The sequence below is a fragment of the Patella vulgata genome, chromosome 6 (genome assembly GCF_932274485.2).
Source record: "Patella vulgata chromosome 6, xgPatVulg1.2, whole genome shotgun sequence".
Taxonomy (NCBI): domain Eukaryota; kingdom Metazoa; phylum Mollusca; class Gastropoda; family Patellidae; genus Patella; species Patella vulgata.
In genome coordinates, this window is record NC_065884.2 from 614,256 (window position 1) to 686,344 (window position 72,089).

At 37.9% G+C, this 72,089-nt stretch overlaps 2 protein-coding genes and 3 long non-coding RNA genes across 7 annotated transcripts; 3 read left to right on the forward strand and 2 right to left on the reverse strand.

Moving 5' to 3' along the window:
- Positions 1–2,585: 2,585 nt before the first annotated feature.
- On the reverse strand, positions 2,586–10,276 carry LOC126824166 (39S ribosomal protein L44, mitochondrial; the record flags this gene model as incomplete). The annotated part of the gene is made up of 8 exons (XM_050553348.1): positions 2,586–2,902; positions 3,934–4,016; positions 5,024–5,172; positions 6,101–6,172; positions 6,632–6,716; positions 7,177–7,252; positions 8,859–8,959; positions 10,263–10,276. Coding segments are annotated over 8 exons (786 nt in total), but the record flags the coding sequence as incomplete, so codon positions are not given.
- A 761-nt stretch (positions 10,277–11,037) lies between these two features.
- On the reverse strand, positions 11,038–50,787 carry LOC126823980 (sex peptide receptor-like). Of its 3 annotated transcripts, none has more exons than XR_008788499.1 (3): positions 50,699–50,752; positions 11,923–12,034; positions 11,038–11,060 (listed from the first exon to the last, which is right to left on the reverse strand). XR_008788499.1 is itself a non-coding variant. In XM_050553045.2 (2 exons), the coding sequence occupies exon 2, from the start codon at positions 46,482–46,484 to the stop codon at positions 45,444–45,446; it is 1,041 nt and encodes a 346-aa protein (XP_050409002.1). In that variant the 5' UTR covers positions 46,485–47,269; positions 50,699–50,787; the 3' UTR covers positions 43,911–45,443. The 3 variants fall into 3 exon arrangements, 1 of the variants encoding a protein (XP_050409002.1); XR_007681419.2 differs by lacking the exon at positions 50,699–50,752 and adding an exon at positions 13,268–13,294; XM_050553045.2 differs by lacking the exons at positions 11,038–11,060; positions 11,923–12,034 and adding an exon at positions 43,911–47,269 and having other exon boundaries at positions 50,699–50,787.
- On the forward strand, positions 13,551–18,153 carry LOC126823978 (uncharacterized). The gene is made up of 3 exons (XR_007681402.1): positions 13,551–13,678; positions 15,299–15,410; positions 17,333–18,153. It is a non-coding gene; the product is annotated as an uncharacterized LOC126823978 (long non-coding RNA).
- Positions 26,053–31,120, forward strand: LOC126823985 (uncharacterized). Its single transcript, XR_007681423.1, has 3 exons — positions 26,053–26,180; positions 28,059–28,256; positions 30,981–31,120. It is a non-coding gene; the product is annotated as an uncharacterized LOC126823985 (long non-coding RNA).
- Positions 40,133–41,044, forward strand: LOC126823983 (uncharacterized). The gene is made up of 2 exons (XR_007681421.2): positions 40,133–40,501; positions 40,708–41,044. It is a non-coding gene; the product is annotated as an uncharacterized LOC126823983 (long non-coding RNA).
- Positions 50,788–72,089: the final 21,302 nt, after the last annotated feature.

Consider the following 72,089-nt stretch of genomic DNA (forward strand, 5'->3'; position numbering starts at 1 on the left):
GGGCTTAGGGGGCGAGGATTAGGCCCTGGGCAGTAAGGGATATTGGGGGCCACGGGACTGGTAGGTACCAACAGATTTTCGGACTGCCCAGGAAATCGCTGCCTAAATTGTCTCAGATGCACTGAAATTAATCCTAAAAATTCCTGGAGGAAAACACCTCAGACACTCAAGGGGGCGGGGTACATAATAGTACGATCCGCGGTCAGTACGAACAATTTGAACAAACAACAATAGGGCCCCCGCACAGTTGATATGTCCCGGGCCCCCCACAAGGTTAATCCGGCACTGTATAAAAATCTCCGGAAGAAATCGGGAGTCATGTGACTGGGAGCAGGTAAGACCAAGGTGTCCAAAATGTCTCAGGGGGGTTGAATGGCCGAATGGTTAGCATGTGCGCGCAGGAGTGCGCTGTGTCATGAGGTCTGTCATTGAGTCAACTGGCATGGTTTCAATTCCCAGGTTGTACGTGACAAGGAGTAGGGTCGTGACAAGGAGTAGGGTCGCCTGTCCAACCTAGTGGGTTTTCTCCAGGTCCTCCGGTTTCCTCTCACTGCTAAAGACCCCTATGTGCAAGCGAATTATTGAAATAAAATTGAACCATGTGTTAGTCCCGAAATGACATAGTTTGAATCGAGTGGGCGTTAAACCCATCTCTCTTTCTCTCTCTCTCTCCAAAATGTCTCAGATGTTCAGCCATAATGATTACAGCTTAATTGAATTTTTATTAATAATGATTTTTGTTTGTTTGTTTTGTGTTTTTTTTTTTGTCTATTTACATTTGCCTAAGAATTAATTTGTTTAAATATATTGTTGATTGATAGGTTTGTGTATTTTTTTTACCGGTTATTTGGTTTCAGGCGGCTAATGGATTAAATAGAAACAACAATATACTTTTATAAAAAAAATGTACAACTTATTTTTAATTGGCTGTGAAACTTCCTTATGAAATTTGTTTGGTTTTTTTTCAAATTTTGATCAATAGATTTTCTTTTATTATAGATATTTCGGTTTTAGACGACTAATGAACTAAACATATATGACAATACATATTTACACAAAATATACAGCCCTAAACAGCAAACACAATTTTACTTATTTGTGAAGTTTGCCAAGGAATTAACTTTTTCAAATCTTGTTGACTTGTATATTGACAGTTAATATAACGGACAATTTTATTTGTTTTTTGGCATTTTATTTGGTTCATGAGTCGCGGAAGTCGAGCGGTCAGCCGAGAAGAACCTTCGTGTTTTTGCCAATCTGATTAAATCACAGATACTATTTCGTTATCTTTACTACACTAGGATCTGGAAGAGATGTTATATAACCTAAGTTCTGGGGTTAGTGAAGGATTAGCCAATGAAAGGATCTGTTATGGTGAGTTTTGTGCGTGAGATTCACGGAACTGTAGCTAACCCCCTAGAAACATCAACGCCGATGAGTTAATCAAATTTCTGATGTCATAGGCCGGGTCAAAAGCCACTTGTATGACCTCTGACGTGACCTTCCACTACAACCTCTTGTGTATTTTCTAATTTAGTTTTTATGCTACAATAAAAAGATGAATCTTGACAGTTTTTGTTTCTGTGAACTCAAACTAGGGTACAAAATCTTTTCAAAATGATTACTAAGAACTTAAGGGTGATGTCATGTCTGTTTAGGGCTCCCTTAGCAATGACTCCCAATAGCCACACAGACTTGCATTCTCTTAGGGATATAAAATCAACCCACAATATATTTAACAACTAGATCACCACAATAAATCCCAGTAATATACAGAACCTACAGTCCTTACCATGGCTTGATAGTCTATAACACGAGTGGCAAATTATACACCTTCTACAAACCATCCGTTAATTTGTTCACACGACTTCAGAAGCCCCATACAATTATACTTGTTATAAAAATATGTCTATAGACTGGATAATCGATCGTAGCCCATCCCTTCCTAATTTGATTACTTTTATTTTCAACCGATATAGATTAACGTGGAAGATGCTAACATCTTCTAAAATGGATGTGCATGGAATAATAAAATCCCTAAAATAACAATGGGTAGCCTGCTGCCTTACTTTATTATTATTACCAGCGGTTGCATGGCTGAATGGTTAGCGGATGTTGCATCATTAGGTCGATTCCCTGGTTGTACGTGACAAGGAGTAGGGTCGCCTGTCAAATTTCGTGTGTTTTCCCCTTGGTTCTCTGGTTTTCCCCCACTGCTAAAGACCTCTACGCGCAAAGGACTTATTGAAATAAAATTGCACCATATGTTAGTCCCGAATTGACCTAGTTTGTGTCGAGTGGACGTTAAACTCTCTCTGTCTCTGTCTCGGTCTCTCTCTCTCATATCATCACAGGGATGCAGTGTGCCATTTCTAATCATCCAATGTTTGGAGCCAGAGGTTGGCCAATTCCTGGTGTATAATCCAGAGGTTGGCCATTACTAGTGTATAATCCAGAGGTTGGCCATTACTAGTGTATAACCCACTTAACCACTATAAAACCATCAACCAGAGGTTTGCAATCCCTAGTGTATAACCACTATAGACCAGAGATTGTTAATCCCTGGTCTATAAAAACTGTATTAATTCATTGATCTATACATTTTATTTATAAAAATTAACACACAGATTGTCTAGTCTATTAATATCTGTTTATCCAATCAACTAGTTATCTCCCCTGTTTGTTTATATAGTCAATCAACTCGTTATCTCTGCTTTTTGTTTAGGTTCATGTTGTTCTATAAAGTCTATAGCACTAATATTAGTTTTATTTTCATCAAACTTTAAATCCTCTGCATGTTTTCCCAGAAGTAAAGCTGGTCGGCTGTCCGCTGTTTTCATTAAATTTTTAAGAGCATCCCTGGCTGCCATTTCCTCCGCTATGCTAATAGTTTCACCTGGGGCTGGAAAATAAAACAACATTATTATTTCGCATTGAAACCTAAACGCACACATTCATTAGAACTGTCTATAAAAGCATACCAAGCTTAGGCAGCCTGTCTACAGTTAGTTCCACTTGAGAGCAGACAATAAGCTAGTTGACCAACATTTTAAGTCCTTAATCTCGACAACTAAATCGAAAACATTAAGAATACTACAAGATTTTTGAGAAGCATTTATTCTGCTTCCATTTAATGGGGGTAATGAGCTATGAAATAATTATCAGAAATAATTAAAATCTAATAGGCTACTAGGAATCAGATGATAACTGACTGTTTGAATCATCGCAAATCATTGAAAATAGGTTTTTTGTTCTTGTGAAATAATTTCTAGTCTTAATACTTCAGCATCAAGAGCAACAACAGTCATCATAATTCAGAGAATAATTATCGGAAATATACCAGATGATCACATCAACATCAGCTCAATAGAGCATCCACAACATTCCAGTGAATAAATATTTAATTGAAATACTAGAGTTATACAGGAAAATAACTATTGTACATGTATTTTAAGAGCTATGTTTCGAAAATGATTCTCTTGTCGTTTTCGATCAGGAACCTCGGTGGTCTCATTCCGTTCTACTCCACTAACCCCTGGGTTTATCCATGAGGAAGACAGGTATTCAAATTAACTGCCCTTCATGACTGTGCTATTTTTATCAACCAATTCAAAAAATCATTAAATACAAAGGAAGTTGGCGAAGGAAAGTAACTCTTATCTTGTTGCAAACTTTCTCATGATCGAGCGAACATACATGTATTGATATGAACTAAACAACGAGACTGGTTTGTGAACTGCTTTTTGATTGGTTCGTAGAATCAAGCTACAATCAAGGGCAGATAATTTGAATATGTGATTGTGAATACCCTATGGATGAACCCAGAGGTCAATGAAGTAGAACGGAATGAGACCACAGGCCATTCTCAAGTTTTTCATAGAAATCTTGTATTTTAGTTTAATGTGGTTTAAACAGTAATAAATAAATATTTACCTTTTCCAATGAGCTGTTTATCTGAATAAATACCAACATGATAAACAGCCAAGACTGTATTACTAGCTGCCTGCCTTAACAACCTATAATATAACATGACAGTATTAATAACTACCTGTCTTAACAACTTAACACCTGTAGTAAATAACAGGTAAAAATACAGTAGCATTTAAACCAGCAGTCCTATAAACCACCAGACATTTACACAACATTAATACCAATATGTATTAAAGAACAGTATTTCTAAGGGACATTTTACTTTGACAGTAATTGAATTCAAACTCAAGCAACCCTGGATAAAAAACGCTAACAAGTACAGTGTATAGTTGTTTCATTATGTACTAGTGAATTGGATCTAAGAATTAACACCAACAGGAGGGTTATAATCATACAGACATGGTTCAAGTTTTAGATAATCCTATACTAGTCGGATACCTTGCTTCACCCGGGGCTCAAATTGGCAATGGGCCCAAATTTGCCAGGGGCCCAAATTTGGACAGGGCCCAAATTCACCCGGGGTCCAACGTTGACGGCCTAAAGCATTCACAGGATTATGCTGGTTATTTGATATGTGGGGGTGGAATGCGACGACAAAGCATGATTTTGCCCGGGCCTAAAACATTCACTGGGTCATGCTGGTTAATTTAATACCACATATGTGGAGTGGAGAGAGAGAAATGGGTTTAACGTCCACTCGACACAAACTAGGTCATTTGGGGACTAACATATGGTTTAATTTTATTTCCATAATTCGCTTGCGCGTAGGGGTCTTTAGCAGTGGGAGGAAACCAGAGGACCCGGAGAAAACCCACGAGGTTGGACAGGCGACCCTACTCCTTGCCACGTACAACTGGGGACTCGAAACCACGCCAGTTAACTCAATGACAGACCTTATGATACAGCGCGCGCATGCTAACCATTCGGCCATCCAACCCCCCATGTGGAGTGAAACGTGACGAAGAGTGATGGGCAAACAAATATACATCTTAGAATTTAATCATATAGATATCGCGCTGAATGTCACAAAAAAAATAATCTAATATGTATAAATTTCGTATTAGCGAGATTTATATCTTGGTAAACTACTAACCTTGGTTCAGGTAACCCGCGGTTCTGTGAATTAAGGATTGCGGACAATAAACCCACAGGATTAACAACTTTCCATGTTTCATTGACATCCACACCAATTAATTGTGGTAAAATAAAATCACGAATAAATCTTCTGGCTCTTTCTTCATCCTGGGGATAAAACAATATCAACAAATGAAATAAAATGAGGTTTAATATCCTACTAGTCTTTCGGATGGGTCAAAAAAACAAGGTCTGATGTACATCTTAGTGTTTACTTAAAAGAACCCTTGACAGTTGGAAATCAATAAAAGAATAGGTCATAGCATCACTATCCAGGCAAAATTTCCCTCATAGCCCACTGCATGATGTATACCTGCCTTATTCAAAGATATGGAATGAAATGAGGTTTAGCGTCCACTCAACACAAACTATGTCATTTCGGGACTATGTCATAAAGGAGGAACCAAAATGAAATTGAGTTATAGTCTTTGATATCTTTGGATGACATATACCCAAACACATGTTTAATACAGTACACCAAATTAAATTTCCTGTCCACATGTAACGAGGCATCAAATCCGAAAGATCACAGTACCAAATCGATTTTTACCTCGAAAGTCAACAGTACCAAATCGATTTTTACCTCGAAAGTCCACAGTATCAAATGAGATTTCTACCCTGATTGACCGTTTTATCAAGTTCGATACCTTTCCCGTTTTACCAATTCGAAATCTATACACTAAATGATTTATCATTGATGATGAGCCTGACCCTAATTAACCCATTCTTCTACCCAGCTGCTTGAACCTGAACCTAATTATTAATTAACCAATTGTTCAACCCAGTTGCTGAACTCAAACTGAGGACGAACCTAAAACTAATTAACCAATTCTTCAACCCAGTTGCTGAACTCAAACTGAGGACGAACCTGAAACTAATTAACCAATTCTTCAACCCAGTTGCTGAGCTAAAACCGATGATGAGCCTAAACAAATAGTTTAATTTGAATCGACAAATAGCTGAACACTAGAACATAATAAATCTATTTTACAAACTGCCGATTCAGAGAGACACAAATCTTTAAATTTATATTGACCTTTTCTTGTTGAATTGCACCAATCAAAGCTTTTAACGTTTTTACAACAGTTGAGTCTTTGGCAGGAAAATCCTGAAAAAAACAGAAAAATATAATAAGAACAAATCGGTCAATCTTTCAGTTAAAAATTATCAATCCATATGACACAAAACTGATCAAGCAAGACGACAGAAAAATCATGCTAAATGTTCTAGTTTTAAATTTTCGAGCTTTAATTGTTCTAGTTTTTACAACAGACATTTTTCTCTGAAAAGGGTAGGGAGATGGAGGGCGATTATTGCTTCAAAGAATCAAAGAATCAGATAGCATTAGGCTAAATTAATTGATAGCATTGATCTTTGATCAAAGATCCATTCACTAGATACAAAATCTCCATAGATGTATAAATTTCAAAACATTTATTGCCTAAGCCCCTTATTTAAGACATTGTATTTACTTTCATTTTCATTTACTTTCCACAAAAAATATTTCCAGGTTTTCTAGACATACTTTTTAATTATTGATATTTTGTAGATTAATAAAAGTGAGTACCGAGCATAACATAAGATCTGTAATACCAATATGTCTACCAATATAATTCAACATTTCTTCACACATTAAATAATCATGAAGAGCACTGAAATTAAATAAAACAAGGTTTAAAATCCTACTTCTCTGGTCCAACAGGGCTAATGGGGACATGCAGTGTGTGATGGGGGACATTGAAGGACATTTTACACAGATAGCATTTTGGAGACTTGAGGACTATTTATGATTTTTAATAGAAATAAAATGGGTTGAATGTTCCAGCAGTGTGCTATAAGACTCGGAACCAAACAACTAAGGACTCTACCTTGTCAGGCCCGTCGTCTTAGTCATATTTGTCCAGTACTGTTGTAATGGTAATAAATGATCTAAGCTACATCTTCAAACGGTCATAACTTCACTCAGAATAAAGAAATTTGAATAAAATTTTCAATATATTCATTTTTCATTATCTATTTTCAAAATATTATGAACAAACGGTCATCTCTTTATCTAAATCTTACATAATGTATCGTTAAATTTTCATCCAAATTAAATTAAACTTTAATTACCGGATTCCTTCTTCAAAGAAAAGTGGATAAACATGACGTAAATATCCTTTTATATAACGACTCGTCAGTACCTCACCTGTACAAAATAACACAAAACATAGATCAGAACCTCACCTGTACAAAAAAACACTAAACATGGGTCAGAAGATCAAATTCAAATGGATTTGGGTGAAGTGTGTATTAGCCGCTGTCTCCAGGTGACAAGATAATATTTTTAAGACAACATGCATAGATAAATCTATATTAATATTTTATGTAACTCTTGTTTATTTAAGCGATGTATTAGCCACGGAACCAGGTTTATTAGCCATGGAACCAGGCTTATTAGCCTAGAAACCAGGTTTATTGGCCTAGGAACCAGGTTTATTAGCCTAGAAACCTGGTTTATTAGCCTAGGAACCAGATTTATTAGCCTAGAAACCTGGTTTATTAGCCTAGGAACCTGGTTTATGGAATGTAATTACAGACACTGGTTCCTAAATTTGAATATAAAATAGAACGATAGAACTGTAGGCAAGCTGTTTAAAGAAATGAGATGAAATTGGGTTTAACATCCGTCTGTTCTGCACCTATTGGGCTAATACTATAACACACATGATACAGTTAGGGTTAGGTTATCCGAAGGACTATACATTGTTCCTTGCCCGGCCCCCCAGCCTGCATCACGGACAAGGGGGAACCATGCCGGAAAATCACAATTAACTTTCAAGAAGTTTTTAAAAGAGCTGTCATGAATTTTTGTACACAAATTTCTTTTGATTTATCCATTGATCAACACTTTCTGTAAATCTCCAGCATACCCCTAAACCCCTTACAAACAACAAAATAAGTAGCCTATACTTGTCAACCCTTATCTATTAGAAAGTATTTTGAAAAACTAATTAAAATACAGATCTCTATTTTTTGTTTTTTTATACTTTCGATGGCCTACACTACATGAAGATCTGACCAGTTTTACTGGAAGGTTTCATCAGGGGTCGTACGAGCGTTTTTTGACCTTATGACGTCAGACATTGATTAATCAATCAGTGTTAACGTTTCTAGTGGTTTACTCACAGTTCCGTGCATCATACACCAAGAACTTGCTGTAACAGATCGTTTGATTGGCTAATCCCTCGCTTCAACCAGAATGCCGGTAATATAACAACTCTTATACCCATACTTTTTTTCGACTCTTTTATGGAAATGGGAGGGTATACACCGATACACGGCCACTTTTGACGGCCACTTTTGAAAAGTGGCCGTGTATCAGTTGAAAAGTGGCAGTGTATCAGCTGAAAAGGGACAAAAATAACAAAATCATGATTTACATATTTATTTGAACATCTACAACCCGTTTTGAACATAAACACCGTCTCTTTTTTGGAGTGGAGATATCCTCGGCTTCGCCTCGGAACCCCACTCAAAAAAGAGACGGTGTATCAACCCATACACCTTGAAAACGAGGTATATAACTATTACTTACAGATCCTTGTGTAGTAAAGACAAGTAAAACAAAATTTTGAATTATAAAAAAAGAAACCAAATAAGATCTGTGTTTTAATCAGATTGTGCAAAACTGCATGCAGTATATTTTTCAAGACACCCCCACCCCCAAGTCTACAAACAGGTAATAATAATTAGTGGAATTTCCACCTGCTGGAATAACCCTTAGGTCAATGATATTAAATAAATTCTCTCACCTTGTTCAGCTAGTTGTTCGTTATCTTCAAGACTCAGTGAAACTGTTTGTAAATCTATTCCTAAATCCTCTCTTTTCTTTCTTTCTCTTTCAATATAACATCTATAACAAGAGAAAGAGAGAAATGGGGTTTAACATCCACTCGACACAAACTAGGTCATTTCAGGACTAACATATGGTTCCATTTTTATTCCAATAATTCGCTTGCACATAGGGGTCTTTAGCAGTAGGAGGAAACCAGAGGACCCGGAGTTAACCCATGAAGTTGGACAGGCGACCCTACTCCTTGTCATGTACAACCGGGAAGTCGAAACCAAGCCAGTTGACTCAACGCACACATGGTAAACCTACGGCCATCCACCCCCCCCCACCCATCTATAACATATAAAATATATATCCTGGTTCTCAAACATCAGATGCGGGAGAGAGTTTTTAGTAATTGTGTATCTATTTTATCAAATGATCACTACCTATACCGTTCTAAATAACTTCTCATAAATTCCCCATTTAAAGGCATTACATTTATCCCATCATGCTGTGGAATATTTGATTATCCAGTACCGTTTATGATTGTCATAAGAGAGCATGGTATTTAACATCCACTCGAAACAAAATAGGTAATTTGGGGACTAACATATGGTTCAATTTTATTTCAATAGTTTACTTGTGCATATGGGTCTTTAGGAGTGGGATTAAACTGGGGGACCTGGAGAAAAATCAAGAGGCTGGAAAGCTGACCCTACTTCACCCTACTCCTTGTCATGAACAAGCAGGGAGTCAAAACTACACCATTTAACTCAATGACAGACTTTGTCATCAACCCGTTAAACCATCAGTGAGCGAACCCTCCTTGATTCTGCTAATAAAGTAGACATATACGAAATGAAATGAAATGAAATGGGGTTTAACGTCCCACTGTTCTGCTCTGAACTGGGCTAATGAAGACAGCCATACGCCATACAGTGTACTATGAGGGAAATTTTGTCTGGACAGCGGCACTACGACCTACTCTTATATCAAATTCCAACTGCTAAATCGCAGGATTTCGTGAAGCCATGTTGGAATGGTGTGCTAAATTGCAGGAATGGTGTGCTAAATTTCAAGAAGCCATGTCAGAATGGCCTGCTAAATCGCAGGATTTCGAGAAACCATGTCAGAATGGTGTGCTAAATCGCAGGATTACGAGAAGCTATATTGGAATTGCGTGCTAAATCGCAGGATTTCGAGACGTCATGTCGGAATGGTCTGCTAAATCGCAGCATTTCGAGAACGACTTGAAAATGACATTTTTGCTTCCCTTGCTAGTTTCATTTCCAATCAAGATCTCACGAGTTCAATTATATAAAAATGTATGGTAGAATTGAGTAAACCAACTGTCCTGGTTTTATTAAATTAATTAACTCACCTGTGAGAGAAAACTGTCCTGGTTTTATTAAATTAATTAACTCACCTGTGAGAGAAAACTGTCCGTAAAGTTTCTTCTTTAAGATCTTCACCTAGTCTTTTACCGAACGCAAACAATTCAACATTATAATTCCTGTAAAACATCAACAAACAATTCAACATTATAATTCCTGTAAAACATCAACAAACAATTCAACATTATAATTCCTGTAAAACATCAACAAACAATTCAACATTATAATTCCTGTAAAACATCAACAAACAATTCAACATTATAATTCCTGTAAAACATCAACAAACAATTCAACATTATAATTCCTGTAAAACATCAACAAACAATTCAACATTATAATTCCTGTAAAACATCAACAAACAATTCAACATTATAATTCCTGTAAAACATCAACAAACAATTCAACATTATAATTCCTGTAAAACATCAACAAACAATTCAACATTAAAATTCCTGTAAAACATCAACAAACAATTCAACATTATAATTCCTGTAAAACATCAACAAACAATTCAACATTATAATTCCTGTAAAACATCAACAAACAATTCAACATTATAATTCCTGTAAAACATCAACAAACAATTTAACATTATAATTCCTGTAAAACATCAACAAACAATTCAACATTATAATTCCTGTAAAACATCAACAAACAATTCAACATTATAATTCCTGTAAAACATCAACAAACAATTCAACATTATAATTCCTGTAAAACATCAACAAACAATTCAACATTATAATTCCTGTAAAACATCAACAAACAATTCAACATTATAATTCCTGTAAAACATCAACAAACAATTCAACAATATAATTCCTGTAAAACATCAACAAACAAAGCAAATCAATAAAAAAGAATTAATGACACTGTCCAGTGATTTTCCTATTAGACATGTTGGAGGAAAGAGAGAGAGAGAGAGAGAGAGAGAGAGAGAGGGGTTAATGTCCACTTGACACAAACCAGGTCATATTGGGACTAACATATGGTTAATTTTATTTCAATAATTCTCTTGCGCAGTGGGAGGAAACCAGAGGACCCGGAAAAAATGCATGAGGTTGGACAGACGACCCTACTCCTTGTCACATACAACAGGGGAATCGAAACCATGGCATGACTCAATGACAGACGTTATGATACAGCAGACACCCACTAACCATTCGACCATTCAACCAGTCAAATTCCAAAATAACGTTCGCATCCAACACTGTGATCGAACTGGAATGTCCAGGCTGCCATGTCAGCTCCCTAATCACCAAGCCGCCATGGCTCCATCCAACACCTTGATCGAACCGGACCCTCCAGACTGCCAAGTCAGCTCCCTAATCACCGAGCCGCCGTGGCTCCATCCAACACCTTGATCGAACCGGGTCCCTCCAGGCTGCCACGTCAGCTCCCTAATCACCGAGCCGCCGTGGCTCCATCCAACACCTTGATCGAACCGGGTCCCTCCAGGCTGCCACGTCAGCTCCCTAATCACCGAGCCGCCGTGGCTCCATCCAACACCTTGATCGAACCGGGTCCCTCCAGGCTGCCACGTCAGCTCCCTAATCACCGAGCCGCTGTGGCTCCAAGATAAATGACTAAATTAGCTTGACTGATATAAGAAGAACCACAAGACAGAATATTAAACAATGTTTTTACCAGTTTGCCCATTCTGATCTGTGTCTTTCTGGTTCTGGTCCAATCTCCTCCCGAAGACTATACAACTGAACTAATTCATCACGTAATTTATTCCTGTATCCTCGTTGGACCACTGTAAGATAAAATCAAATAAAATTAAATACACATGTATATTCTGTATTTCTTAAAATTAATAAATATTTTTTTATGTGGCAATCGGTAATAACCACTGACAAGAGGAAACCACGCTGGAAATTCCTGATGAACTTTCTCCGCCCTGAACCTATACAATGTACATCTTGGTTTTCAAAGTTAAAAATTCATCTACTCGGTTTCAAATTTTGAGATATATTTTTGTTGTGTTTGAAATGGCGTGGAACAGAAAAATCAATGTACTGTCTCTAGTACATGTACGCAACATAGAACGGGAGCTATCAGTGGCTTAATTATTCCAAAATTCCAAATGGAATTTGAGAGAGAGAGAAATGGGGTTTAACGTCCACTCGACACAAACTAGGTCATTTCGGGACTAACATATGGTTTAATTTTATTTCAATAATTCGCTTGCGCGTAGGGGTCTTTACAGGTGACCCTACTCCTTGGCACGTACAACCGGGGATTCGAAACCACACCAGTCGACTCAATGACAGACTTTATGATATAGCGCGTGCACGCTAATCATTCAGCCATCCAACCCCCCCAAATGGGATTAGAATATTCAGTAAAACCTGCCTGTTCTAAAAACAAAAAACAAATTGAATTTTTTATTTCCAAGTGGAATGAGAGCTAGCTTCATATTTATGTGTTTGATTCTTCGTGTTTCATTTTCTCACTTACAATAGCCTGGGAGCTACGCTGGTTCGCTAACCTGGAGGTCCCATGCATGTTCGATCTCGACGTGGTTCCCCATTGTCAGTGGTGCAGGACCGAAGGCCTGGCAAGGGATAATGAATAGCCCTTTGGATGGGACAAAAACCTGTGGTCTTGTGTGGTCTACACATTGGCATGCACGTAAACGATCCCTTGGCAATTCGGTTGGAATTCAATAAGAGTAGGGCGTATAGGTTCTGGCAAAATTTTCCACATAGCACAATGTATAGTGTATATATAGGCATGGCCTCATTAGCCCAGTTGGAGCAGAACAGTAGGGCGTTAAATCCCATTTCATTTCACAATATATAGGGCCTACAAATAATCAAGTGTTGAAAACTTATTATTAAGACTAATATATAGGCCTAAGGAGTGAAAAGTTAAGAAATCCATTTTTTAGACTGGAGTAACATGCTGTACAAAATGAATCGTCGGCGTTCCTGAGATTAACTGGTGTGAATAGAGTTTCGTTCTTTGTTTGCGAGGTTTCAATTACCATTTACTGGCGATAAACTAGTTTTTTGACACAAAATTCTTCTTAAACACGATCCCAGCCTGATGGACGCCGCCATTTTATTTCAACTTTGACAATGAAACGAAGCGAATTAGTTGTTTTTATGTTGTTAAAGTATTAGTTTCTTCCATGAAGTAAATAAATGCATAAAATGTGCACGTCATTCAACAAAAAAATATGACTTAACTGCAAATAGCTAAACATTAATTTCTACTGACTAAAGTATGTGTTTCGTTTTCCACTTAAATAAATTTTTGTGTGTAATTTTAGCTTTTCCGGTTATTTGGGAACGTGAAAGTTAAAGTCTGAAAATAAGCCAAGAATAATGCGTTTAACAGAAGTTTTGAGTTTCTATAGGCATATTATACGTGTTCCAGGCCTGCGTTTTGAAGGGTTGGTATAATTTAACTTATATACAGAGAATGACATAAAGGAGTCTGAACTAGGCCAAATTTGCCCAGGCACCAATTCAAGTCCCTATTCTGAATTCATGTCATGAAGAAATAGTTCATTAAGTCGCTAGGTCAACTTTCATCCCAGAACCGTTTCATCTCGGGCTGTATCATGTCAAACTTAAACAATATTCATATTGATTAATCAATAAAGAGGTGAAATTCCCAGACAGGAGCAAGCTAGTCCTGCTTAATGGTCTCACATATAACAGTGACTAGGCTCAACATAAATTTTTGTTAAACTCACTCACTGATAGTGATAGAGGTTATGATGAAGGCACACCAAAATCACAGCCTATTGCATGAACCAATAAAATTTTATATTACGGAGTTTTTTCGTGTCATAATTAGTAAAGATTTGCTGACAATGACATTGTTCCTATTTTCTGTATTGTTTAGACTCAAATGTCAAAACTCCTGGCTTACTACACACAATCAAGATAATGCTTGTTCGATCCCGATGTTGGCCAAGAAATTTCATGAGGATTTTCGGGCATGGTCCCTTGTCAGTGGTGCAAGACGTGGGGCCTGGCAAGGGACTAAGTATGGTCGATCGAACAGGAGGAAAAACTGAGTTTCCGTTGTGTACACATTGTGATGCACTTTCAAAAATGTAAAATGACCCTTGACAGCTGGAATTCGAAATATGAGTAGGTCGTAGCGCCACTGTCCAGGCAAAATTGTGATCATAGCCAGGGCTGCCGACATCCAGTATTGCAGCGCAATTTGCGATACATATTTTGTCTGTTGCTAATCAAAAATTAAAATATAACGTTTTTGATTAGCAGTAACTTTGAATCATTAATATGAATGTCATTTTGGATATTGACACGAAGATTTATCCACATCTCTCAACACTTTCAATGTGTATGAAATATCAAATAAATTTTTTTAAGCAAAAGTAAATTCTCCGTGTGATATTTTCTTCTCGAACTACCCAGACTCAATTCATTATAATATATAATACAGGGACATAACTCTATGAATTGGGACTAATAAACCGGAACTAGGGAATCAAGTAGTACAACTCATGTTGCAAGACATGACAATTTCGAGTAATTATATCAGTATTCAATCTGAACAAAATTAATTCTGTGTATTTCCCAAGTATTGTCAATAAAAGAAAAATACGTGTAAGTAAACGTATCGTAAAATGAGAAATCAAAGTAAGAATTCCCGTAAAATATTATTGTTTATATCGCGTGCGTCTAGTTAATTGAGATTATTCATAAAAAAACTGTGTGTGTCCAATTGAAAAAAAATAATAACACACGATAAAAAGCAGAAAAAATTGTTTTCTAATGAAGAAATAAGAATTAAAATGAGTGGGACTTCGGGACCCACTGCCAAGAATTGGCTTCAGACATAACCAAAAGTCTACATTCAGAAATGTTCACAGCTACCTGTAGCAGTGCTAAAATTCTAAAAAATGTTGAGAATGAAATCTAATCATTTGTAATAAATTACAAAAAATGCTTTTCTTTCTGGCATTTTTTGTTCAACATTATTGACATAACATAACACGTTACAACTCTGCTATAATTTTTAATTTGTTTTTCAGTAAAAATCGAATCCATCCACCCATTACTCCAGCTATGAAGAAGAAAGCTTTTAAAGAAATGATGGTGGAAAGACGAAATCTTGAAATCCTTGACAATCCTTATTTAACAAGGGTAAGAAAAAGAGAGAGAGAGAGAGGGAGAAATGGGGTTTAAAGTCCACTTGACATAAACTAGGTCATTTCGGGACTAACACATGGTTCAAAGTATAATTCGCTTGTGTTTAGGGGTCTTTAGCAGTGGGAGGAAACTGTAGGACCCAGAGAAAACTCACAAGGTTCGACAGGCGACCCTACTCCTTGTCATGTACAACTGGGGATTCGAAACCACACCAGTTGACTCAATGACAGACCTTATGATACAGCACGCGCACGCTAACCATTCGGCCATCCACCTACCCTCACCCCCAGATAAGACAAAGATGACAATTATTTAATTTAAAGGACTCAGTCATCTCAGATGTTTGTCGTGCTTAGATTTAAACACTGTTTATTAAAGATACATTATCTAAGATTAGGAGTTCTGACCATATTTAAAAATAGATAATGAAAAGTGACTATATGGCAAATTTCAGTCAATAACTTCATTCTGAGTGAAGTTATGACTATTTGAAGAATTGTATAGTCTCAATTTTAATTGGGGGGTTGGATGGCTGAATGGTTAGCGTGCGCGCGCTGTATCATAAAGTCTGTCATTGAGTCGACTGGCGTGGTTTCGAATCCCCGGTTGTACGTGACAAGGAGTAGGGTCGCCTGTCCAACCTCGTGGGTTTTCTCCGGGTCCTCCGGTTTCCTCCCACTGCTAAAGACCCCTATGCGCAAGCGAATTATTGAAATAAAATTAAACCATATGTTAGTCCCGAAATGACCTAGTTTGTGTCGAGTGGACGTTAAACCCCATTTCTCTCTCTCTCTCTCAATTTTAATTGCTACCCATGTCTCGATTATCCATTATTAAATTAATTAACTTATTGAAAAGTGGTTGACCAGTTGTTCAATCCAATTGTCTAGAAACTTAAATGTGGTCTTGACATGTGAATAAATGTCTAATTAATAGTATTTATAAAATTTGATGCTAAGAGAAAGATTTGTAACAGGCAGAATTAACTGTTTTGATTGCACACAATATACATGTACATAATCAATTACATCCTATTGCTTTAATTCGGTTAGTCTAGTCACGAATAAAATGGGGTTTATTAACGTCCTACTTTTTTCCACCGTTTAGGCTATCTGAATTTCTGTCGGGCTAGTTGAGAATTTTTAAGAGTGTTTGTGGATAATGTGTGGTATGGATAATTAAGAGTGACAAGTTACTGACTGAAGCATCAAAAAAACATAAAAAAGAATTGTGATACATCAATTCGACATCTCACTATTTAATACTAGTATTGATTCAACGATATATCGTGCCAGCACTATTCTCCACTCCTTGACAGTAAAAACTAGACATTGTGATATCCATAGTAATTTTCATGCCGATCAAAATTCAACCCTCTGCCTCACTTCTGTGTTTACCTGTAGATTCAACCCTCTGTTCTGTGTCTACCTGTAGTTACAACCTGTAGATACAACCAAATAGGTTTTCTCTGTACATGGGTGCTCCAGTAACATAAACTTGTTCATTTCACAACTAATATATGATACAATTTTATTTCAATAATTTGCCTGTTTAGCAGTAGAAGCAAACCGGAGGACCTGTAGAAAACTAATGTGAAACCCCATCTCTCTCTCCCTCTCTCTCTTTCTCTCTCTCTCTTGCAGTTCTTTATTCTGGCTACAAGTGTTATAAACTATTGTTTTGAGGTTTTGAGGTTAACATCATCCCCCTAGACTACCATCTCCCTCCTTCCCCCCCCCCCCTCACTCTGCAATTGTAGAAGCAGAGAAGTAGACATCTCAGTATATCTCGTATTCCCCCCCACCCCTCACTCCTGTACCAATTGTAAATACTAGTGATGTAAACAGGCAGTAATAGTCAACAATAAACGTCTCAAATTTTATTATCTGAACAATGTTTCCGTTTTCTATTTTTAGGCAGAATCAAGCGGACATTCAAAGGCTTTGAAAAAAAAAGAGAAAAATTTCCAAGCCATAATCGCCCAAAAAAAATCCAAGATGAATCCCCATTGTTATTATGAAGTAGAAATTAAAAACTGTTTACAAGCAACAAAAGGTTGGATGCATGGACACTGATGTGAAAAACTTTAAAATAGACAAATTGTGTTATCCTGGTTACATGTATAAACACTGAGACAGATTTCTATATTAATTGTTTTATGTATATACTCTATGGTTTCTATATTATGCTAAGTTCCCATGCGTGCTGTGATTGACATCGTGGTTTTAATCATGGAGTAATCATGGTGATTCTATAATCAAGTCTTATTATGTAATTGTATAAACACTAATAGTAAGTGCAGGAGGACCGCACTACACACAAAAAAAATGCTAGGTTCCCACGATTCGTGCTGCGATTGAAATCACGGTTTTAATCGTGGAGTAATCATGGTGATCCTATCAGGTCTTATCATATAATTGAGGTCAGTTGTAGCAGTCGTGTTGATCGTATCAAAAGGTACATGTATCCGAACGTATCTGCACGTACCAGATCGTGGACTCAATAGGGACAGTCATATCGTAACATATCGCACGCCAGTGGGAATCTCATATCGTAACATATCGCACGCCAGTGGGAATCTCATATCGTAACATATCGCACGCCAGTGGGAATCTAGCATTAATAATACGATACACCACAGAAAATAAATGACAATGCTGTAGATGTTTTTGTGTGAGTGGTGATATTGTGGTTTGTTTTTGATTATAATCATGAAAAATAAAAAAAAGGGTTTTTACTAGCTGTCTTTCTTGTTCAAATAAAACAGGGTTTAATGTCCACTTGACCGTAACCAGGTCAGTTCGGGATTAACATGACATCTTTATTATCTGAGTGATTTGCTTGGATGAAGTTTTTAAAAGTTTGGGGGGGGGGGGTGAAATTCAAGGATGTTAGACAGGTGTCACATTATACCAACCCATGACTTAAAATACATATCAGGACTTACAATTTAAAGGCATGGCAAATATACTATTCAAAAAAAGTAGGGGATATTTGATTTTTAAGTGTTATTAAAGTCACCTAATGAAACTGACGAAGAAACAAATGACAAAATGAAATGAAGTTCACATACCATTATAAGGGTAAAATAATACCCGGGGTCAAACAGCAAAGTTACCACAGCATCACAACCAAGTCAGTAACGGGTAAATCCTCCTCTGTTTGCCAAACAAGCATTGATCCGACGTGGCATACTCCTAATGAGACGTCTAAGGTCATTTTGGTCCAGATTGTCCCATTCATGTTGCAACGCAGCAGCAAGTTCTTGGACATTGGCAGGACGTTGTTGACGTTGACGTAACCTCTGTCCAAGCATGTCCCAGACATGCTCGATGGGGGAGAGGTCGGGACTCAGTGCTGGCCAAGGTAATGTGGTGATGTTCTGTTGTTGGAGGTAACCTGTAACGATCCTGGCCCTGTGACATCTTGCGTTGTCATCCTGGAAGATGAAACGGCGGCCATGACGTCGTGCGAACGGCACAACATGGACTGCCAAGATGTTGTCCCGGTAGTACTGGCCTGTAACACGCCCTGCAACAACATGTAAAGCCGTTCTTCCAGCAACAGTGATGCCTCCCCACACCAAAACAGAACCACCCCCAAATCGATCATGTCTGATGACGTTAACGTCTTGGAAGCGCTCGTTTCGACGACGCCACACCCTCCTACGTCTGTCCAAAAAATCAACAGTGAACCTTGACTCATCTGAAAACATCACATTGCTCCAGCGTCGATTATCCCAGTGTTGACGATCCCTACACCAACGACGTCTTGCCTGAATGTGATGATCTCTCAAACAAGGGATCACGCGAGGACGTCGGGCGCGAAGGTGACCCCTATGCAGTCGATTCCGAATCGTCTGGCCACTCACTCTCACACCAGTGTCTGTTTGAAGACGAGCGCTGATCTGATTTGCTGTGATGACACGATTTCTCAAGGCCAAGGTACGGATAAATCGATCCTGGGCTTGAGTTGTCGCCCTTGGTCGACCTGAGCGTGGTCTGTCCTGTACAGATTGTGTATCACGGTATCTGGACCATAGCCTGCTTATGACAGACTGAGAAACATTCATCGTCCGCGCCACAACCGCCTGTGTTGTGCCGATCTGTAGCATGCCAAGGGCACGTAACCTTTCATTTTGGGTAAGCCGACGCATATCAAAATTTGTTTTCTGGTCACTAAAACAATTAAACTGATGTTTCCACCCTGGAATTTAATGCCACAATGACTGTAACATTCAAAGTCAGAGTCGTGCAAATCTTGGGTTGGACCCCCATGATGATCCCAAGCATCACCTGCATTCCATGCGGTAGCTATTGGTGCGTTTGGGCGTCACATGTAACTGGAAATGTTTCTTCTGTTAGGTTCTATAGTGACTTTTTTCGTAGTCATTTGCATATTTTAGTATTATGCCCCCAAAATCAAATATCCCCTACTTTTTTTGAATAGTATATTACTACAAGATTTGATCTCACTTCTTGCTTGTTTTCAATTTTGATTTTGCGATTTCATCTGAAGATCTCAATCCTGGTCATAAATCACCTGTCTCAGTCATTGTCATACACAAATTATCATACATAAGCAGCCAGACACTCTCACTACTTGTAGGTCAATTGTAAATACTATTACAATACTTAGAAAACAGACAGAGCTTTTCAGACGGCCATGATTTCCGTTTAACAGAATATTAGATCAAAGAGATTTATCATCTTTTATATAAATTAATATCAAATGTTACAAGACAAGGTCAAGGTGTCTCAATTATAAGGAAGTCACGTGGCGAAGTGGGTAAGACGCTGGCTTCCAGGTCTGGAGGTCGAGCGTTAGATCCCTGCAGTTGGAATTCGATATTAGTGTAGGCCATAGTGCCGCGGCTCTGGCAAAATTTCCCTCATAGCACACTGAATGGCGTATGCCCGTCTTCATTAGCCCAGTCGGAGCAGAACAGTAGGATGGTAAGCCCCCATTTCATTTCATTTCTCAATTATAACACAAGATCAACCTAACGCACCCAGCTTGGAGAGAAAGTTTAATGTCCACTTGACACAAACCAGGTTATTTCAATATTTCATTAATTCGCTTGTGTGTAGGGGTCTTTAGCAGTGGGAGTACCCGGAGAAAATGCACGAGGTTGGACAGGCGACCCTAATTCTTGTCACGTACAACAGGGGAATCAAAACCACGCGACCTGACTCAGCATCAGTTGGGCGAATAATCAAATTTTATACCTATCCCAGTGACTTTCGGAATTGCAGATGTAATGATCGATCAGCACTATATGACTTAAAGTTTTATGTAAACAAATTCATTGTGTAATTGTGGTTTGAGACAGTATGTGTGTATTTCATCTTGGACAAAGTATTAAGTATTGTAGACGAAATTATGAAAATATGCAAATTTTATCAAATCCACCCTGTTCCGCAAATACAGGGTTGTCGATCAACTTCGTTATTATGTTAATAAATGAAATGAGTTTTAACGTCCTAATGTACTGCTTTAATTTCCTGCATGGTGTGTGGAGGATTAGATAACATCCAATCACAGGACAGAGCTGCACGAAAGTTGTGGCAGAATGGACGGCCAGTACTACAAGGACAGTGTGTAATCGCCACTTCCAGCCATCATCAAGATATACACATGTTTTAGCATGATACTGCTCGAACACATACAACACGTGTATCCATGGTACTGCTAGAACACATACAACACGTGTATCTATAATACTGCTCGAGTACATAGAAACACGTGTATCCGTGATACTACTCGAACACATACAACACGTGTATCTATGATACTACTCGAACACATACAACACGTGTATCCATGATACTGCTCGAACACATACAACACGTGTATCCATGATACTTCTCGAACACATACAACACGTGTATCCATGATACTGCTAGAACACATACAACACGTGTATGCATGATACTGCTCGAACACATACAACACGTGTATCCATGATACTGCTCGAACACATACAACACGTGTATCTATGATACTGCCCGAACACATACAACACGTGTATCCATGATACTGCTCGAGTGCATACAACACGTGTATCCATAATACTACTCGAACACATACAACACGTGTATCCATGATACTACTCGAACACATACAACACGTGTATCTATAATACTGCTCGAGTACATACAACACGTGTATCCATGATACTGTTCGAGTACAAACAACACGTGTATCCATGATACTGCTAGAACACATACAACACGTGTATCCATGATACTACTCGAACACATACAACACGTGTATCCATGATACTGCTCGAGTACAAACAACACGTGTATCCATGATACTGCTAGAACACATACAACACGTGTATCCATGATACTGCTCGAGTACAAACAACACGTGTATCCATGATACTGCTAGAACACATACAACACGTGTATCCATGATACTACTCGAACACATACAACACGTGTATCCATGATACTGCTCGAGTACAAACAACACGTGTATCCATGATACTGCTAGAACACATACAACACGTGTATCCATGATACTACTCGAACACATACAACACGTGTATTCATGATACTACTCGAGTACATACAACACGTGTATTCATGATACTATTAGTATACTATTTTGTAATTCGGTTCTACCACATTTCACATCTGTCATACACACATCTGTCATACACACATCTGTCATACACACTAATACCAAATAAACCGTTCCATTGTTATACGCCCTGAATGACTGCCATAACCAAAATAATGTACATGTATACTATTTTGTAATGCGGCTCTACGAAACTTGAAATATAGGTTTATATACAAATCATCTCGGTTCCTTTCGATATTGACATGCACCAAACCGTAACTTCATGGATTATAACCCCTGATTGTACAAAAATTCACGTTGTTAGCTTGAGAAGACCCTAGAGAGGTCGCGATTTTAAAAATATATTTATAAGGACGATTGAGTTTGAATTTCGTGAAATTCGGACCGAAACTGCCTGACAAAATTGCCATTTCGTGTACAAGGATATAATATCAAGGTTGTGGACCATCTAGAGGATACAATTTTTGTCTGATTTTGATGAAACTTAAAATATATCTTTATATCCAAAGATCTAGGTTCTTTTTGATATTGATGTATGTCGGAAAGTAAAGTCCTCGATTATGGACACTAATTGTACGAAAAATCGCCTTTTCAGCTAGTGCCCTATCCATATCTCTTGCGTTATCTTGCATGGCAACGGCTTATTTTCACGCCTATACAAAAGTTTACCATTTTTACAGAGAGAGAGAGAGAGAGAGAGAGAGAGAAATGGGGTTTAACGTCTACTCGACACAAACTAGGTCATTTCTGGACTAACATATGTTTTAATTTTATTTCAACAATTCGCTTGCGCATAGGGGTCTTTAGCAGTGGGGGGAAACCGGAGGATCCGGAGAAAACCCACGAGGTTGAACAGGCGACCCTACTCCTTGTCACGTACAACCGGGGATTCGAAACCACGCCAGTCGACTCAATCATGACAGACTTTATGATACAGCGCGCGCACGCTAACCATTCAACCATCCACCCCCACCCCCTCCATGTTTACATCTAGTGATCGAAGTCTTAAGGTGAATTAATCAATTAAATTAAATAATACTCCGAACTCCTGTCGTTACATCACGCTATTGTTCCCGGGTTGTTGTTTTCTTGGCAAACATGCATCGAACATATTTCAATCGAGCCATGAATTGATCTAACGCTTTAAGATCAATAATTAAATTAATAAAATCGATAAAATTCATAAGGCATAAAATAAAACCATAGAAACTATAATTGCTTCTCCTCCATCAAAGATGTTCGAGGAATTTTTTTGAAGATAAAAATCTTTTGTTCTCTCCTCTTGTCATATCCGACCGATTTTAATTCGAAATACTTGTATTTTCAGTTGAGATGCGAGAATTGAATTAAGAGAAATCAAGTCTTGTTTATTTGCCTTGCTTTTCAATAGAGAAAAGTCTTGTATGAGATTAGCTACATATCGTATAAATATAAATACATCAGGCTAAGCCAGTCATAGAAAGATTCTTGTAGCGGGTTGAACCAGTGATAGAAAGATTCTTGTAGTGGGTTGAACCTGTGATAGAAAGATTCTTGTAGCGGGTTGAGTCAGTCATAGAAAGATTCTTGTAGCGGGTTGAACCAGTGATAGAAAGATTCTTGTAGTGGGTTGAACCTGTGATAGAAAGATTCTTGTAGCGGGTTGAGTCAGTCATAGAACGATTCTTGTAGCGGGTTGAACCAGTCATAGAGGGATTCTTATAGCGGGATGGTGATGACATGGAGGCGCCAAGTAAGTGGGAACGTTTCAATTTTACAAGTACAATGCTTTAAATTTGTCACGATGTAGTTACGGAAATGAAATTAGGTTTAACAATAACTGATAAGAGAAGGAACTCGTGTCAGGCAAGTAGGCGCTTTCTTCCTTATTATTGCACTCCTTTGTCACGATGTTCTTACAGAAATTAAATAAAATAGGGGAAATCACGTTAGACTGTTTAGGCCAACACCAGCCTTTCACAACATAATAATATCACTAATGTTCTAGAAGAAAAGGTAACGAAAAACAAAGTTTCCCGAAAATCCTCTGAAATCTCTTTCCATCCCAAATTCATCATATCAAATAAGAAACCCTGGCCATATTAAATAAATGATTTACAAAAACTGACAGTATCAAAACTCTTTTATCCATTATATAATGATACACTGACATTTATTATGTTTAATATATTATTTTATATACTGAGCGCCATTGAAAACACATCACTTAGTTTTTCGTATAACAAAATGATCCTGTAAACATATCTTATTTATTTTGCTTCTTATTGTGAACAATATTCAAATGGGAACACATCAATAACAACACATTTGTACACTTATGGATGTTTAATCTGTAATCAAGGGTACAAAGTCAGAGGGGTCAAAACCAAAAGTACGACACAGATGTCAGTAGCGCGTGTGTCCTCCACGGGCCATCATCACGGTAGGCTACAGCATTAACGCGACCCCTGCAAATGTGTAGGGCAGTGCGGTGATGAAATGTGAAACCTCCCCACACCATTACACTTCCCCCACCCCATCGATCCGTTTCGAAGACGCAGCAGTCTGCAAGACGTTCCCCAAGACGTCTCCAACACGTTGACGGACATCAGCGTGATAAAGATGAAAGCGACTCTCATCACTGAAGAGCACACTTTGCCAGTCTACTCTTCTCCATGTCTGGTGTCCTTGAGCCCATATCAAACGCCGCTGACGGTGATGATCCCTGACGATAGCTCAAACATAAGGTCGTCGTGCACTGAGTCCTACTTCTCTTAGACGACTTCTTACGGTGTTGCCACTTACTGGTCCTTGTCTTCCGACGACTGCTGCACCTGTTCGAGTTGCTGAGCGGAATCTGTCACGCAGATGAGTGACCCGGATGTCGCGGTCTTGAGCCTGGCTTGTAACGCGTTGTGGACCAGGACGTTGACGGTCACGTGTTGATCCAGTAACTCGAACACGTTCCGCCAACCTTACAATAGTGGACTGATGACAATTGAAGTGTCTGGCAATAGCACGTGTAGACATGCCAGCCCTGGACATTCCCATGGCTTCATTCCGTTGATTTTCAGTAAGTCTCGGCATCTCTAGCTCGATTCCTTCACACGTCCAACAACAAATTACGACAGATTGACGTTTTACAGTTGATGTACTGCACATTAAGTTGAAAACATGCTTTTAAAGGGCTCACACACAATGCTGCACGTGAATATTGGGTTTTTCATGTGCATCTCGTGCAATATTTTTTTGCACACGGGCCGATATTTTTTGCGTTTGGGAGCATTGTGTGAAACAATAGTTCATAGTATTGCATAATATTATACATACAAAACCACCTAGTACTAAACTATTTGGGAAAAAAAAGTGATGCGTTTTCTATGGCGCTCAGTATATTTTGGTATATTTTTTTTCAGATCTACCATGTAGTCAAGATGGAGATAAATTGAGTGATTGAATGTTTTTACCTTCCTATTGTGTAATCATATATCCTATTCTCTCACCCATCATTTATACAGCCTATAGCCTTTTAATTCCCTAGCAACCAAGAAAAGATAAAACAACCATTCAATGTGTTCTTCTTTAATTCTCCAGCAACCAAGCAAAGATTAAACACTCCGATCCAACAAGCTTGTCAATGGTGTTGACCCCAGGCTCGTCAATGGTGTGAACACCAGTCAATAATAAATAGTATCACGTACCTCGAATAGACTTAATATATTTTACAGTATCACGTACCTCGAATAGACTTAATATATTTTACAGTATCACGTACCTCGAATAGACTTAATATATTTTACAGTAATATCGGTGTGTTCTACAGCAGAGTGGCTGCATACTTCATGAAGAGCTAAAACAATTAATTTACATAAATTTACAACATGTTTCCAGAACTTCATATTCTTTTGACAATTCTTGTCATTGGATACCAGATGAACAATTTAAATTGTTTATGTCCCGATTATTGGTTGGGATTTAAGCGTATTGTTAAAAACGTGCTACCATACTCAGCACTTGAAATAATGTCGAAAGATTCAAAATTGATGTGCGCCTCGGCTTGTAAATTTGAACCACATTGTGTAGCTTTTGCCTTTCATCGACAAAGAAAGGAATGTCATCTTTATACCAGAAATGTTGAAGAACTGGGAAGTGACCCCGACCCTGGAATGAATGTTTTCATGGTGAATACAGGTAGGCTAAGTTATTATGTTGTTTCATGGTGATTACAGTTAGGCTAAGTTATTATATTGTTTTTATGGTCATTACAGGTAGGCTAAGTTATTATGTTGTTTTATTTTCTATTACGACTCCATCGTATCTGAACATAATCTTCGTTCAATCCGACGGAAGGATTGTTCTCTTTGCAGCAGTGGTTCCCAAAGACCCACATTCTATACCCACCCTTGTAATCTCTGCCCGCCCCCCCCCCCTCTATTGTAAAGTATTATCTAGTAATTATTTCACCTTTTATCATTACCATGGTAACCTCGATACTTGACCAGAATTAGCCATTCAAAATAAAACAAACTGTTTCCTCAGAGTTAATCCATGACTGTTCAATTTCTTGCCTAACTACGAAGTGTTTATGTGCAGACGTCATCACTTCGTGTGATGTCATTGACATAAGCGGCGTTCGGTTCGTCCATTTTCTACGAAGAAATCGGGAAAAGTTCGTGGTTAAAAAGCGAAGTACGACATCGTGATTTTCTCGCTAATTTGTGGATGAAATTCGTATTTTTTGCGGTTTTATAGAAAGATTGAACATTTACACTTCAGTAGAAGGTTGATCAGCGTCAAAGTGGTCGGCAATTGTTCTGATTTTGGGCAAATTTTCGGGCTGTGAAATTTTTTTTTTTTCTGGACAGTCGGCGATGAGATCGAATCATCTCGAATTTGATGAAAAGTAAAAGAAATTGCAATGAGCTTCTTGAGGACTAAAATTTGATTTGATTTGATATGTTTTATTTAACCAAACTAAACAGTGTTATTCCTTGTTTCAAGTGAACAACCGTGGAACTTAAGATCGTACTTCGGACTTCGCATTTTGGCGGAAACGAATCTGCCAAAAACGAAGTACGAAGTACGACGCCGTGTTCGTAGTTCGAACTTCGTACTTCGTACTGGTTGCGGAACCTCTCTAATTATCTCTTAGATTTGACATTTCTGCCCAATGGCTCCCCGGTGGAACACCACCAATGTAAAGAAAAGGACAGAACAAGCGATTAAAGGCCAGTTTATATTAAAACGTAGAATAGTTGGCCTAGCCACCGACCAATATCAAAGCTGTTTACATATTAAATTGTACATAAATTCAAAAGTGGAGAAAGAACAACTCGGTCTACATCAAAAACTTTAAAAGTTTCTTGTGGTGAAAAGGCGGCGTCACTTGCAGCACACATCCCAGCACACACCCCAGCACACATCCCAGCACACATCACAGCAACATCAAAGGGCTGTGTCACTTGCAGCACACATCCCAGCAACATTAAAGGACTGTGTCACTTGCAGCACACATCCCAGCAACATTACAGGACTGTGTCACTTGCAGCACACATCCCAGCAAAATTACAGGACTGTGTCACTTGCAGCACACATCATAGCAACATTAAAGGACTGTGTCACTTGCAGCACACATCCCAGCAACATTAAAGGAAGCCAGAACATCAGAGTCTTTTACATTATGATTGAAGACTCACTTATCCGACAATGTGAATCTGTGTCATGTTTTAAATCCAAAGTGAAAACTTGGTTTTTTAGTCACTATCATTAACACTCCAAAGTTTGAACCTTTTCTAGCGCCTAGTGCATTCCCTAGTGGACTGAATAGTTGCGCAATACAAATATCATTATTATTATTATTTTATTGAATTGTTAATATTAAATGTGGTAGTGCGGCTCAACACCATCGATTAGAACAGTTCTACGTGATTGTTATTATTATTATTAATATTATTATTTAATTTTGAATACCAAACTTGATAGTGCAGCTGAGCGCCATGGAGTAGAACATATCTTGAGGAGAGGCGCTATATAAATTCGTTATTATTATATGATGGTCTATACTTACAGATGGGAGCAATGTTGCCAGTCTAAAACCGTCATCAACAAGCTCTGTTGGTAGTCTACAACCATTGTCAGCAGCTTTAGATAACGACCCAAATACCTGTTTTCAAACACATACAGAAGATTATCAACCCTGGTTCCTTGTTGATTTAATGGAAACATTTCTAATTCGTTTTATACTGGTGTATAACGAGGCTGAATACCGTAAGTATAGATATTGTATGTTGGCCTTTATGGTAGTTAAAGGCTCAATACCACTCTTGCTGTAACTGATTAATATGTCCCAATCTTTATTCTAGTCAACAAATTGTACTATTTTACAATATTCCAATTGATGATACAATTTTCATTTTAACACACCTAATTTAAAAAATTGGAAAAATTCAACTAAATGATTTGAAAAGCCTAACGTAAACCTTTTTAAATGTGACTTGGATTTAAAAATATTTTCGAACCCTCTGGACAAGTAAAATAGGATGTAATGGATAATTTACACAGGTAGGACACATAAACATCTAATACTTAGAATAAGGCTATTATTTATTTTCTGGAGCTGTCAAGCCAGCAAGAGTGTTATTGTCCCTTTAAAGAGAGAGAGAGCAATGGACTTTAACGTCCACTCGACACAAACCAGGTCATTTCAGTAATTCGCTTGCACATAGGGGTCTTTAGTAGTGGGCAAAAACAGAGGACTCGGAGAAAACCCAGGAGGTTAGAAAGGCGATCATACTCCTTGTCACGTACAACCGGGGAATCGAAACCACACCAGTTGGACTGTTATCAATAATAAAAAATAATACTAATCTATTTATAAAGCTGTGAATATCCAACAACGAGTTGTTCAAGAGCGCGATATACATACATACTTTTAAAAGATGAATTAACTATGACACGATAAACACTTAAAAACATTGAAGGGCCGAACAGAATAAATGTCCGAAATTGAAAACAAACACCACTTAACAAAATAGTTATTGACATTACTGGTAAACAGATTTGAAGAGTTAAATCTTAAGAGATTCCTTAAAAGATAACATGTTTTAGAGTTGGTAGTCTTTTTTGATAGTTTGTTCCATAATATTGGAACACTACACGCGAAAGCCCTCTCACTGCTTGTAGTTTTCACTTGAGGCCATACGAGAAGGTTTTTATTCTGGGAGCGAAGTGGAAGCGAGTGGAGGTACGGTGTAATAATTTCTTGGGGATATTTATGAGAGTCAATCGATTTTTTCAGAGTATCGTAAGCAATAACGTTTAACTCTTACCAGGAGCCAGTGTGTTGGTTTAAGCGCAGGAGAAATATGTTCACATGGTTTAGTTTTAGTTACGATCCATTCTGCTCGGTTTTGGTGTTTTTGTAGTTTGTTGATTTGGAAGGCAGGTAAATTGAACAGAAGAGAATTACAGTAATCCAAATTCAATAAAACAAAGCCATGAACCAGCAGTTTAGCAATGTCTATGTCAATAAATGGACGTAATTTTCCAATATTATATAAGTGGAAATTTATTTTCCTACCCTTTAAGTTAATATAAGTTCTGAATTGACAGTTACTGTAAAACAAGACTCCTAAATTCTTTATAGATTCGATCGGATTTACTTTAACATCGCCAATATTAATATTATCAAGGTGGACGGACTAAATAAAAATAAAACAGGGCCAAGAGTGGAACCCTGTGGTACTCCATTGTTTATAGTAAAGTGGGAGATGATTGGTACTCATTTGTTTTTTAACTGATTGCGTACGACCAGATGGTTAATGCCAGATGGTTAATCAGAAAGGACTGGTCGATAGTATCGAAAGCTGCATCAAGATTTGGCGTTTTTAGGAGGGAGTTTATTATTGCAGACTTTAAGACGGATGACACATGACCAAGTTTAAGAGATGTATTAACAATATGAGCAATGACAGGCACAAACTCATCAATACAATGTTTTATTCACCAGGTTGGAATCAGCAGATCGAACTTACAAGATTTTGATGAGGATTTTAGAATCAGATTTTTAATTTTTTCATTTGGTTCTAGGGGGAATTTATTTTAGTCATTTAGAGCAGTGCCATTCAAAGAGTATTTTACCATCTATTATAATATGATTTTGGCTTGTCTCTCTCTAATGTTGCTTATTATTAAAAAAATCTTACTATCCTTGTATATGTATAATTATTAACTACTATATATACTGCACATTTTCATCCATTTTATTATTTTTATATAATATGTACGTGTTTGCCATTTCAAATATGTTTATACACCCATTTGCATTAATATTATTTATATAAATTATTTAGAGAGAGGGGTTTTAATAGGCTAAGCCTGTTCCCCAATCCCATTCAGACATCCTGAATAAAAATATTGTTTATAAAAAAAAAGAGTCGTGCCATTATATACGTTCTCACCCGAATGATTATTTTGTCTGTTCCTAATATGTCGATTTGGCAGATTTTCATCTGAGACAAAATTTAGGAGACGATTAGTTAATTTGTACATTTCACAAGGGTTGTTCCTGTTTTCGAGCAGAGACGTTTTGTAGAAATCACGCTTACTGTTTCCAATAAGATTGTTTGTCTTATTTCTACGGCATTTGTACATCGTTAGTAATCATGATTTATGCCCGTTTATAACGACGAATGATTGTTTATAACGACGTGACTATTTAATGTAAGTAATCATGATTTATGTCTGTTTATAACGACGTGACGGTTTATTGTAAGTAATCATGTTTTATGTCCGTTTATAACGACGTGACTGTTTATTGTAAGTAATCATGATTTATGTCCGTTTATAACGACGGGACTGTTTATTGATAGTAAACATGGAATAGTTTCCATGTAAACTCCGACATGAATATATCTTTATTCAAGCTGTATTCCAAGTTGTTGCTTATGTTTAATTCCATTGAATAATGTTGTTAGTTACATTTCTTTCCAGCTGAACGCCTCCATGACGTTAATTACGAAGTCTACGATTCTGATCCAACGGTAAACAACTCTTCAGAAGGTAATTGTTGTGCTTCAGTGGTTGATTACAATACAGGCAAAAACATCATCAGGTGTAACGAGGGCGTCCATGGAAGATTTGTGAAGATTTCTATCGAAAAGTCAAATTTCTTAACTCTTTGTGGAGTTGAAATATATGGTATACCAGGTAAGTATTCTAGACCTTTTGTGGAGTTGAAATATACGGTATACCAGGTAAGTATTCTAGATCTTTTGTGGAGTAACCCTGTTAAGTATTCGACTAGGATTGTGCGATGGTAACATGTATACTGTGGATGTGTTTGAGGCGTGGGTGGAATAAATTAAGGCTTTGTTTAATGAAGGGGGGGGGGGTGAAATGACGGGAGGCGTGGGTGACATAAAGGGGGGCTTGGGTTGAATACATTGAGTGGTTAAACATTTGTCGTGTTTATTTTTGATCAGTTCATCTTTGATATGGGAAACAGTGGTTGAACGCGGCATCCATTAAATTCTTGGGATTATCCAGACAGTGTAATTCTCTATGTGATCAGATCTGTATATATATTGATCACAGTTTTGTATAATTAAAGCAGCTAAGGCTCTAACTCATTTTCATCCTCCAAAGTCTTCCACATTGAAAGCACGAATTATTTGTCAATTTAAATCAACATTGATGTTGTGATCTTACCGGGAAAGAGGGGCTTCTGATATCCATTATTTAAGACAAAATAAACATTTTACCATAATGCGTGTACCATAATGCCTTTCAGGCCCATTTTTAACAAGGGACTTGAACAACCAGGCTATACATAATCCACAAGTCATGTCAAAAGGTGACGGCATATTAATATCTGGAGAGCATGCGCAATAAATACTATGTAGACTAGAATAACCAGATGCTAGAGATTGTCATTCGATTGAGACTTCTGGCGTATTTTACCGAACATAACTGATTTAAAATTAGAGTAAAACAGAAACGATTAAATGTAAATCAGTTTATATACATTCATATAACATTATTATATGCGTTGCGACCCATTTGTGTCAATTTCTATGTCCAAATATGAGAGATTCAGCTCCTTTAAAAACTGTCACAGAATTGAATCAATAATATTTGACTTTATTTTAGTGAATGAAACGAGTGACACCTGTAATAAAAGATATGACTGTAAGAAATTACCAGGTAAGATCAGACATATTACATACATTTATATAAAATAACCAGGTAAGACATACATTTTTTAATTGCACATTTATATGACAACATTATGAAAATATATTGTGGTCACTCCCTCCGTTGTGTATGTATCAAATATCAGCGGAAATGGTCGTCAATATCAGTGGGATGGTCGTCAATATCAGTGGGTCGGTCGTCAATGCCGCAAGTACTGTTAAAGGGGCCAAGTCTTTAAATCAACATTGATATTGTGATCTTACTGTGAAAAGTAGGGCTTCACATATCCGATATTTAAGACAAAATTAAAATTCTAAAATTGGCACACGAATCGTGTACCAGAATGCTTTCGAGTGCCAGTTGCATGAAGCTACTAGATGAACGAGGCTAAACATATCTCATGTAGGAGAATATTACCAGTGTAGACTGGAATAACGAGCCTCCAAAGACTTCCATTCAATCCAGACCCTTCGCGTAATTCGCCGAACATAGCTGATTAGAAATTAGAGTAAAAACAGAAACGATTAAACGTAAATCAATTTATATACAGTCAAATTGCATCATTATATGAGCTGCGATCCATTTCTAGGTACCAAAGAATAGAGATCTAGTTCCTTTATACAAGTGGAAGGCTATCGAAAACAAACTGGATATTCTGTGGTGAGGCAACGATACAATTGAACAGAACATATTTAACCCAACTGATGCCTGATTGAGTGATAACTATACCGAACTTTTTATTCTGTCCTTCCTTGACCTTACCTGTACATATTCTAGAAATAGAGCAGTTATATTCATCTTCAACAGACTATTTGACCGTTTCAAATTTTTTTTCAGGGGGTGACAACATTGCTTTAGGAAAACCAACCACACAAAGCTCAATATATCAACCGTCTAGTAAGGCCGTGGACGGAAATAAAGATGGCAACATAATTGGGACGGATAGTTGTCAACACACTAATCACGGTGACGTCAGTCCATGGTGGCAAGTAGATCTGGGATGGATGTATGACATTACAAGTATAACTATATCTAACAGATATGATATGAAAGATTGTAAGTTTTTATAAAATTCTTCAGATCTTTCGGACTTATCAATCTTCATTTACCCAATCACTGCAGGACGTTAAACCCGATTTCATCTCTTCAATTTACGCGAGGATCATGACAACCTTCAGATAGCATCGACCTGTAGTTGAATCAAACTACGTGACCACAATGACGACCTTCAGATCCATGACAACCTTCAGCATAACCTTCAGATTGCATCGACTTATAGTTGAATCAAACTACGTGACCACAATGACGACCTTCAGATTCACGACAACCTTCAGCATAACCTTCAGATTGCATCGACTTATAGTTGAATCAAACTACGTGACCACAATGACGACCTTCAGATCCATGACAACCTTCAGCATAACCTTCAGATTGCATCGACGTATAGTTGAATCAAACTCCACGACCATCATGGCAACCAACAAAATGATGATAAGTAAAAACATAGACAAATGTAAAATTTTATTAAAATGACGCAGCACAGGTTCGATAAACACTTGGTTGTTGGGAAAAGATTCTAAATGAAAACAGGTCACGGAGGTCGGCCGGGTACCGAGTCAACCCACATCAACAATTCTCTCATATCATGGCTGGGTCTCTCTTGGAGTCCCATCTCGTCAACCCACCTCAACTGTTCTCTCGTGAAGCCCCAATCTGGAGTTGTTTTTTGTATTTATTTCAGATGTTGGTGAACGGTTGTCTGATGTGACTGTAATGGTATATGATACAGATCCAACTGTCGGTAATCAAACTTCTAAACTCTGTATATTTATACCAGGAGTGTTTGGATGTACCGTGAGAACATTTGAATGTGATGAGAAAACAGTGGGCAGGTTTATCAGGATATCCAAAACAACAGAATATCTGGTTATGTGTGAAGTGGAGGTGACGGGTATAAAACAGTAAATATTAACTGTTACAACCAGGATATAGTGGAACGTGACTAATATAAATAAACATTAACTGTTACAGCAAAATATAGTGGAACCTGACTTATATCTATAAACATTAACTGTTACAGCCAGAATATAGTGGAACATGACTTACATTTTACAGTAAAATAATTCTTATCCTGGTCGCAGTAAATATTGTATATAATGTACCGGAAGTCAAATATTGTATAGAATATAGATAGTGGAAGTTAAATATTTTCAACGAACATTGAAAAAATGTCCACAAACATCAAATATTGTACAGTAATATAGTTATAAAACGGGTTTTTGTTGGTCACATGATAGTATGGACAGGTTCAATCTGGTTAAAACACAGATCCTATTTTGTTTCGTTTTTTATAGTTCAAAATTTCGTTTTACTTGTCTTTACTACACTAGGATCTGGAAGAGTTGTTATATAACCCTCGTTCTGGATGGTGTGAGGGATTAGCCAATGAACGGTCTGTTACGGCGATCTTTTGGCGTGAGGTGCAAGGAACTGTGGGTAATCCACTAGAAACATCAATGCTGATTAGTTAATCAAATGTCTGACGTCATAGGATCAAAAGCCGCTCGTATGACCTCTGACGCGACCTCTCAAAACAACTGGTCAGAGATCTTCATGTAGTGTAGGCCATCGAAAGTATAAAATAAAACGAAACGAAATATAGATCAGTATTTTAATTAGATTGGGCCAGGTTGATTTAATTCAGTAATAAAAATTAAAATTGGTAAAAATATAAAAAAAAAATCTTGTATATCAAAATGTTACCATAAAACACGGTGTTAAAATGACTGTGATTTGAGGAGAGGGTGCGACATCTCCCTTCGTCGTAATAAAGTTAAATCAAGTTAAAGCAGGAGGTCCAGCTGATAGATGTTTGGTATTATTATTAATATTATTATTCTTATTATTATTATGTAATACCCTAGGATCAATATACTGTAGAGGTTATTTAAGTTCTCTAAAAGATGCTCTGGTTAATGTATTGAAGTCGTTAGCTAGAACCAGTGACAACAAGAACTAGGCTAACAAGGATATGTCTGGTAGATTAAAATCGGGCAATGACGTCATAGCCTAATAATCCAAATACGGTAACCCCATGCGTTAGACACGCCCTCCTGGGTGTAATTAAAATGACACTGTGTTGAGATTTAGGGTATCTTCTGTGCAGCTCAACAATCGGATAAAGGTGTATGCATGCACGTATCCTCTTTATAAAGAACATGCCAGGTTTAAGTTTCTTTAGGCATCATTTCGTATTCTCAAGAAAGACGTTACAAGAGACTCTTCGGCTGAGAGGCTGGGAAACACCGCTTCAAAACCCAAGCTATGGGATAGAGAACGTCTATTTAGCTTATATTTAGTGTCATAGCTGTGTGTGTAGTTTCCTTTATATAACCGTTGTATTATGGATGTTATAAAGTTATAAAACATATTTAACCAACAAAGTGCTCCAGAGTTATTTGATCATCCGTGACCAGGAGAGTGTCACATTATTACGTAATTTGGTATAGCGCCCTTCTTTCACAAATGCATAAGATATTAATTTTAGAATATTATTATACAATTAGCAATAAGTTTTCCGAAAATATATAAGAGCCTTTTTAACGATAGGAACATGACCAAAAAACTCGCGAGGAAAAATAATGTGGAACTCGACGTCCTGGCAAAAAAAACCCCACAAGTTATATAGATTGATCTGCATTGTACAACCAATGTTAATAAATGGTTGTGTAGAAAGTTTTATATGCACTTTACAATAAATGGTTGTGTAGAAAGATCTAGAGTACAGTCAATATTAATAGGAAGTTAGGAATGAAAGAGTAGAAGGGTAATCACCTTATTACATCACTGATTGGACCACAGTTTAATTTTTATCATTGACGGGCTTCCTGTTCTAGAGATATATTACGTGTCCGTAAAAGCTTGTGAACACGATAGAGCTCAGATTCTTGAAGGCATTGTATGTCATGAAATTTGATCAAAATCCTTTCAGATAAGCTTCTGTCTATGACTATTTGTCTTTTTATTAAGACATAGCATGATTGGGCTTTCTTTTAAAGGCTCAATACCACTCTTGTTGTAACTGAATGTCTGTCAATTTAGCTTTATTGTGGGAAGGTCAATTTTTCAGAATGTATTTATCATTACTTACTGTACATTTACCATACATATTGAGGCCCGAGTAAATTCTTAATCATTTCTGTCAACTTCTTTTTCCGCCGTTTAATTGCAGAGTCTTTTGTACGTTGACACCCCAATGTTCCCAAACCCGCCTAACCATTTGATCAAGAAATAACAAACGCTCCCTCACTTAAGCTGGCATACAATTAGCTCGCAGATAACAGTCGGGTTGCCAGTTAGTTATACCCTGACAATTTTGCCCAGTACTTGCTCCATGGGCGTTTTTCGGGTAATCAAGTATTTTTTCTAGTAAGATTGGGTGTCTATACTTTCCATATATACCAAATTTGGAATACTTTTATTGGAAATAACCACCCGATAAATACTTTTCTGGGAAAGTATCCTTAAACACAACGAAAATCGTTCAGCTGTCATTGCGTTGTAGCACGAAATGCCCACTTTCGATTCAATCTGAATAAAATACAGATCTTTATTTCAGTTCCTGTTTTTTTTTATAAACTTTCGATGGCCTACACTACAGGAATGCTCGATTGTCCGAATAGACAGTTATTACAATCGAGTGATGCGGAATTCAATCCTGTCACAGTTCTGTCAGTCCCGACAACGGAGATGATGTGAGTAGAATCGTGACGTAATTAAACACAACCAATATGTTCAGCTGCCATGGCTGTTTCAGATAATATGTTCTTATTCAGTCGTCGCATTCCTTGCAATCCTGTCACAGTTCTGTCAGTCCCGACAACGGAGTTGATTTGAGTACAATCGCGACGTAATTAAACACAACGAATATGTTTCAGCTGCCATGTTCTTATTCAGTCGTCGCATTCGTTGCAATATGATTAAAACGCAGATCCTATTATATAACACGCGTTCTGGTTGGAGTGAGAGATTAGCCAATAAAACGGTCTGTGTTACGGCGAGTTCTTGGCGTGCGATGCACGGAACTGTGGGTAAATCACTAGCCACGTCAACGCTGATTGATTAATCAATGTCTGACGTCATAGGGTCAAAAGCCGCTGGTACTACCCCTGACGTGACCTTCGAGTACAACCTGTCAGATCTTAATGTAGTGTAGGCTATCGAAGGTATAAAAAAACCGAAACGAAATATTGATCTGTAGTTTAATCAGACTGCATGCGTTGTGGGCCTGATATCCCCGGAAAATTTAAGCGAGTATTCATGAAAAGTTGAAAGAACAGATTTAGTTTGTACAATATCATTTTATTGTTTCTTTTGTCAGAATTAATCGCATTTTCTATTTTCTATTTTCTATACCACAATGACTCGTGTTCTTTTTTTATTATTTTCTATTTCAGAAATTCGTAGATTTTTTCTTTGATTTGTAAGAAGATAATGTATCAATATTTGATAATTTTTCCTCCTTGTGATTTATATTCTATTGTTTTATTAATCTCTAGTAAAACTCATACAAATTGACTCGTAATCTAATGAACACGATTCAAGTTTTAATCCCTGTATCAACAGGTATTTATATATATAGTATATTTGATCATAGTTGATCCGTACGTGTTTCAGGTATGTTTATAATATATTTATACTTAATCATGTTTTTCTAGACTTTGTTTTCATTGATTTGCAAAAAAAAAAAAAAAAAAAAAAAAATGGTATCAACATAGATGTTTATTTAATTCTTGCTAGAAAAAAAAATGTTTTGTGGCTGAATTTAAACTATGATATTATGTAGTCTTAAAATACAGATGTTGGCGTATCATTATTTCAAATAATCGCACAGGCAACTTGCTAATCGTACATTATTTATACTAGTGAAATATTGGACTCACGTGACGTATTTCACTGTAAAAGCACGCGTTTTAATGGTCTCGAGCTTAAGACATTGTTACACTATATTACTTCATGTCTCGCTCTCCACCATTATACAATACATAGTGTGTGCGGATATTTCATACAGTATGCGAGCAAGTCATATAGAATTAATTATACAATGAAATCGAGCGCCGTAGACAGCTACGTGTAATATTTATTCCGATAATATATAATTTGGGACTGGGTTTGAGGGGGCGCTTGCTTGGTCTCATGGGGGGGGGGGGGGGTAATCTGCGCCTGCTCCTTACATCAATATGATAACCACACAATGCAAACAGGACACCTGTGAAAAAGTTACTTATAGTCGTTCTCCCTTTGCCCCCTTTTGCATCTCGATTTCTGTTGACTTTTTGGTGAAGAATTGAAGGCGGGTGTTTGAATGTACATTTTCTGCCAGGTGTTAGTAAATATTCATGATTTTGAGGCGGAATGATACAAGCGTTGAGAGGTTGATTATGTTGAAATGTGAGGCATGTTTACTTCCGGTTTCTTTATCTCATGTTTCCATGGTGATGAACCCTATACAACCTTATTAAGCAAGATGTTGCTACGTGTTACTACGGGCATTTTATGGAAAGTTAGACGTGATCTAAGAGATGGGGAGAGTTAGAGGTGATCAAAGAGATGGGGAGAGTTAGACGTGATCAAAGAGATGGAGAAAGTTAGACGTGATCTAAGAGATGGGGAAAGTTAGACGTGATCTAAGAGATGGGGAGAGTAAGAGGTGATCAAAGAGATGGGGAGAGTTAGACGTGATCTAAGAGATGGGGAGAGTTAGACGTGATCAAAGAGATGGGGAGAGTTAGACGTGATCTAAGAGATGGAGAAAGTTAGACGTGATCTAAGAGATGGGGAAAGTTAGACGTGATCTAAGAGATGGGGAGAGTTAGACGTGATCAAAGAGATGGGGAGAGTTAGACGTGATCTAAGAGATGGAGAAAGTTAGACGTGATCTAAGAGATGGGGAAAGTTAGACGTGATCTAAGAGATGGGGAGAGTAAGAGGTGATCAAAGAGATGGAGAAAGTTAGAGGTCTGTCATTGAGTCAACTGGTGGGATTTCCCTTCCCCGGATGTACATGACAAGGAGAAGGGTCGTCTGTCCAACCTCGTGGGGTTTCTCCGGGTCCTCCGGTTACGCGCAAGCGAATTATTGAAATACAATTGAACAATGTGATAGTCCCCAAATGACCTAGTTTGTGTCGAGTGGTCGTTAAACCCCATCCCCCTCTTTCTCTCTCTCTCTCTCTCTCTCTCTCTCTCTCTCTCTCTCTTTCTGTAATTGAATTTATGAAGCTGATCTGCTTCTGTGATAAATAAATTAATGGCATATATTTCCATTAATAAAGGTGTTGAGTTAATAATTTCCTAAGCAGATTCCTCTCAACACAAACTAGGTCATTTCGCGTGGTCCAAGTAAAGGCCCCTACTTGTAAGCGAATTATTGAAATATAATTTAACCATATGTCAGTCCCAAAATGGCGTAGTTTGTGTCGATTACGCGTTAAAGTAACAAACAAACAAACGGATGGGGCGATAAACCGAGGTCGCGTGTAAACATTGACGTGTACGTAAGAGATCCCTTGACAGTTAGAATTCGAAATAAGAGTTGGCCTTACTACCGCTGTACAGGCAAAATGTCTCTTATACCAGTCTTCAGAACAGTAGGATGTTTAACCCCATTTCATTGTATGAGGTCGACCATGGAAATTTGGAAACACACAGATTTGAATTGTAACCATACCCCCGGAAGCTGTTGCTCTTCGTCCCCTTATGAATATTCGCCAACAGGTGGCAGAATATTAGTCACCATATCGCAGGTAATTATAGTAAACACTGGGAATGGGTCTTCTCTTGAACAGTTTTCAGATGTTATTGTTTCCGGGTAAAATTAAATTGAGTTTCCATATGAGGAAGTATGAAGCTATAATTAAATGATTTTGTTTGTTATATAAGTGTGGTAGAGTGATTTTATTTAGTTTATGGGTATTTTAATATGATCACAATACTAATGTAATTTTAAGTAATATGTCACACATCAATGCATCTTTAAACTATCCTGTTCTGTACACTCTTCTAACCAGTGAGTTCGAGTTCATCATCTGGTCACTGGGATTCAATTTTCACCTTTGACCCAAAGGTTTCTTGGATTTGTATTTCCTATCTCCTTGGTCACTTACTTATAGAATCTTGTAGTGTGAGGTTGAATATTTCATTCAACCTTGGTAGTGATTTTATATTTAAAGTTTCAATAGTTTCATTTATTCGTATCAATTGTGTGTATTTGGTATTGGAAGAATTATTATCTACAGATTTATTGTTTACAGTTTAAAGGTATGTGTGGCTATTTGTTTTATCAGTTTTATAAGTTTATATATATTTTATTTGTCTTTGTTAAAGTTGGCGGACATGTTGGTTTTTGTTAATTACATTCTGCAAATACAAGGCATACAGTTTATAATAGTAATACTAGTAACGCTATTTAAAGCATTTCGCTTTAATAATATAATTAATATCAAATACCCCATATTTTATTACAGACAGAGCTATAAGGTACTTCACCTTGTTTCCAGACTCTGGTTACTTTATTAAAAACCCCTTCATGGGTAAGAACATTATTATTATTAGTAAGATTATTTAGATTATGCCTGTATATTTCATACGGGTTAACAGGAGGTAGTTTCCCTTTAAAGTATTTATATAGACTAAGTATATATAAAAGTAGTAGTTAGAATAGAGATTTTAGTGTTAATATGTAATATATTATTTTAATGAATATGAATGAATTGATTTTATATGTTGGATTATGTTATTTATACTGTAATTGTATAATTTCAGGGTTTTTATTATAAGGTAATAAATTGCTGTTTTACTGAACCCTTGGTGTGGTTATTTACTTAATATTTGACCCCCTACAACATAAGCCATAATATAGTAGTTATACAGTAAATTCTAGGGTGGAAGGGGGTTACCTCCTTGGCTACATTTTTGAACACGTGCGAGTTAGAACATAAAGTCTATCATTGAGTCGAGTGGGGTAGTTTCCATTCAACACTTGGTTGTTTAATTTGCCCGGTGACTCGTCCGGGCCCTGCTATTATTAAAGACCTCTGTAAGGGTTTTATTGAACTAATAGCTAGTCTCAACATGACGAGTGGATGTTTAACTCGCTACAGGGGATCGGGAAAGTGAGTTATCTCCCTTATCTGTAAACTTCAATACATCCAGAAAAAAAAAACAAATCATAGATATTGTCACTTGGCGTGGTCATAAACATTTAAAGTCAAATGTGAAAATAATTCTGGCATTTGTGATCGCATAAATTCAATTAACCGTACGTGATTTTATTGACAATATGAAATGTCAGGCAGCTTTCTGACCTGTATGATATATTCTTAGAGTTGCTTTCACGTGACCTTTTTAGTCGTGACGTAGGAACTAGTCTGACGTCATTTTGAAGTAGGTTATCAAGTCTAGCACGTGGTTGTAAAGACTGAACAAAAATGGAGATGAATCTTCGTGATGCTTTATTAAAGTATCTACAATTCTGGCATTTGTGATCGGATTATTTTGAATTGATCGTACGTGATTTCATTTGCAATATCAAATGTCTCACATCAAATGTACGCCATTTCATTTAATTCTTGCGGTATCAACTACATCGGCCAAAAGTCTGATAACTGCAAATGAAGACTTTACAATCATCTAAGCGACATTCGTAAACTTAAAGATACCCCCTTTAACGACCATAGTGAAAACTAGGATGCCTCGGAAAACTCGGAAATCTCGGAAAAAGATTTTCCGAGTTTCATCAGTTCCGAGCTTTAGGTTTTGAGTTTTCGGCACAGAACAAAAAGTCAGATTCTTTTCCGAGTTTTCGGTAAAACATCGTGTAAAAACGAAAACTCGGAATTTAAAAACTCGGAATTTTTTATATAATGTTTCTAAGCGAATCGGGTTGTCGATTGGTTGAATGTGTTAGCATGGTTGTATGTGACAAGGAGTGGGGTCGCCAGCCCAACTTCGTGGGTTTTCGCCAGGGCCCTCCAGTCCCCCCCCCCCACACACTGCCAAAGACCCCTACTCCGAAGCGAAATATTGAAATAAAATTTAGTCCCGAAATGACCTTGTTTGTGTCGGAAGGACGTTAAATATCTCTCTCTCTCTCTCTCTCTCTCTCTCTCGATAACAAGCACCAACATCATGTAGACCATATAAGTAATCTTTAATCAAACAGTAGGCCTATATAATATCAGTGTTTATTGCAAAGAGGACGACATTACATGAAAAGTTTACAGTACAAGATATCTTAGCTTTATATAATTGTCAACAACTCATTAAGCGTTATCTATGGTATATGAGGAACAAATAAGGGAGGCCTAGAGGAGAGTAGGCATAGTTGATTCAGGAGTTTTTCACATAATAAGATCCATATTGGATCCGAATTACTACGGTTTGACATTTACCGATGATGATTTGTCCGAGTTGACTCCTCAAAAAATGAGAATGTATAAAGTAAAAAACCAACGAATCCTAAACGGAAGTTATGGTATCCCCACCTCCCAAAAAGTAGCCGACATGCACAGATGGGGCACTCCCATAAAATTTTTTAAAATTTCAGTCTTCTGTAAACACTGTTTTGGCATATTTTACGGGGGTTAAACTAAAACATTGGGATGTACAGGTTTTATACAGATAGAATCTTAACTAATAATTGTTGTAAATAAATAGGAGTTAGGGCCTACTATGTAAATTTGGGGGGGGGGGGGGTCCAAGTATATTCAGCCCCTCCACAGAAAAACAAAAAACATACCCCACCCCCCGGACCCTCCGTTGTGTGACGCCCATGGACATGCAGTAACCACCGCATTTGTTTTAATAGTGTCAACATTTAAAAACAATGTGTAGAGTCTGCCATACTCTGGAGGCTCAGCGCGGGGGAGGGGGGTTCCATCAAATGGGCACAAAACCAGACCCAACTTTTCTACAGTAAAATTTTGCGTAGAATACGATGCCGAGCGGTAACAAGTCCGCCGTTGGAGCGTTTTCGAGATATTCGGGGTCAAAGGTCAAATGGGTTCATTTGCACTGAAAGTGAATGCGCGGTCATTCTTGTATCATGAAAATAAGCTGAAAATGATCGAAAGTAATCACACTTTCAATAAAAATGTAAACTTGCTAAATTCACCTTTTTTCTTTGTGACCCCAGTGATTTTGAATCCTATCGACTATTTTTTACCCTGATTCCTATTTCCTTGCCAAAGCAATCATTTCTTGCTACAGCTGACACACAATTATAATTCAACACTATCTTCAAGTAGAATTATGAGAACCCTCTACACTTGTAAATACCCTTTACACTTGTAAATACCAGCAAGCTTTAACACGTCTGGAAACACGTTCCCAGGCTTGATTTCTGTTTGGTAAACCGTGTAATTATATACGGTTATCAAGTCTGTAAATATACTGTTCTGTTCGCAGTGTGGAAGGTCATTATCCACAAATGGTCGACAGTTGAAGGTCTTTACCTACAAATAGGCCGACAGTTGAAGGTCTTTACCTACAAATAGGCCGGCAGTTGAAGTTCATTACTTGCAAATAAACTGGGTCAGTGGCGTCCTAATGTCTTTTTATCCAAATCGCACAAACGAATTATTGAAATAAAATTGATCAAAATGTTAGTCCCGAAATGACCTAGTTGTGTCGATTTGACGTTAAACCACACAAATAAGTAAAACCACTATTTAATTCATACCATTTATCTCTAAAATTGTTAAAAATTGTAATAGAACGTCATAACTAAAACAGTTTCACAATAAATATTTTCTAAAAAGTATTTTAAAAGTGTGTTTAAAAGAGTTCAAAGTAATGCCATGCTGTTTCATATTTTAGATGCAAATACATTCAAATCCCTTGAGTACGGACAATGAAGTAGGTAAGTTTTGTGTTATCACCATTTCTAAGTCTCCCACCAGGTGTGCCACTACTGTCAATTTGGAACTAACTTTGACTTCGCGTTGTGTATAAAATTTCAAGAATCAATTGACTCTGGGACAAATTGTCGGTTTACTATGTTTTTATATCTTTATAACATCCACAATATACAGGAAACTACACACACAGCTTTGGTATTAAATATAAGCTAAATATAAGTTCTCTATCCCCTAGCTTGTGGTTTACGTTAACTATGTTTTTATATCTTTATAATATCCATAATACAAAGGTTACATTAAAGAAACTGCACACATTATGACATTAAATATAAGTTCTCTATCACTTAGCGCGTGTTCTGTGGCTAGGGTCATTCCGACATCTAAAGCCGGGAAGGCTGAGGGTATCATGTTCCCCTAGGAACTCTGGATGATGGGAATATTAACCTCGCTGTTTCGTATATAGAAAGTATAGACGCGTCAGCTATTAGGTCGGAACAATTACCCTTTTTGGGTAAGTGTTTCGTATCGGCATCGTTTTACATCAACATTATTCTATTTAATTGGACTAATCTGTGCACGAGATGACTGGACGATAGTACCCTACTTTCAACAATTGATGGTGGGAGAAACTGTCTGTGAGTTAGGTCTAAGAAACTTAAAGCTCGCAAAATACCCAATTAGCCTATTTCTTGTTGCCACCTATTTGTTGAACCACTTCAATATATTAAACAGAGCGCCTTTCATAAAACTAAAATAACCTCTATAATATTACATAGGTTGATCAATATAAATACGTTCTATAAAATAAGCCTGTAGTGTCTCACAGTTATTGGTGCTAGGAAATGATACACAATACTTTGAATTCAACTCGAGTCTCAACTTTGAATTCTACTCGAGCCTCAACTGGTCAACAGTTCCGTCCACGTGGGATCGACGTCATTTCTGTGTTACCTTCAAGCTGTCATTTTACTACTAAACGCACAGTCGCATTCTGAACGCGTACATTAAAATTGACTTGGATGGAAATTAAAATTGTCTTGTGTGAAAATTATGAAAAAACCAAATTATATTAAAATTGACTTGGTTGAATATTCAAAAAAAAAACCAAATTATGTTATTTTTCATGTCCCTTATCAGCCACCGTATGAAACGCCACAGAATGAAATAGTTATAGTTATAGTTTAATGTGTTCAGTATTTAGCACAATTCTTTTAGTGTCCTATTACTTTGTCCTGGTACCGAAAGCATCTTTCGTGTGAAATAGTTATAGTTTAATGTATCCCGTATTTAGCACAATTAGAACGAATACACATCACCAAGGAACCCGTAGGTCTTAAATTCTTTTACAGTGTCCTATTATTTTGTCCCGAGTGCCGACAGCATCTTTTAATCACCGATCTAAATTTTCTTCCCATGACACAATAAATACAGAAATTAAACGTAGAGGTTACTAGAATTGTGTTATTAGAAGCAGGAATAAGGAATGAATAATATTGCAACGGAATTATAATAGTTAGTGTATACGTCTCACCAATTATGATGCCGCCAAGTAAATAAACTGGCATCTCAACAATTAAAAACAAAATTAGAACAAGAATGAGAAGTACATTGGTTCTGTTCGAATCTGTGGTTTGCTGTGTTATTCGTTCCGTTAAATATTTTCTGGTGGTGTTGGCTTTTTTCATGGTTAAGATTAGCTTCGAAGTAATAAATAGCAAACCCGCAGATGGAATTATATAAATAAAAATTAATCTCATAATGTCTTGAACAAGGTGATATATGAATTCATTCTCCTGAATCCAGTGCTTGTATGTGTACTGGCAAGTTGTCTCGGACCTATTGAGTTGATAATTCCAAATGTCTTCTGGCTCGATTTTAAAAACAAAAAAATCACAGACGAAGATTGAAACTGAGACTAGAATCATAACAGCTATGACTCTATAGGCGATCCTGTATTGGCACCACTGTGCTGCCTTGGTTGGGTGGCACACCGTTATATAGCGGAAAACCCCCAGCAATAAAGTAAACCAAGTCGACAAAGTGTGAATCATTACTGGAAGTATGTAAGAAAAAGACAAAACACGACACCAACTGTATGGGGGGTTAGCCCTGGGATCGATCAGATAGTAGAACATTATTGCCCTTGGAAACATTGTCAATGACGCAATCAGATCCGCTATAGCTATAGCCGATAACAGGGTTGAGACCAGTGATTTCATTTCACTTTTTCTTAACATAATCAGCAATAAAACGTTGACTAGTATTACGACTATAATGATATAAAATTGTATGGGACCCCGTAGGTACCATATCAAATCTACAAAGTCAGTCTCTTTTCTTGGTGTCGCCATTGTAGATACGTTAGATGAATTAACTATTTCCATCGTCAAAACTTGTGTGGTAGATTTCCAATGATTATCCGATTTCAAAGTGAACGCAAAGACTTCTGATTCTTTTTACATTTCCTTTACAATGTTTTACTTATAATTTCCAGGATTATATGGCACTCATAAAGAAATGTAAATTAAAATGTACACGTATATATTTAAGCTTTTTTGTTCGATACGTCTTTATTGGACAGAGGTTCAAAGCATTAATCCATATGAGATATTTTTTAATTTAGAATTATTGTACCCGTCGTATGCTTAGGTCAAATACCGCACTATAACATACAGTTATTGCACTCTTAGCATGTTTCAGTCAAATACCACAACATACACTCGTAGTATGTTTCAGTCAAATACCACACTATAACATACACTTATTGAAGAATAATTACGCAATGCATCTTTTGTGCGACACTTTGAAGAGAATCCGTTTTCAAAGCACTGCAAAAGCTATCAGAAATAATGTAAAAGTTTGTCAAACGTTCACCGGATATAATTTCTTTTCGGGATCGTATAAAAGTTCACCCAACGTTCAACGTATAATTGTCTGCGATATCCTCCTAGGTGAAGGGAGACGTAAAGACCGGTGAATAATTGTCTGGGATATTACCCTACGTGAAAGCTGACGTTACGCCTGAAGAACTAACGAACGAACTGATGAACAATTCCTTTTCAAAACACTATAAAATTCTACAAAATTTCAATCAATAAATTGTTCTCCAATATATCAATCATTTCCATGGAACTGTGAATATTGTTCAAGTTCACCAAATAAAATTCATCTGAAATAGACAATTATTGTTGAAATATATGTAATAAGAGAGATCCGGCTCCTACTTGACAAATACTTAAGACGATATGCGACATGAACACTTAAGATAATGTGACTCAACTGAAAGGGGATATATATGAAACATCTACATTCAAGTTAAACCAACTGTATTTATTTATTTTTAAGTCTTACGTCGAGGTGGATAAACTATATGATTTATTGTAATTAAGGCGTCATAAGGTTCCACATACCTCATCGTAACTGTGAATATGATAGTGGTGAGATTGTAAAAGACAGACCAATTGACATGATAGAATTGAGCGCTCGAGATATTATATTTTTCTTCTTTGCGTGTCCTAAATCAGCCACGGTATGTTTCAGAATTACGCAAAAAATATTTAAATTATAAAATGTTAAGGCGATCTATTAAACTTAAGAATTTTTACTTGTTGCATATTTAATCCCAGTAGAAATTAAAACGTAGTTTACTCATGTTGTAAGTATTTTCTGACCATCAGAATTCTGCAAAACCTTTCCTCAGACCCCAAACAGCGCTCAATTCTATCATGTCTATTCGTCTGTCTTATACAATCTCATCACTATCATATTCACAGTTACAGTGAATCGCCCAGTTAGTGGTACCACTAGTGAGTGGGGCCACAGACTCGAGAATTGTTATTTCTACTCTCACAAAACAGGCGAAATTGGCGGACGGTTCTCTTGTTCACAAAAATTTGCTCAGCAATGACCTCAAATGCCGGGATATTGATTCAATTTTTCAAAATTGTCTCGGGTTACTCAGTGTTGTAGCCACTGCCTCTGAGGTTCACATAAATTTAATAACAAAATCAATAACAAACATCATATTATAAGGAACTTTATGTCAAAGTGAATAAAACTGCTTTCCGACGAGATAACGATCAGCGAACAACTATATAGGCAATACGATCTGTGTTCTACGGGGACGTCCAGTGTTATAGCCAGTATTTTGTTGACATTCATTGTGGGGAGTGATTGTGGGTGACGTACTAGATTGGAACTGCCCCACACCCATCCCTTATTCCCAGCTTTCAGATCAGCTACTGGCCCCTAGAAACTATCACCTGTGGTGCCCAGTCCCTGACTGCGGCACTCGTATTTGGGACATATGCATCAGTCGGTCGCATTTTTGCTCCCCCCCCCAAAAAAAAAAAAAAAAAATCTTTATGTACGCCCCTAAGCCTACATTTACATTTCATCGGAGACATTATGGAACAAACATTTTCTGAATAGATACCTCTAAGTACCAATTTTGCTAAACTAATGTCAAAAAACATTTCTCCAAATTCATTTAACCTGAATATTGTGACGACAGAGGAAGGTAGTGATGACCTGTTAAACGGCTCTATCAAACAATAAATCAGTAGCTACACTATGCGGTTGTTTGATATTATACATTCTTCCTTTAATTTAATATAATAATTATAAAACTCATTATACAATTCTAATTTTAAACAATGTACTTATTATTTTGTAAAATACCATAATTATACATATCAGTAGCTACACTGTACGGGTCTTTGATAATATACACACTACCTTGTAATATAAAGTCATATATAATAATTATTCAACTATTTATACTATTCTAATATAAATACCATGACAAAAATCAAATACCGTGACAAAAACCAAGTAAGTAGATAACAAAATATAGTAGAACATATACCATTAATAGGGGAGCTAGCTAGTTTTTAAACTCACGGACAAAATTGGTACTATGCCTAGCGGAGGCACCATCATGCCAGATGATCAGAAGATGATCAGAATAGAAAATCTTAAGTTGCACATACCCTGGGGTTAGGGGCTGTACGATCCCGAAATCGTGGAAAAAGTCGTTTAATTCAATTTTTTGCGGACAAAGTTAATCTTTGCTACATATGTTCACGTTGCTAAGGCAAACTTGAAAAGTGCCCTTCGGAACAAAAAATCCCCTGGCCTCTGACTTCAGAACGCCCCCTAGTGACCCGAGTACGTAGGTTTATTTCAAAATATGACGGATAACTTTGATTCCTTTTCCAGCTGATAGGGTATGGTCCCAAAGCAAATAAAACACAACTTCAGAACAAATAATCCCCAGGGTGTTCCTACTCCAGAACTGGTTCCAAGCTGAACACATTACGAAATCCCGGTAGAACTACTAGACAACTTATTTGTTTCAAGTATGGCGGACAAAATTCTGCGGCGTTCGTGAGCATGGTGCCACAATTGACCTATAAATAAGTACCCTTCAGAAGAGAATATCACCTGGTTTCTACAGTTCAGAACGCTCCATAGTGACCCCAAATGTTACAGACAACTTTGATTTTTTTTCATCTGATAGGGAATGTTCCAAAAATAATTTTAACACAGAGATCAATGCTAAGACTTCTGATTGTTTTAAATTTCTTTTACAATGTTTTACTTATAATTTCCAGGATTACATGGTACTCATAAAGAAATGTATATTTAAGCTTTTTTTTTCGATACGTCTTTATTTGATAGAGGTTCAATCACGAAAGAAAAACAGAAAAAGTCCGTGCATTATCATGTTTTTATAAGGTATAGAAGGAATAAAAACAAGGGACTGTCTTATTCAATGACACTCAATTACTTTATTGAATTGTCAGATATCCTCTCACAGTCTCACACAACAGCTTTTGATCTTCGAAGGAATTCTTAGTGAGCAGAAATTCGCCCATGTATCTGTTATATAGAGGGATAACTCGTGTTTACTTTTGCGTTCGTCACTTCCGATTGTTGAAACATTGATTACTCATCTATCGTAGCAACGATCTCTGTGTTAAAATTATATTTGGAAAGTGTTTAACCAGTTCTATCACATAAGTGATAATGACTGACACCAATATTGTCCTTCAAGCTCAACTTAAAATATAGACACTCGCACGTGCTTTGCAATTTCATCTAGTATAAATAATGTACGCTTGGCACATTGTCCGTACATTATTGGAAATAATGGACGCCAACATCAAAGGATGACGTCACATCTGTATTTTAACTAGGAATAACATAAAGAACTGATAATTCTCTCTATAAGGGAGGCTAAGACTTGAATAACCAGCGCCATAGTTGCTATAAGGGAGGCTAAGACTTGAATAACCAGCGCCGTAGTTGCTATAATAAACAATCCACCCCTTGTGAGTGGTGCAGAACGGAGGACATGGCAAGGAAGGTACAACGTGCAGTCTTCGGATGCTTCGAAAAACCTAGCTCCCATGTACACATTAGTCTGCATGTAGAAGATCCCTCCTCACACTGCATGGCCTATACCCGTTTTCAAGAACCCAGTCGGAGCCAAACAGTAGGACATTAAACCCATTTCATTTCGAATACTTACACACTGAACCACTGCGACTCCCAAACACAGAAATTAAATATCTATATTAGATGATATACTTACCCATAACAACCAATACGAGAATTAATCTTGTATCCATCGTTGGTTATTTATAAATAATACCTAAATGCAGAATGCTATGGACTTATATAGTCTATTTGTCTATTGGTAAACAGGATTTGTCACTTAACAGGATTACAATGAAATTGGCAGGAAGTAATGTTAAGAGCGACTCATGACCAAATATAGGTACATCTTCGTTCTAAGAAACAGGTCAGGCGACCCTACTCCTTGTCACATACAACCGGGGAATCATTTGTAATATCAGATTTCTAAATTGTATCTTTGTTTAATTTAATGATATTTTAATATAATAATAACACTTATTTCAGAACTTTCAAAAATAGAATATTGTGACGACAGAGGAAGCTAGTGATGACCTGTTAAACGGCTCTATCAAACAATAAATCAGTAGCTACACTATGCGGTTGTTTGATATTATACATTCTTCCTTTAATTTATTATAACGATTATAAAACTCATTATACAATTCTAATTTTAAACAATGTACTTATTATTTTGTAAAATACCATAATTATACAATTCAGTAACTACATTGTACGGGTCTATGATAATATACACACTACCTTGTAATATAAAGTCATATATAAAAATTATTCAACTATTTATACAATTCTAATTTTAAACGATGTACTTGTAATATACCATAACTATATAATATTTACCATTGTGTTATACACTAATTAGTTATTAACACATATACCATGACAAAAAACAAATTCCATGACAAAAAACATATACCATTTCAAAAAACAAATACCATGACAAAAAACATATACCATTTCAAAAAACATATACCATGACAAAAATCAAATTCCATGACAAAAAACATATACCATTTCAAAAAACAAATACCATGACAAAAAACATACCATTTCAAAAATCAAATACCATGACAAAAACCAAGTAAGTAGATAACAAAATATAGTAGAACATATACCATTAATAGGGGAGCGAGCTGACCGTTGTTTCTAAACTCACGGACAAAATTTTTACTATGTCTAACGGAGGCACCATTATGGCAGATGATCAGAATGGGAATTCTTAAGTTGCACATCCCCTGGGGTTAGGGGCCAAACGCCCCCGAAATCGCGGAAAAAGTCGATTTAATTCAATTTTTTGCGGACAAAGTCAATCTTTGCTACATATGATCACGTTGCTAAGGCAAACTTGAAAAGTGCCCTTCAGAACAAAAAATCCCCTGGCTTCTGGTTCAGAACGCCCCCTAGTGACCCGAGTAAGTAGCTTTATTTCAAAATAAGACGGACAGCTTTGATTCCTTTTTCAGCTGATAGGGTATGGTCCCAAAGTAAATAAAACACAACTTCAGAACAAATAATCTCCTGGGTGATCCTACTCCAGAACTGGTTCCAAGCTGAACACATCACAAAATCCCGGTAGAACTAGTAGAAGATAGATTTGCTTCAAGTATGGCGGACAAATTTCTGCGTTACTGAGCACGGTGCCACAATCGACCTATAAAAAACGTACCCCTCAGAAGAGAATATCACCTGGTTTCTACAGTTCAGAACGCCCCCTAGTGACCCCGATAGACATGTTTTATTTCAAATATGACCGACAACTTTGATTCTTTTTTAATCTGATAGGGAACGGTCCCAAAATAATTTTAATACAGAGATCATTGCTACGATAGATGTGTAACGAAGATTTCAAGAAATGGAAGTGAAAAAAGCCAAAGGAAAACATGAGTTATCCTTCCATAAAACCGACTGAAGTTATCGCTCGTTACTTACGGTCTCACAGTTATTGGTTAGCTTGAAAATGATACACAACTCGAGTTTCAACTTTGAATTCTACTCGCGCCTCAACTGGCGAACTGTTCCGTCCACGTGGGATCAGCGTCATGTCTGTTTTACATTCAAGCAACCCTACTCCTTGTCACGTACAACCGAAAAATACAATAGAATTTTGGCACAATCAGAATGAATCCACGTCATCAAGGCAACGGTTTACTAGTTTTAGTGCTCGCCATTACAATAGCCTAACCTAACGTATAATTGTTCCCAATATGACCAAGTCGATGTTCATACACGCGGTGGAACGATAAACGCTGGTGTTCAGTACTTAGCACAATCACCAAGGAAACCGTAGGTCTTATATTCTTTTAGTGTCCTATTACTTTGTCCTGGTACCGAAATCATCTTTTAGTGTGAAATAGTTATAGTTTAATGTGTCCCGTATTTAGCACAATTAGAACGAATACACATCACCAAGGAAACCGTAGGTCTTATATTCTTTTAGTGTATCCTATTATTTGGTCCAGAGTGCCAACAGCATCTTTTAATCGCCGATCTACATTTTCTTCCCATGACACAATAAATACAGAAATTAAACGTACAGGTTACTAAAACTGTGTTGTTAGAAGCAAGGGCTATGATAAAAATATCAAGCCCCATAATTATCATAGTTTGTGTATACGTCCCAACAATTAGGATGCAGAGCATTACAGTAATTGGTATCTCAACAATTATAAACAAAATCAGAACAAGAATGAGAAGTACACTGGTTCTGTTCGAATCTGTGGTTTGCTGTGTTATTCCTTTCTTTAAATATTTTCTGGTGGCGTTGGCTTTTTTCATGGTTAAGATTAGCTTCGAAGTAATAAACAGCAATCCAGCAGATGGAATTATTTGAATGAGAAATAATCTTATAAAATTTTTAAGATTGCGATATATGACAGTATTCCCCTGAATCCAGTGCTTGTATTTGTACAGGCAAGTTGTCTCGGACCTATTCAGTTCATGATTCCACATGTCTTCTGACTCGATTTTATATTTTAAAAAATCACAGACGAAGATTGAAACTGAGACTAGAATCATAACAGTTATTACCCTATAGGCGATCCTGTATCTACACCACTGTGCTGCCTTGGTTAGGTGGCACACCATTATATAGCGGTAGACCCCCAGCAGTAAAGTAAACCGAATCGACAATCTGTGACTAATTATTGGAAGTATTTTAGAAAATTCCAAAATATAACACCATGGGAGATTAGTCGTTGGCTTGATCAGATAGTAAAACATTGCCCTTGGAAACATTGTCCATGACGTCATCAGATCCGCTATAGATATAGCCGATAACAGGGTTGAGACCAGTGATTTCATTTCACTTTTTCTTAACATAATCAGCAATTAAACGTTTACTAGTATTACGACTATAATGATATAAAATTGTATGGGACCCATTGTATGGTGTCGCCATTGTGGATACATTAAATAAATAAACTCTTTCCATCTTCAAAATTTTTATGGTAGATTTCCAATGATTTTCCGATTTCAAAGTAAACGCAAAGAATTCTGATTGTTTTACTTTTCCTTTACAATGTTTTACTTATAATTTCCAGGATTACATGGCACTCATAAAGAAATGTAAATTAAAATGTACACGTATATATTTAAGCTTTTTTTGTTCAATACGGCTTTGTTGGATAGAGTTTCGTTTGTTGTTCTTAGCGTTTAACGTCCGCTTCCACCGAAGGTGATATCGCAGACAAGTTCATTTTAATGATCTTAGCGCACGCGCAGGGGTCTTTGCTGTGGGAGGAAACCGGAGTACCCGGAGTAAACCCACGAGGTTGAGAAGGCGCCCCTATCTCCAAGCCACATACGCTCACACCTGGGATCGAAACCACAGCCGCAAGCCAGAGGTGACCGGCCAACTAGAGGTCGAAGCGTGACACTCTAGACCACTAGGCCATCCCAACCCCCCGATAGAGTTTCAAAGCATTAATCCATATGAGATATTTTTCAATTTAGAATTATTGTACCTGTCGTGTGTTTCAGTCAAATATCACACTATAACATACAGTTATTGTACTCTTAGCATGTTTCAGTCAAATATTACATTATAACATACAGTTATTGTACTCGTAGAATGTTTCAGTCAAATATCACACTATAACATACACTTATTGTACTCTTAGCATGTTTCAGTCAAATATTACATTATAACATACACTTATTGTACTCTTAGCATGTTTCAGTCAAACATTACATTGTAACATACACTCGTAGTATGTTTCAGTCAAATATTACACTATAACATACACTTATTGAAGAATAATTACGCAATGCATCTTTGAAGAGAATCCGTTTTCAAAGCACTGCAAAAGCTATCAGAAATAATGTAAAATTTTGTCAAACGTTCACCGGGTATAATTTCTTTTTGGGATACTATAAAAGTTCACCCAAAGTTCAACTGTCTGCGATATCCTCCTAGGTGAAGGGAGACGTAAAGACCGGTGAATAATTGTCTGCGATATTACCCTAGGTGAAAGCTGACGTTACGCCCGAAGAACCAACGGTCGGGATTTTCCGGCGTGATTCCTCCTTGTCAGTGATGCAGGACAGAAGGCCTGGCAAGGACAACGTCGTTTGGATTGGAGGATAAATCGAGGTCCCATGATTGTACACATTGGCGTGCACGTAAAAGATAACTTGGTAATTGGAATTTGATAGAAGAGTAGGTCGTAGCGCCTCTGTCCGTGCAAAATGTCCACAATAGCATTGTTGGCCCAGTTGGAGCAGAACAGTAGAACGTTAAACATCATTTCATTTCGATTTCTGCGCATATTGAACGGAAATGGTTTCCATAATCATGTTTACTGAACATATATATATGTGCATTATAGTTGATTACAATCGCCTTCGGGGTAATAACGTGCTGACCTTTCAGAAATCATCACCCAAATGCAATTAGTAAATTATGAATTCCCATAGAGAATTAAAGCATTTGTAGATATTGGTTCGACATTTTTGATGTTCTTGGTTTTTTTTATTATTTATTTATACTGGTAATAAATCACTCGGTTCTACCTCCACAGAATTTGTTGGGTTTTTGTTTTATATTTGTGTTTCCACGAATATCAAAATTCCATTTCTGATTATGGTAATATATGGTGGTGCTCAAAACAATAACCGATCCCTTAAAACTGTAGGTGGATATTTTAGAATAACCGATCCCTTAAACTGTATGTGGATATTTTACAATAAACGATCCCTTAAACTGTAGGTGAATATTCTACAATAAACGATCCCTTAAAATGTAGGTAATGGTGGATATTGTGCTAGAGGCGGGTGTGTACTTCGTAGCCATGGTAACGATAGTCACATTGGTATATTCCCCTAGTAAAACAGTTATCGTTTGAGTTCCAAGGGCGGGTTCAGAGACCATGGATGGGGGAGGGGCGCGCAGGCGGCGGTGCCGCGTGCTGCGGGCGCCCATGGTGCGAACCGCACACCAGGAAGTCGAAAACTAGAGCTAAAAAATGCCATTTCCAGTAATCTGAGTAAATAATCCGGTTAAGTGCGACCCCTATATGCAGATGAGGGGGGTGGGCACACCGCCCTTGAATTCAATTAGTTAACAAATATTATTTTCAAATTAATCGAATCTATAAAGAACCTTGTAAACGTAATCGAACAATTATGCAATGGTTTAAACTTGTTTTCTGAAAGACCACAGCCCTGCGTCCAATAGCCGCACCTCTAAATCAAGTTTTAAGCAGTGTGGTTCTGCACAACGGGAAATATACTATTCAAAAAAAGTAGGGGATATTTGATTTTTAAGTGTTATTAAAGTCACCTAATGAAACTGACGAAGAAACAAATGACAAAATGAAATGAAGTTCACATTCATCGATTTATTCCAAATGATCGTTAGACTAAGTAAGGCACAGACTGACCATTATAAGGGTAAAATGATACAGCAAAGTTACCACAGCATCACAACCAAGTCAGTAACGGGTAAATCCTCCTCTGTTTGCCAAACAAGCATTGATCCGACGTGGCATACTCCTAATGAGACGTCTAAGGTCATTTTGGTCCAGATTGTCCCATTCCTGTTGCAACGCAGCAGCATGTTCTTGGACATTGGCAGGACGTTGTTGACGTTGACGTAACCTCTGTCCAAGCATGTCCCAGACATGCTCGATGGGGGAGAGGTCGGGACTCAGTGCTGGCCAAGGTAATGTGGTGATGTTCTGTTGTTGGAGGTAACCTGTAACGATCCTGGCCCTGTGACATCTTGCGTTGTCATCCTGGAAGATGAAACGGCGGCCATGACGTCGTGCGAACGGCACAACATGGACTGCCAAGATGTTGTCCCGGTAGTACTGGCCTGTAACACGCCCTGCAACAACATGTAAAGCCGTTCTTCCAGCAACAGTGATGCCTCCCCACACCATAACAGAACCACCCCCAAATCGATCATGTCTGATGACGTTAACGTCTTGGAAGCGCTCGTTTCGACGACGCCACACCCTCCTACGTCTGTCCAAAAAATCAACAGTGAACCTTGACTCATCTGAAAACATCACATTGCTCCAGCGTCGATTATCTCAGTGTTGGCGATCCCTACACCAACGACGTCTTGCCTGAATGTGATGATCTCTCAAACAAGGGATCACGCGAGGACGTCGGGCGCGAAGGTGACCCCTATGCAGTCGATTCCGAATCGTCTGGCCACTCACTCTCACACCAGTGTCTTTTTGAAGACGAGCGCTGATCTGATTTGCTGTGATGACACGATTTCTCAAGGCCAAGGTACGGATAAATCGATCCTGGGCTTGAGTTGTCGCCCTTGGTCGACCTGAGCGTGGTCTGTCCTGTACAGATTGTGTATCACGGTATCTGGACCATAGCCTGCTTATGACAGACTGAGAAACATTCATCGTCCGCGCCACAACCGCCTGTGTTGTGCCGATCTGTAGCATGCCAAGGGCACGTAACCTTGCATTTTGGGTAAGCCGACGCATATCAAAATTTGTTTTCTGGTCACTAAAACAATTAAACTGATGTTTCCACCCTGGAATTCAATGCCACAATGACTGTAACATTCAAAGTCAGAGTTGGACCCCCATGATGATCCCAAGCATCACCTGCATTCCATGCGGTAGCTATTGGTGCGTTTGGGCGTCACATGTAACTGGAAATGTTTCTTCTGTTAGGTTCTATAGTGACTTTTTTCGTAGTCATTTGCATATTTTAGTATTATGCCCCCAAAATCAAATATCCCCTACCTTTTTTGAATAGTATATATTAGTATACTCTACTTCCAAAAAAGAGACCTTTGCCCTTAATGGCCGTCATATCCAAAAATTAGTATACAGTTTTGTAGTAATGCGGTCTTACTCCCACGGGTATAGGGGGCCAATCTTAGTTGTGGGTAGGGGGCTCAGGTTATTTGTCCAGAAACTTTCTTTGCCGCCCGAATTTTCAGAATGAATCAATCATTAACTAAAACGAGTTTTCCACAAAGCTATGATGGTTGTTTATTTTTAATTAATTACACAACAATATAAATTTACAATATGTCAAGCAAAAAACAACTCAATGTTCCCCGTCCATTGTCTGATTTTTGTGTCCGAAAAACGGAAATACATTGCCAGTAAATGGACAGTTCACCGAATCGGGGGGGGGGGGGGGTAAACCGCCTACGTCTACTCCGGTTCACATCTCTCATACACAATAAGACTAGGAGGCGGGGGAGGGGGTAAACCTCCTACACCTACTCCGGTTCACATCTCTCCATACACAATAAGACTAGGAGGAGGGGGGAGGGGGGTAAACCTCCTACACAATAAGACTAGGAGGAGGGGGGAGGGGGGTACTAGGAGGAGGGGGGAGGGGTAAATTAAATCTTTTCATTTTTATTAAATGAAAGCAGAATATAAACTTCTTAAATTTCGCGAAAAATACTTAGTAGTGTTTTCGACTAAAATCGTCGATTTAGGACTTAAAATGTCGGCCAATTAGCTTAGTGTCTGTTCTGAAGCGGGGCTAATTGTAGACACTCAGTGTAAGTTTGATATGCTGTGGTTTCTGCCGAATATCTGGTATCAATCCAAGCATAATTAATAATTACAATAGTCTAACCTAACGTATAATTGTTCCCAATATGACCAAAGCGATGTTCATACACGCGGTGGAACGATAAACGCTGGTGATCCAGAAGAAACGACACAGAATGAAATAGTTATAGTTATAGTTTAATGTGTTCAGTATTTAGCACAATCACCAAGAAAACCGTAGGTCTTATATTCTTTTAGTGTATCCTATTATTTGGTCCAGAGTGCCGACAGCATATTTTAATCGCCGATCTAAATCTTCTTCCCATGACACAATAAATTAAACGTACAGGTTACTAAAATGGTGATGTTAGAAGCATTGGCAATGAGTAAAATATATTGCACTGGAATTATCATAGATGTATCAACAATTATGATGAAGAGTATTACAGTAAATGGTATCTCAACAATTAAAAACAAAATCAGAACAAGAATGAGAAGTACATTGGTTCTGTTCGAATCTGTGGTTTGCTGTGTTATTCCTTTCGTTAAATATTTTCTGGTGGTGTTGGCTTTTTTCATGGTTAAGATTAGCTTTGAAGTAATAAATAGCAATCCAGCAGATGGAATTATTTTAATGAAAGTTAATCTCATAGTTTCTCGAACATTGATATATATGAACTCATTCCCCTGAAACCAGTGATAGTTTGTGTACTGGCAAGTTGTCTCGGACCTATTCAGTTCATGATTCCAAATGTTTTCTGGCTCGTTTTTAAATACAAAAAAAGTACAGGCGAAGATTGAAACTGAGACTAGAATCATAACAGCTATGACCCTATAGGCGATCATGTATCTACACCACTGTGCTGCCTTGGTTGGGTGCCACACCGTCATATAGCGGAAAACCCCCAGCAATAAAGTAAACCAAATCGACAAACTGTGGCTCATTCCTGGAAGTATGTAAGAGAAAAACAAAACACGACACCAAATGTATGGGAGCTTAGCCCTGGGATCGGTCAGATAGTAGAACATTGCCCTTGGAAACATTGTCATTGACGCAATCAGATCCGCTATAGCTATAGCCGATAACAGGGTTGAGACCAGTGATTTCATTTCACTTGTTCTTAACATAATCAGCAATAAAACGTTTACTAGTACTACGACTATAATGATATAAAATTGTATGGGACCCCGTAGGTACCATATCAAATCTAAAAAGTCAGTCTCTCTTCTTGGTGTCGCCATTTATTGGATAGAGTTTCAAAGCGTTAATCCATATGATATTTTTCTATTTAGAATTATTGTACCTGTCGTGTGCTTAGGTCAAATACCACACTATAACATACACTTATTGTACTCTTAGTATGTTTCAGTCAAATATTACACTATAACATACACTTATTGTACTCGTAGTATGTTTCAGTCAAACATTACATTATAACATACACTTGTAGTATGTTTCAGTCAAATACCACACTATAACATACACTTATTGAAGAATAATTACGCAATGCATTTTTTATGCGATACTTTATGCGAATCCGTTTTCAAAGCACTGCAAAAGCTATCAGAATTAATGTAAAAGTTTGTCAAACGTTCACCGGGTATAATTTGTTTTCGGGATACTATAAAAGTTCACCCAACGTCCAACGTATAATTGTCTGCGATATCCTCCTAGGTGAAGGGAGACGTGGCAAACTGTAAATAACGTATACCGCCTCTTCATTGGTCCGGTCGGACTTCTGTGTATATTGAATGGAATTGTTCTCCATAATCCATATATAAATATGTATCTTGCATTGTACTTGATTGCCATCGCCTTCGTGAACATAAATTGCTGGCCGTTAAATGTAATTAGTAAATTATGAATTCCCATAGAGAATTGAAGCATTTGTAAGTATTAGTTCAACATTTTCGATGTTATTGTTTTATTTTTATTCATTTGTACTGGTAATAAATATCTCGAAAAATCCATGTTATTTATTCAAGGTGGTTCTACCTCCACAAAATTTGTTGTTTTTTTTTATTATATTTGTATTTCCACAAACAACAAAATTCCATTTCTGATTATGGTAATAAATGGCGGTGCTCAAAACTTTATTTTACAATAACCGATCCCTTGTGGATATTGTACCAGAAGCAGGGTATACTACTTTGCCATGGTAACAGTAGTCACATTGGCATGTTCTCCTAGTAAAATCCTTGTTTAAAAACAGTTATCTTTTGAGGAGTTCCAAGGGCGAGTTCAGAGACCATGATTTATTTAGCTGATCTTTTCCGGGTTTCTTTTTTTTGAGAGCGAGAGAGAGAGAGGGGTGGGGGGAAACCACAACTCGACACATACTAGGTCATTTCAGGACTAACATATGGTTTTTAATTTTATTTCAATAATTCGCTTGCGCGTAGGGGTCTTTATAGCAGTGGGAGGAAACCGGACGTCCCGGAGATAACCCACGAGGTTGGACAGGCGACCCTATATCTTGTCATGTACAATCGGGGATTTGAAACCACGCCAGTTGACTCAACGAAAGGGCTTATGATACAGCACGCTCTTGCCAACCATTCGGCGTTCCAACCCCCGGGTTTTTATTTTGAACATTGAAAGTTGAACTATTGGATTCGTAATTCGGCGACTTGTATTTGGATGGAAAATTACTTAGATGTTGGCTAAGGCACTGGATGTTTTGTTAGATTGGCATATTATTAATGGGACAAGTTCCATTAGTTTAGGTTTTTTCTGTAAGTTGTGCTATATCTATTTGCAGTTCTCTTTGTACATTTAGCTGACTTTAGACAAATCCAATCAAGGAAGTAAGAGTTGAGTCCCAGCGGGCGGCGATGAACAATATCACTTTGTACGCTATTGGTATAGGTCACCGAGTACGTGAGGAATTTGTACATGCAATTGCCTCCAATCCAACAGGAGCCATTAACACGACATCCAGTCAACTGGGAGAAACAGTTGTCCTATTAGAACAGCTGATCTGCTTCTGTGATAAATAAATTAATGGCATATATTTCCATTAATAAAGGTGTTGAGTTAATAATTTCCTAAGCAGATTCCTCTCAACACAAACTAGGTCATTTCGCGTGGTCCAAGTAAAGGCCCCTACTTGTAAGCGAATTATTGAAATATAATTTAACCATATGTTAGTCCCAAAATGGCGTAGTTTGTGTCGATTACTCGTTAAACTAATAAACAAACAAACGGATGGGGCGATAAACCGAGGTCGCGTGTAAACATTGACGTGTACATAAGAGATCCCTTGACAGTTAGAATTCGAAATAAGAGTTGGCCTTACTACCGCTGTACAGGCAAAATGTCTCTTATACCAGTCTTCAGAACAGTAGGACGTTTAACCCCATTTCATTGTATGAGGTCGACCATGGAAATTTGGAAACACACAGATTTGAAGTGTAACCATACCCCCGGAAGCTGTTGCTCTTCGTCCCCTTATGAATATTCACCAACAGGTGGCAGAATATTAGTAACAATATGGCAGGTATAGTGAACACTGGGAATGGGTCTTCTCTTGAACAGTTTTCAGATGTTATTGTTTCCGGGTAAAATTAAATTGAGTTTCCATATGAGGAAGTATGAAGCTATAATTAAATGATTTTGTTTGTTATATAAGCCATAATATAGTAGTTATACAGTAAATTCTAGGGTGGAAGGGGGTTACCTCCTTGGCTACATTTTTGAACACGTGCGAGTTAGAACATAAAGTCTATCATTGAGTCGAGTGGGATAGTTTCCATTCAACACGTGGGCGTTTAATTTCCCCGGTGACTCGTCCGGGCCCTGCTATTCTTAAAGACCTCTGTAAGGGTTTTATTGAACTAATAGCTAAATACCCTTTACACTTATAAATACCAGCAAGCTTTAACGCGTCTGGCAACACGTTCCCAGGCTTGATTTCTGTTTGGTAACCCGTGTAATTATATACGGTTATCAAGTCTGAGAATATACTGTTCTGTTCGCAGTATGGAAGGTCATTATCCACAAATGGTCGACAGTTGAAGGTCTTTATCTACAAATGGTCGACAGTTGAAGGTCCTTACCTACAAATGGTCGACAGTTGAAGGTCCTTACCTACAAATGTCGACAGTGAAAATCTTTACCTACAAATAGGCCGACAGTTGAAGATCTTTACCTACAAATGGTCGACAGTTGAAGGTCCTTACCTACAAATAGGCCGACAGTCGAAGATCTTTACCTACAAATAGATCGACAGTTGAAGGTCTTTACCTACAAATAGGTCGACAGTTGAAGGTCTTTACCTACAAAATAGGCCGACAGTTGGATTTGGATTCATTTGGTTACTTGCAAATAAACTGGGTCAGTGGCGTCCTAATGTCTTGTTATCCAAATTTGGGTGCTCATCATCAGTTAGAACATAAAGTCTATCATTGAGTCGAGTGGGATAGTTTCCATTCAACACGTGGGCGTTTAATTTCCCCGGTGACTCGTCCGGGCCCTGCTATTCTTAAAGACCTCTGTAAGGGTTTTATTGAACTAATAGCTAAATACCCTTTACACTTATAAATACCAGCAAGCTTTAACGCGTCTGGCAACACGTTCCCAGGCTTGATTTCTGTTTGGTAACCCGTGTAATTATATACGGTTATCAAGTCTGAGAATATACTGTTCTGTTCGCAGTATGGAAGGTCATTATCCACAAATGGTCGACAGTTGAAGGTCTTTATCTACAAATGGTCGTCAGTTGAAGGTCCTTACCTACAAATGGTCGACAGTTGAAGGTCCTTACCTACAAATGTCGACAGTGAAAATCTTTACCTACAAATAGGCCGACAGTCGAAGATCTTTACCTACAAATAGGTCGACAGTTGAAGGTCTTTACCAACAAATAGGTCGACAGTTGAAGGTCTTTACCTACAAAATAGGCCGACAGTTGGATTTGGATTCATTTGGTTACTTGCAAATAAACTGGGTCAGTGGCTTCCTAATGTCTTGTTATCCAAATTTGGGTGCTCATCATCAGTTACGTAAGATCCCCTTTTACCCGAGTAAATCACATAGGTCGACCAGCCTTTAAAACAAGCTGTGGAAACACCATGAAGATCCTAGATTCTTATGAGGTAGCATTGGCTCTTGTTCGCCCCCGGTTTGTCCCACGGCTAAAGACCCCTACGCACAAACGAATTATTGAAACAAAATTGATCAACATGTTAGTCCCGAAATGACCTAGTTGTGTTGATTGGACATTAAAACACACAAATAAGTAAAACCACTATTTAATTTATAACATTTATCTCTAAAATTGTAAAAAATTACAATAGAAAGTAATAATTAAAACAGTTTCACAATAAATATTTTCTAAAAAGTATTTTAAAAGTGTGTTTAAAAGAGTTCAAATTGATGCCATGCTGTTTCATATTTTAGATGCAAATACACTCGAATCTCTAGAAAGTTGGGTACGGATAATTAAGTAGGTAAGTTTTGTGTTATCACTATTTCTAAGTCTCCTACCAGGTGTGCCACTACTGTCAATTTGGAACTAACTTTGACTTCACGTTGTGTATAAAATTTCAAGAATCAATTATTGACTCTGGGACAAATTGTTGGTTAACTATGTTTTTATATCTTTATAATACACATAATACAAAGGTTACATTCAAGAAACTACACATACAGCTATGACATTAAATATAAGTTCTCTATCATTTAGCGCGTGTTTTGTGGGTAGAGCCATTCCGACATCTAAAGCCGGGAAGGCTGGGTATCATGTTCTCCTAGGAACTCTGAATGATGGGAAAATTAACCTCGCTGTTTCGTATATAGAAAGTATAGACGCGTCAGCTATTAGGTCGGGACAATTACCATTTTTGGGTAAGTGTTTCGTATCGGCATTATTCTATTTAATTGGACTAATCTGTGCACGAGATGACAGGACAATAGTACCCTACTTTCAGCAATTGATGATGGCAGGGGCTGTCTCTGAGTTAGGTCTAAGAAACTTAAAACTTGCAAAATACCTACTTAGCCTATTTCTTGTTGCCACCTATTTGTTGAACCACTTCAATACATTAAACAGGGTACCTTTCATAAAACTAAAATAACCCCTATAGTATTACATAGGTTGATCAATATATTAAACAGGGTACCTTTCATAAAACTAAAATAACCTCTATAGTATTACATAGGTTGATCAATATATTAAACAGGGTACCTTTCATAAAACTAAAATAACCTCTATAGTATTACATAGGTTGATCAATATAAATAACCTCTATAGTATTACATAGGTTGATCAATATAAATAACCTCTATAGTATTACATAGGTTGATTAATATAAATAACCTCTATAGTATTACATAGGTTGATTAATATAAATAACCTCTATAGTATTACATAGGTTGATTAATATAAATAATTTCTATAAAATAAGCCTGAACGGTCTCACAGTTATTGGTTAGCTAGTCGCATTCTGAACGCGTACATGGAAATTAAAATTGTCTTGTGTGAAAATTATGAAAAAAACAAATTATATTAAAATTGACTTGGTTGAATATTCAAAAAAAACAAATTATATTATTTTTCATGTCCCTTATCAGCCACCGTATGAAACGCCACGGAATGAAATAGTTATAGTTATAGTTTAATGTGTTCAGTATTTAGCACAATTCTTTTAGTGTCCTATTACTTTGTCCTGGTACCGAAAGCATCTTTTCGTGTGAAATAGTTATAGTTTAATGTATCCCGTATTTAGCACAATTAGAACGAATACACATCACCAAGGAACCCGTAGGTCTTAAATTCTTTTACAGTGTCCTAATATTTTGTCCTGAGTGCCGACAGCATCTTTTAATCACCGATCTAAATTTTCTTCCCATGACACAATAAATACAGAAATTAATTGTACAGGTTACTAAAAGTGTGATCCTATAAGCAGGGGGAAAGAGTGAAAAATCAAGCTCCGAAAGTATCATAGTTTGTGTATACGTGTCAACAATTGCGAAGAAGAATATTACAGTAGGTGGTATCTCAACAATTAAAAACAAAATCAGAACAAGAATGAGAAGTACATTGGTTCTGTTCGAATCTGTGGTTTGCTGTGTTATTCGTTTCGTTAAATATTTTCTGGTGGTGTTGGCTTTTTTCATGGTTAAGATTAGCTTCGAAGTAATAAATAGCAAACCCGTACATGGAATTATTTGAACTAAAATTAATCTCATAGTTTCTCGAACAACGTGATATATGATCTCATTCCCCTGAATCCAGTGCTTGTATGTGTAATGGCAAGTTGTCTCGGACCTATTCAGTTCATGATTCCAAATGTCTTCTGGCTCGATTTTCAATACAAAAAAATCACAGACGCAGATTAAAACTGAGACTAGTATCATAACAGCTATGACCCTATAGGCGATCCTGTATCTACACCACTGTGCTGCCTTGGTTGGGTGGCACACTGTTATATAGCGGAAAACCCCCAGCAGTAAAGTAAACCAAATCGACAAAGTGTGAATCATTATTATAAGTGTAGGAGTCCAAAATAAACCACGACACCAACTGTATCGGGTGTTAGCCCTAGGATCGGTCAGATAGTAGAACATTGCCCTTGGAAACATTGTCAATGACGTCATCAGATCCGCTATAGCTATAGCCGATAACAGGGTGGAGACCAGTGATTTCATTTCACTTTTTCTTAACATAATCAGCAATGAAACGTTGACTAGTATTACGACTATAATGATATAAAATTGTATTGGACCCCGTAGGTACCATATCAAATCTACAAAGTCAGTCTCTTTTCTTGGTGTCGGCATTGTAGATACGTTAGATGAATTAACTATTTCCATCTTCAAAACTTGTGTGGTAGATTTCCAATGATTTTCCGATTTCAAAGTAAACGCAAAGACTTCTGATTGTTTTAACTTTCCTTTACAATATTTTACTTATAATTTCCAGGATTACATGGCACTCATAAAGAAATGTAAATTAAAATGTACACGTATATATTTAAGCGTTTTTGTTCGATACGTCTTTAGTGGACAGAGGTTCAAAGCATTAATCCATATGAGATATTTTTTAATTTAGAATTATTGTACCCGTCGTATGCTTAGGTCAAATACCGCACTATAACATACAGTTATTGCACTTGTAGTATGTTTCAGTCAAATACCACACTATTGACGAATAATTACGCATGCATTTTTTGTGCGACACTTTGAAGAGAATCCGTTTTCAAAGCACTGCAAAAGATATCAGAAATAATGTAAAAGTTTGTCAAACGTTCTCCGGGTATAATTTCTTTTCGGGATACTATAAAAGTTCACCCAACGTTCAACGTTCTGCGATATCCTCCTAGGTGAAGGGAGACGTAAAGACCGGTGAATAATTGTCTGCGATATTACCCTAGGTGAAAGCTGACGTTACGCCCGAAGAACTAACGAACGAACAGATGAACAATTCCTTTTCAAAGCACTATAAAATTCTACAAAATTTCAATCAATAAATTGTTCTCCAATATATCAATCATTTCCATGGAACTGTGAATATTGTTCAAGTTCGCCAAATAAAATTCATCTGAAATAGAGAATTATTGTTGATATATATGTAATACGTGATTGGGGAATTCAAAACGATAATACCATCTTAAATGTCATGTGTTACGTCACTGGTTTACAAGATCAGCTAAACCGTGGCCGAGTCCAAGTTTTCAAACTGATGTTGGGGTGTGTGGAAGGTGTTTCGGTTAGAATTTGTATTTTTAAAACACTTATTAACTTTGAACAGGCGAATTTTTGGAGAAACATGAACGACCATTTATATAATTTGGAACTTACACAACAGAAATGATTAGTGTTCAGGTGCCACGGTGATTCAGTGAGCAAGTCGTTGGCTCGCTAACCCGGAGATTCGTCTTCCATCTCTACGTTGGCCCAGAAAGACGATCGGGATTTTCCGGCGTGATTCCTCCTTGTCAGTGATGCAGGACAGAAGGCCTGGCAAGGACAACGCATTGTCGTCGTTTGGATTGGAGGATAAACCGAAGTCCCATGACTGTAACACATCGGCGTGCACGTAAAAGATCCCTTGGCAATTGGAATTCGATATAAGAGTAGGTCGTAAAGCCGCTGTCCGTGCAAAATGTCCACCATAGCAAACTGTAAATGACGTATACAGCCTCTTCATTGGCCCGGTTGGAGCAGAACAGTACAACGTTAAACATCATTTCATTTCGATTTCTGCGCATATTGAACGGAAATGTTTTCCATAATCATGTTTACTGAACATACATAAATATATATATATATATATATATATATATATATACATATTACGCCAAATAACAAATATAATTTTCATAAGTGTACGTTTAGTGTCAACGACAATATGAATTGTGACACAAAAAATCCATATATGTCTTGACTTGCAATGCTTGTCTAAATTTCTACATAGGGGAGACGTCCACGCATCTACGGGATAGAGTACGCAACCATCGACGGGATTGTAATATTGAAAATGGGCCCTTATTTGTAAATAGACATATCTTTAAATGTGCACATCACCTACAAGTAAAATTCCAAATTTTCCCTTTTTATGAAATGAAAGTCGATGATTATGGTAATATATGGTGGTGCTCAAAACAATAACCGATCCCTTAAAACTGCAGGTGGATATTTTACAATAACCGATCCCTTAAACTGTGGGTGGATAATTTACAATAAACGATCCCTTAAACTGTAGTTGAATATTTTACAATAACCGATCCCTTAAACTGTAGGTAATGAGGTAAGGTGTACTTCGTAGCCATGGTAACGTCAGTCACATTGGTATATTCCCCTAGTAAAACAGTTATCGTTTGAGTTCCAAGGGCCGGTTCAGAGACCATGGATGGGGGAGGGGCGCACAGGCGGCGGTGCCGCATGCTGCGGGCGCCCATGGCGCGAACCGCACCCCAGGAAGTCGAAAACTAGAGCTAAGAAATGCCATTTCCAATAATCTGAGTAAATAATCCGGTTAAGTGCGACCCCTATATCCAGATGGGGGGAGGGGGGCACAACGCCCTTGAATTCAATTAGCTAACAAATATTATTTTCAAATTAATCGAATCTATAAAGAACCTTGTAAACGTAATCGAACAATTGTGCAATGCTTTAAAATTGTTTTCTGAAAGACCACCGCCCTGCGTCCAATAGCCGCACCTCTAAGTCAAGTTTCAAGCGGTGTGATTCGGCACAACGAGAATTATATTATTATACTCTACTTCCAAAAAAGAGACCTTTGCCCTTAATGGCCGTCATATCCAACAATTATTATACAGTTTTATAGTAATGCGGTCTTACTCCCACGGGTATAGGGGGCCAATCTTAGTTGTGGGTAGGGGGGGGCTCAGGTTATTTGTCCGGAAACTTTCTTTGCCTCCCGAATTTTCAGAATGAATCAATCATTAACTAAAACGAGTTTTCCACAAAGCTATGATGGTTGTTTATTTTTAATTAATTACACAACAATATAAATTTACAATATGACAAGCAAAAAACAACTCAATGTTCCCCGTCCATTGTCTGATTTTTGTGTCCGAAAAACGGAAATACATTGCCAGAAAATGGATAGTTCACCGAATCGAGGCGGGTGGGGGGGTAAACTTCCTAGGCCTACTCCGGTTCACATCTCTCCATACACAATAAGACTAGGAGGAGGGGGGAGGGGGGTAAACTTCCTAGGCCTACTCCGGTTTACATCCCTCCATACACAATAAGACTAGGAGGAGGGGGGAGGGGGGTAAACCTCCTACACAATAAGACTAGGAGGAGGGGGGAGGGGGGTAAACCTCCTACGCCTACTCCGGTTCACATCTCTCCATACACAATAAGACTAGGAGGAGGGGGGAGGGGGGTAAACTTCCTAGGCCTACTCCGGTTCACATCTCTCCATACACAATAAGACTAGGAGGAGAGGGGAGGGGGGTAAACCTCCTACACCTACTCCGGTTCACATCTCTCATACACAATAAGACTAGGAGGAGGGGGAGGGGGGGTAAACCTCCTACGCCTACTCCGGTTCACATCTCTCCATACACAATAAGACTAGGAGGAGGGGGGAGGGGGTAAACCTCCTACACCTACTCCGGTTCACATCCCTCCATACACAATAAGACTAGGAGGAGGGGGGAGGGGGGTAAACCTCCTACGCCTACTCCGGTTCACATCTCTCCATACACAATAAGACTAGGAGGAGGGGGGAGGGGGTAAACCTCCTACACAATAAGACTAGGAGGAGGGGGAGGGGGGTAAACCTCCTACACAATAAGACTAGGAGGAGGGGGGAGGGGGGTAAACCTCCTACGCCTACTCCGGTTCACATCTCTCCATACACAATAAGACTAGGAGGAGGGGGGAGGGGGTAAACCTCCTACACAATAAGACTAGGAGGAGGGGGAGGGGGGTAAACCTCCTACACCTACTCCGGTTCACATCTCTCCATACACAATAAGACTAGGAGGAGGGGGGAGGGGGTAAACCTCCTACACAATAAGACTAGGAGGAGGGGGGAGGGGGTAAACCTCCTACACAATAAGACTAGGAGGAGGGGGGAGGGGGTAAACCTCCTACACAATAAGACTAGGAGGAGGGGGAGGGGGTAAACCTCCTACACAATAAGACTAGGAGGAGGGGGGAGGGGGGTAAACCTCCTACACAATAAGACTAGGAGGAGGGGGGTAAACCTCCTACACAATAAGACTAGGAGGAGGGGGAGGGGGGGTACTAGGAGGAGGGGGAGGGGGGTAAACCTCCTACACAATAAGACTAGGAGGAGGGGGGAGGGGGGTAAACCTCCTACACAATAAGACTAGGAGGAGGGGGGAGGGGGGTACTAGGAGGAGGGGGGAGGGGGTAAACCTCCTACACAATAAGACTAGGGGGAGGGGAGGGGGTACTAGGAGGAGGGGGGAGGGGGGTAAACCTCCTACACAATAAGACTAGGAGGAGGGGGAGGGGGGTACTAGGAGGAGGGGGAGGGGGGTACTAGGAGGAGGGGGGACGGGGGTAAATTAAATCTTTTCATTTTCATTAAATGAAAGCAGAATATAAACTTCTTAAATTTCGCGAAAAATACTTAGTAGTGTTTTCGACTAAAATCGTCGATTTAGGACTTAAAATGTCGGCCAATTAGCTTAGTGTCTGTTCTGAAGCGGGGCTAATTGTAGACACTCAGTGTAAGTTTGATATGCTGTGGTTTCTGCCGAATATCTGGTATCAATCCAAGCATAATTTTCTTGTTAACTCTCCAAATGTGTCCTGTCGGGATTTTATGGTGACTGATTGGTATCATGTCATGATGTCGCCCTTCGTAAGGCGATAACCTGAAAACACGACATTTTCACCTGACACCGCGTCATTAAAAATGTCGTAATGTCGCGTAAAAATGTCGTATTGTCGTCGGGTTAATATGCCGTGATGTCGGGTTGATTATAGTGTTGGTCAAGAAAGTTCCCCGGGATTTTGCAGCGTGGTTTCTCTTTGTCGATAGTGCAGGAGCCTGACACAGAACAATGCCTAGTTCTGTAGATGTGACAAAAACACAAGCTCCTTAATCGGCGTGCACATAAAAGAACTCTTCACAGTTGAAATTCGATGAAGAAATTTCACGGTCCATAGAAAATTTCCGGTATAACACTTTGCATAGCGTATGCCTATCTTCAATAGTCCGATTAGTACAGAAAGGTGGAGAAATGGAATGGGGTTTACCGTCCTACTACTGTTTTGCTACGAAGAAGCGTATGCCTATCTTCAATAGTCAAATTGGTACAGAAAGGTGGGGAAATGAAATCGGGTTTATCGTCCTACTATTGTTTTGCTACGAAGAAGGACAGGGGAAACATAACCCGGATAGCGTCGCTACAACCTACTCTTATATTGAATTTCAACTGTCAGGTGGCCTTTTACATCCATGCCAATATGTTCAGGGGACCTTGGTCCTGCACCACTGTCAAAGAGAAATCTCGCCAGGAATGGGGTTTAGCGTCTTACTTGTCTGGTAGTCATGGTAACTCAGTGGGTAGGACGTTGGCTCGATAACATTCAGGTCCCGGGTCCGATCCCTGCGTTGGCCGAGAAGTCCATCGGGAATTATCCGGTGTGATTCCTCGTTGACAGTGATGCAGGGCAGAAGGCATAGCAACGAACCACGTATAATCGTTCGGATGGGACGAAAAACCAAAATCCTATGTACATATTGGTGTGCACGTAATAAAACAACCAGTCATCACGACATTTTAACGCGACAATATGACATTTTGACGCATGTCCCCTGTGTGACTATATTATATTGGTTGTCTTTTCACTTCTCCGTGTGATTCATGTTTACATTGCTCTCCCACCACAATAGAAAAATGTCCATTGACCTAACAACGTGTTTCTGTAGCAGCTAATTTTGGCATGATTCTTGTAGAGAATTGTGAAAAATGATTTAGCCTAGGCCGCTTCAATTTGAATTTTCATTCTTTGTGAAAACCTGTAGATTCCTATTTCCCTTCGCTATCGGTTGACTTTAAGACGTTGATCAGGTCAGTTTAGCTAGCCATCTTAAGACGTTG

Bases quoted from the DNA above. Each gene is read 5' to 3' on its own strand.
- LOC126823980 (XM_050553045.2), bottom strand. From the start codon at position 46,484: ATGGAAATAGTTAATTCATCTAACGTATCTACAATGGCGACACCAAGA.